This window comes from Rhinolophus sinicus, linkage group LG13 (assembly GCF_036562045.2).
Source record: "Rhinolophus sinicus isolate RSC01 linkage group LG13, ASM3656204v1, whole genome shotgun sequence".
In the NCBI taxonomy this organism is placed as follows: Eukaryota; Metazoa; Chordata; class Mammalia; order Chiroptera; family Rhinolophidae; genus Rhinolophus; species Rhinolophus sinicus.
Window position 1 is genome coordinate 19,668,156 of NC_133762.1, and position 69,121 is coordinate 19,737,276.

General features: G+C 47.0%; 5 protein-coding genes across 10 annotated transcripts in view; 3 read left to right on the top strand and 2 right to left on the bottom strand.

Annotated features, from left to right (window-relative positions):
- Positions 1–20,695: 20,695 nt before the first annotated feature.
- PRELID3B (PRELI domain containing 3B) lies at positions 20,696–30,491 on the top strand. Its single transcript, XM_074317416.1, has 6 exons — positions 20,696–20,875; positions 24,874–25,042; positions 26,251–26,340; positions 26,773–26,843; positions 26,966–27,068; positions 28,469–30,491. Exons 1-6 carry the CDS (start codon positions 20,844–20,846, stop codon positions 28,586–28,588), a joined length of 585 nt encoding a protein of 194 aa, XP_074173517.1. The 5' UTR covers positions 20,696–20,843; the 3' UTR covers positions 28,589–30,491.
- Positions 30,492–31,197: 706 nt separating this feature from the next.
- On the top strand, positions 31,198–34,949 carry ATP5F1E (ATP synthase F1 subunit epsilon). Its single transcript, XM_019757167.2, has 3 exons — positions 31,198–31,357; positions 33,206–33,332; positions 34,807–34,949. Exons 1-2 carry the CDS (start codon positions 31,326–31,328, stop codon positions 33,327–33,329), a joined length of 156 nt encoding a protein of 51 aa, XP_019612726.1. The 5' UTR covers positions 31,198–31,325; the 3' UTR covers positions 33,330–33,332; positions 34,807–34,949.
- A 1,734-nt stretch (positions 34,950–36,683) lies between these two features.
- On the bottom strand, positions 36,684–42,910 carry TUBB1 (tubulin beta 1 class VI). The gene is made up of 4 exons (XM_019757168.2): positions 42,726–42,910; positions 40,356–40,464; positions 39,798–39,908; positions 36,684–39,676 (listed from the first exon to the last, which is right to left on the bottom strand). The coding sequence occupies exons 1-4, from the start codon at positions 42,780–42,782 to the stop codon at positions 38,598–38,600; spliced, it is 1,356 nt and encodes a 451-aa protein (XP_019612727.2). The 5' UTR covers positions 42,783–42,910; the 3' UTR covers positions 36,684–38,597.
- Positions 42,911–52,265: 9,355 nt separating this feature from the next.
- Positions 52,266–60,771, top strand: CTSZ (cathepsin Z). Its single transcript, XM_019757157.2, has 6 exons — positions 52,266–52,558; positions 52,974–53,137; positions 56,778–56,957; positions 58,696–58,846; positions 59,160–59,322; positions 60,168–60,771. The coding sequence occupies exons 1-6, from the start codon at positions 52,419–52,421 to the stop codon at positions 60,276–60,278; spliced, it is 909 nt and encodes a 302-aa protein (XP_019612716.1). The 5' UTR covers positions 52,266–52,418; the 3' UTR covers positions 60,279–60,771.
- Position 60,772: 1 nt separating this feature from the next.
- The window catches only part of NELFCD (negative elongation factor complex member C/D), a 10,633-nt gene continuing 2,284 nt past the window's right edge, over positions 60,773–69,121 (bottom strand). Inside the window, exons 2-15 of one of the 6 annotated variants that reach the window (XR_002139645.2) lie at positions 68,703–68,818; positions 68,357–68,466; positions 67,464–67,573; positions 66,197–66,304; positions 65,561–65,713; positions 65,229–65,359; positions 64,425–64,590; positions 64,021–64,155; positions 63,492–63,631; positions 62,668–62,782; positions 62,029–62,124; positions 61,909–61,960; positions 61,350–61,479; positions 60,773–61,254 (exon numbers count right to left, since the gene is read on the bottom strand). Coding sequence is in view for 4 of the 6 variants with exons in the window: in XM_074318204.1 (XP_074174305.1) it covers positions 61,220–61,254; positions 61,350–61,479; positions 61,820–61,960; positions 62,029–62,124; positions 62,668–62,782; positions 63,492–63,670; positions 64,021–64,155; positions 64,425–64,590; positions 65,229–65,359; positions 65,561–65,713; positions 66,197–66,304; positions 67,464–67,573; positions 68,357–68,466; positions 68,703–68,818 (1,725 nt within the window). In the remaining 2 variants the exon portion in view is untranslated. Of the gene's footprint in view, positions 61,255–61,349; positions 61,480–61,819; positions 61,961–62,028; positions 62,125–62,667; positions 62,783–63,491; positions 63,671–64,020; positions 64,156–64,424; positions 64,591–65,228; positions 65,360–65,560; positions 65,714–66,196; positions 66,305–67,463; positions 67,574–68,356; positions 68,467–68,702; positions 68,819–69,121 lie in introns of all 6 variants that reach the window. The other 5 variants (XR_012491425.1, XM_019757155.2, XM_074318204.1 and 2 more) reach the window with 5 other exon arrangements.

The following is a 69,121-nucleotide window of genomic DNA, read 5'->3' on the forward strand; positions in this document are numbered from 1 at the left end:
GCAAAATCTGGACGATGGTACGACCACCGCTGTCAACAGTGTGCGAGGGGACACAGCGGTGCTATAAGCTTTTTGATATATTCTAATTTATGTTTAACTATTTCATCTTTTATCCATTTGGCCCATGTTTGCCTCTATTTTCTTTAGCATATTAATCATAATTATTTTGAAAAACCTTTTGTCTCACTCCAATATCGAGATAACCTCCGTGTCTTCTTGTATGGATTCTTTGGTCTTTTTACTTCCCAGTTGCATTTCTTCTTACATCAAGCAATTTTTCAATATATTCCAGACGTTGTGGGCACTACATTGCAGAGTTTCTGGATTATGTTATCTTCTTCTAAAGCATGTCTTTTAAAATATTTCTGCTTCATAGCTCATCATCGTGAAGGTAAAAGCATTACTCTGTCGTACAGGTAGGATATTTAACTTGTTGTTTATTCTGAGCCCTTTTCTTGTTATTTATCCTTTAGCAATATTAAAAGTTGAAAATTTTCATCTACTATATGAAATTAATTGTTCAGAAGAGCTTGGAAAGGAGGTAAGGCTGTTTTTTAAAATATTTCATTTTTAAACTATTCCAAGCCATTGCAGACTCCAAATTGTTTCAGAATATACTAACTGCCTATTTATTATAAATATGTGCTTCTGACTCCTTTTAGAAAGGGAGGGCAGTGACTATCTCTTCTACAGTGTGACACAGAATGTGACTTCCCTCTGAGAAGTTATGAGGTTTCACTTGAAAATGCAATTATCTTTTTCATCCCCTAGACCATTATAAATTAGCTTCGTGGTAATTAGAGAATTAGAGTTATAATGTCCAGTTATATAGTCAGAGTCTTTACCTTTCTTGATATCCACCTAAGTTTTCTTTAAAAATATTTATTGCAACCTAGTCTTTTATGTTTCATACGCTTATAATTTTGTAATCCTTTCTGTGTTTGTGCCACGCTCTGTGGCTGGATTTGTTCTGAAATGGCGTGTTATTAGACTTTATAATACAAATTATTAGAACTGCACCCAACAGCACAAAGTGGTACTTGTAGCTGTCCCTCATCTCAACTCATTTATTGTACCAAGTGCAATGGGGGAAATAAAAAGTAAAATAAAACATGTTTACTTTCTGTATCCCTTTGCCGGTACAACATTTAATTCTACATTGATGTTTTGTCACATGGATAAAATGTACATGAAACGAAACAGGAAAATCAAATGTGCCTCATTAAAAGCACCGTTTCCACCTTCACCTCACAATTTTGGCAACAGTTTGATAATATATGAAGACTAACAGCAGAAACTGAAATTAGCTTGTTTGTTCTTGTTACTAAGTTGCTTCAAATTATTTAAGAAAAAAACTAGGCTCTCCAGCTTCCTGTACTATTTATCATTTAAAAACTTAGAGCTAATTTTATAAAAAGACTAAAATTTAAAACTATACTTTGAAGAACTACAGTGTTTAATTATTGGCCTTGCTTGGCTCTTATAAATAGAACATTTTTATTCCGCAGGCAAATCCTATTTTTGCACTTATTACCGCAAGCTTGTGAATCATTGAAAGAAAACAAAAAACCTAATTTCCACAGGTGATTATTTTTATTATTAATATTACAGAATTGATTTGAATTTAGAACTACTGATGTGATCTGAATAGTTATTTGGTATTTATTAAATGTCAGCTATGTGTCCAGCTTGATGTTATTTAAATATTATTTTTCTGATTCTGGGCATGTCTGACGTCATTCACTAAAAAAAATTAAGCACCTCATCATAGAGACTTCACAAAGACTTTCAGGGGGCGGGGGGTGGTATTTGGAGTAGTTAACTAGTATATTTCTATTTTCTCATCAGAAGGAGAAAATCAATTAAATGCATTAAAGCTGGTGCAGCTTCAGTCAGGTTGAATCTGGCATGCTAAGCATATACAAATGAAACAACCTGGCCTACTAAAGTGTGGGCATGTTATGTAACCATAAAGCACACTCAGATCCATTTTTCTCTGGGGTTAACTCTGGCAGGCCCAGCAATGCAGACCCCGACGTCCAGGTCCTGAACTGATACCTCCAGCCTGAATTCTTGGTAGCAAGGCTCCCCCAGAGAAATATGGTATTTGTCCTAAAGCAAAACCCAGTCATTCCCACCTGTACAGATTACTGCAACAGGAGGGGGAGCCAGGTATCCTCTCTGGTCACTGGTCCCTAATAATTTTCTTTAGTTATTGTATGGAAGTTCAGTCCCACAGCTCTGATGAGTTTCAGATCCTTAAAGCACTTCTGAGTCTGTTTTGATGGATAACTTTTGCTTGTCTTGAGGTCGAGTACAAATTACTCCGAGGAAGCAATGCAAGCTTCCGTCCTCCACTTAGTTTTTTTTCCCCCCATCGAATCATTTTGATTCACAGAGGAGCCTCACTATTTTTAAAGACTGGCTTCGGGCCTGACGTCAGGATGCCCGACCTGCGCACACTTCCCGCAGTGCCAGCGCCCTTTTCCTCGGCGCCCTCCTCCTCCACACTCCCTGCGACATCCCAGTGACTCATTCTGCCATCGTGGAGCATTCATTCCCCGCCCACGCGGACGCGGGCCTTGCGTCCGGCTCCAAGCTTCGTGCCTGTCTCCTGTCTCTGGAGAGGTGAGGATGGGCTGAAGTAATTTAGGAGGCTGTGGAGGGAAAGAGAGATAAGACAGCCAAGCAACACTCCAGATAAATTACCCACCGAAAAGAAAACACTGTGAAATTATAGAAGACGTCAGTGTTTGTGGCTTGGGAGTTAGGAGAGCTGTGAGAGGAATATATAAATGTGTATTCGCAGTTTGGAGGAAAGCAAAGGGAAGGATGAGGCAGGAAAAAGACAGGCAGAGCCTTCCTGTTTCTGCATTGCTTCTTTGACTCTCCTCGCTTCCCCCAGTCCCACCCTGATGGGGGGTAGCCTTTGAGAGTCCTGTTTCCAGGAAGATTCTCCTATGTTGCCTTGTTTATCCTGCTGGAAGGAAAACTGAGGTGATGCATATGATTTCGGTGGTGTCAGATTTGTACTTATGCATATTACATGTAATCATTCTAAAGTGATTTGCTTCCATTTGGGCCTTTTAGTGTAAAAGGGAAAAAAAAAAAAAAAAAACAAGGCTGCTCACATTGTTTGCCTTGGAAAATCTGTCAACTTCTGAACTGCATCTAAAAACGGGCTCTAGATTCTCTGTGATTTTATACATTCTAACATTTTATCATCCATGAGGAACACAGTGATATCTTTCTGCAAAATTATAGTTTTCTGTCCACCCTCACAGTATACACCAAAACTGTTTTTCCCATTTAAAATCACCTGTTCTTCATGTTCTACAAATTGATCTGGGGGGAGGTTAAGCAGGTATATGCATATGTAAAGACATGTCAGGTGGACACCTAAGAGCACTTTACTCTTTGCAAGTTACACTTCAACAAACAAAATTAAATAAAATCACCTGGTTTTTTTTGTCTCTGCAGAGCAGCCATTTTCTTTCTCATTGTTCTTGCCATTTTATTGGTAATATCATACTTTCCAATCCTTAAAGGAAATTTTTAAATTCACCCAGAATCTTCCTACTGTAATAAAAAGTTTTTCAATATCTGCTTTCTCTTTAGACATCTATGTAGTTATAATTGTGAAGTTTATGCAGTTTTATGTTCTGCTTTTGTTCCCCATGTAATATTATACCAAATATTTTTCTGTCTTTCGTGCTCCTTATAATTTTTCATTTGAATGGCTGAAAACTCTTCTGCTGAGTAATTACAATACCATTTGTCTAGCCACTCCTCTTGTATTGAACATTTAGGTGACTTCAGGTTATTCATTAAAACCAATGACCCTCCTGGAAACGTTTATGCACACATTCATCCGTCCATCCAACAGATGGAATTTTATTTTGAGCCCCTGTTCTGTACAAAGGGCAGAAAAGGGGAATGCAAGTATGAAATCTCCTTTGAGGAACCCTAAGTGTGGTCTGCACCAGACAGTCAGAACTGCTAACTAATTATAGCACATGTGTGTTTGTTGAGACCTGTGGCATGATTCCCCAAGGACAAGCCCAACCCTGGACTCATCTACAGTTGGACATGGAATGGCTGATTGGGTTTGCCTTGTTCACACCTGTGTGGCCAGCACCTAGGTATAGTTACAGCACCCTGTGACTACTGGTTGAATGAATGCATGCATGCATGCATGCAATATCAGATGTCTTATCCCAACAGGGAACTGAGGAAACTGAGGCTCATGGACAAAAGTACAAAGTGCCACGGAAACACAGGGCTTCTCCACTTACATGCACACCATTCATTTAACTGTCACTGGAACTCTTGGAGGAACATATGATAATTCCAACTTCGCAAATGAGGAAACTGAGGAGCAGAGAGAAATTAAACAACTTTCCTAGGATCGCTCAGCTTGAAAGTATTCGAATCAGGATTCAAACCTAAAATTTCCAACCAACTCAATGTTCCTTATCCCCAGGTGTAATATCCTGCTGTTGCTCAGATGTGGGATTATGGAGTAAAAATCAGAAATATTTTTATTATTCAATTTTTAATATTGCCAATATATTCCTTTTATTTCTGCTCAAAAGAGAATTATTACCTGTAACATACACAGTTACCGGTGTAACTACAGCCATACCAGCAATAACTATTTTCTTTTTAAATGTTTTTGCTAATGTGCACTGTTGTAATAGCACCTATTGCTGTCTCACTCAGCATTTCTTTCATTCACATGGAGCCCAACACTTCTTCATAAGTTTGTGGAGTCTGTCCTTGTGTGCATTGTCTACTTATGAAATTTGACTCTTTGTTTACTGGACTTTCCATTTTATCAGTATATATTGAAGTGGCTTCTTTAAATACTAACCCTTTGTCATATTTGATTCCCACTTTTTTCCACAAGTAGTTGTTTCCTTTTTTAGTTGATTTTGCTAATTTTCATTTTGTGAAAGCGGTGTAACATATAGTCAAATGTTTGATTCAGTCCTTAGAAAGTTGGATCACGTTTCCAACTATCTGGTTAGACTTTTTCAAGTGTCTCGGGTTTAATGTATTAATGCACCTGAAATTCAATACAGTAGAGCATGCACATCTAAAGTGTATTTTCAATATTTCCTAATTTAAGGCAGGGCTGGATTAAGTCACACTCACCTGTGCAGTGGCCCCTGATGGAAGGAACCAGCATCTGTCCTCATATCCATCCCCTACTGTTGTTAATATTTTGAACATCACCTATGAGTAGATTGTTACCCAATACCATATATTAAATTATTCATTCTTTCGTCACATTTTGTGACACTTTCTCATATAGTTAAATTTGACATATCAATGGATTTATTTCTAGCTATTTTTCTATTCCATTGATTGATTTTTCTATACCACTTAGAGAATCTTTTGAATTATTGTAGATTTATAACACAATTTTTATATCTGGCCTGGTAGAATAAAATCTTGTGGCATCTGGAGTGATACAATGTGAGGGGCAGGGGCTCATAAAGAAAACATATTTAGTTTTGTAAAACTTACAAAACTATGTGACCATGAGAACACGTTGCTAAAACTCCTCCCAGGACACTGGGAGGGTCCACACAGTGAGGGAATGGAAGCTTAAGCTTCATTAGCCTGACAGTAAATCCACCTCCGCCAGCTTGGCTAGTCTCCACTTTTATTAATTGCATATATTTTCCTATTGCCATTCTTTTCTCATGAATTTTATAATTATTTACTTCAGTTGTTTTCATTTGTTTGTTCTGTTTAACATCTTCTAGGGATTCTAATTGGACTTGGAGAGAATGTTCATCCTTAGAAAATTTATTCTCTTCTAGAACACAGCATTGCTCTACATTCCTTTGTCTTCCTTTGGATTTTCCAGTAAATTTTTCATACATCTATCTCTTGTTAAGTTTATCCCTAAGTAATAAACTTATAATTAATTTTATTGTATTAATGAAATGTTAATACTGGTACATGATAATACTATTGATTTCAGACATTGCTTCTATATCTGGCAACTTTTTGCATGTACATGTACATTTATACTTCCTATTACCTGAAATTGAATATTTGTCCCTATAGGCCAAATATATATTCTTCTTATGTCTTAATTCTTGTTCTTAATTTATTTAAAATACAGTCCAAAATAATAATAAATTAAGGCAGCACCTTCATTTCATTCTGTTTTTAAAGAAATGTCTCTAGTATTGTCCATTGCCTATAATGTCTCTTGATTTAAAAAAAAAAAAAAAAAAAAAATATATATATATATATATATATATATATATATATATAAAGAAAGTATATTTCTAAGCCCTTTTTAAAAAATGTATACTTGGAATATATGTTGAAATTTTTCAAATTACTTTTCAGTATCTATGGAAATGACTATATAGGTATTTTCATTTAATTCATTAATGTCACATAAGACTGTAATTGAACCATCCTTGCATTTCAGGGATACATTTTATTTTGTAATGCACTGCCCTTTTGGTGGGTTTTATTTAAGATTTCCCCATCAATATTCATGTCATTGATTCATTGTCTGAGGTGTTTATCCTTATCAGTAGTATATTAAATGCTTCTATGTCAGGAACACTTTATAACATAGTATTATCTATTTCTTAAAATATTTTAAAAATTCACTCTGATTCAGAACCTTTCCTTTTAAATTGTAATAGTTCTTTGACGACTTTCTGATTTTTTCTCTCTTGTCAATCTCTAAATATTTTCTTTGTCTTGAATCAATTTTAGGAATTTTTGTTTTCTATGAAATTACCCGTTTCTTTGAGCATTACAAATACAGTACCATACTTATAGATATTTATTACTTACAGTTTTTATTTCAATGGAGTTTCTTTTCTAATTTGTATTTTTAGATGTTTTTTGTTTTTTATTTTATTAGACATCAGAAATTGTATATTGTTAAAGTTTCAAGGAATCAGCATTTCTTTTTGTTGATTTTATTTTTTGCTTTTCAATTTATGACTTTATCTTTTTATTTCTTTCATTGTTTTTTCTTCTCTAAAATATTAAGTTGAATAATTTATACTTTCTTTTTTAATTTTAACAATAAAACATTTAAAGCTTTTGTTGATATTTTCTCTAAGCATTATTTTGATATGTATATTATTATTATTATTATATTTTCTAAATTGTCCTTCATTAAGTTCTTGATTTTTCCATTGTCCCAGCTGTTCTTTAGGAGATTATTTTAAAATATCAGAGTAACCTGCAATTTTGTTTGCTTATTCTTAAGACTTTTAATTTCAACATTTAGTTGTATTTTTTGTTAGAGTGTAGTCTGTAAAATCTCTGGTGATGTTTATTCATTTAATTATACATAAACTAACACGTGATAAAATTGGTAAGTGTTCTTTGAGTAATTCTAAAGAAATTATGTCTCATTTATAGACTACAAATTTTGTTTATTTGTTGTGGTTTTGATTATAAAGAATTTAATGCTCCTCTATAAGAGAATTTTTGTTAGTTTTTACATGAAGTTCGTACATTCTTCGCTTTGTGTGTTTTTTGCTATGTTATTTGGTGCATATAAATTCACAATTATCATGTCCTAAATATGTACTGTTTATCTTTGTATAACTACCCATTTATTTCACTTAATATGTTTTATCTTGAATTATTTGATATTATTATTGCAACTTTTGCTTTCCTATATTTATTATCATTGCTATATCTTTATGGAAGCTTTTCATTTTAGATTGTCTGCGTGACATTTTATGAGTATGCTATTCATGAGCAGTGCAATGTTGAAATGTCTTTTAGAATCACTTCTGAGCATTCTTGCCTTTTAATGGGAATTCCATATGGTGTTTTTATTTTTATTTTAGTTTCATTCTTTTTTCCCTACAAAAGTTTTTAAATTTTTGATTGAATCTCATTTAGCTCAGTGATAATTTTAATAGCTGATATTTTCCTTTGTTTTACACCACTTTGTAAGCATTTTAAAGGAATTAAAAGGGAGAAAATCCAGGTGCTCCCTATGTCAGCATGCCAATAGAACACAGCTTTGTCTAATGAAATTTAGGCATCTCCAAGTTTCCAAGCTCCACACTACCACAAATAGTCCTATTGAGGTTGTGCTTTCTTGAATTCTGTAACTGTTCATTGTCTTCCATCAAATGCTGATTTCTATTTCTTATGCTTTGATCTCAAGACTTATTATTCTGGTACAATATTTTTAACTATCATCTTCAAATTTTAAATTTATCATTCAAGTTCCTTTTTGTACCAAAAATACTATATACAAACCTCATTTTACTTTCCCCTCAACTCTTCTATACAACTCCAGTGGTTTTTTTTCCCTTTTTTCCCTTGTTGTTGTTTTTTTCTATTTCAATAAACCATAGCATTTTATTAATTCTGTTTCATAAAAAACTTTAAGAAAATAATGTTCCAATAGCCAAGTCCTTCTTTTTAATGAGCATTTTGTGAGGTATCCTTTCTCTTAAGGTCACTATTATTCTTGTTCCAGTCATAGCATTAGTATCCACATGGACCAATGAGCTAGCACCTCCATTTTTTTTCAGTACTTTCTCATCCATTCTGGTAGAAAATTTGTCCTGAATAAATGATAAGCACAATTTAAACTCTTCTCCATATAACACCAATTTCTGCAAAATGTCACATTTACCTTTAACAGCTATAATAAATAGCAATATTAAATTAACACTTTTTAAAACTCAATTTTGTAATTGGTGGTTTTGAGTCATTACTTATCTACTAGTAGTATGTGTGTGGTAGTGAGAAGTGAAAAATTATTGTGGTTTTCAGAGTGAGGAGAGGAGCACAGAGGAGATAGATAGTAACCAGGATGAAGAACCATAAAATTAATAAACAAGCGTTGTTTTTCATTAATATTATTAGCATCGGTGCACCCCCTACTGACTGAAGTCCACATAAATCTGTTTTAAAATATCATGTAATGCATGTCGTAAAAATAAATCAATCGAGTTACTTACAAAGAGCCTTTATTAATTTTCTCCCTAAGAAATTTTGATGGATCTTCATTGGCTATAGAGTAACACCACAAGTCAATAAGATGGAACTCAAAACCACTCAACATCTGAAAGCAAATCTATTTATTTATTAACTAACAGACATTTATTAAGGAACTGATAGGAAATTGGGAGGATATAAAGATGACCAACACAGAATTCCTACATCTTAAATTCTCATGAGGGAAATAGACAACTAAATAAGAGCGTCTGAGCCTCACCTCCTCCTTCGTGCCCCACATCAACCATGACAAAGCAGTCTACATTCTCCAAATTGTCCATGCGGTGAACTTCCACACCCCTATCACCCATGTTCTCCTTTCTCCCTAGAGTTCCTTCCTTCCCCTTCCCTCTCCTAGAGAGATTACTTCTGTTCCTTAATGATCCAATCAGTAAATCACTGTTTTAATCTTTAAGTTTTTCCAATTTTACATTACAAACAATCTAGATCTTTGTCCAAATTTCTGAATATTTTGTTATGGTGGATTGCTGGGCTGGGAATCACGAGGACAAAGAGGAATGTTTAAGGCTCTGAATAGATATTGCTAAGTTGCTCTCCAGGAAGATTGTACCAATTTATACTTCCATCGGAAGTGTATGAAAGTACCTATTTCGCTTCACATTCACCAACTCTGAATAAGAGCTATGTTTTCATCATTGCTAGTTTAATAGACCAAAAATGGTATACTGTTTTAATTTGCATGTCTTGGATCACCAGGACAGTTGAGTATTTTTTTCACCTCTATTAACCATTTGCACTTTTTCTACAGATTTTCTGTTCAAGGTATTTTTATTTTCTAAAGGGGGTTAGTGGGTTTTTAATGATTTAATTACATCTATATATATATGAAAATTAACTCAATTCATCATATTTGTGGAAAATATTTTCATATAATATTTTCCTGTTAGTTTTGTTTTTGATGTTTTCTATATTTGTGAATTAGTACTATTTATGCTGTTGAATCTATATGAATAATTAGGTTTTTAATGTTTATCTCTTTAGTTACTCTAGATGTGATTATGGTTTATAGCCTGAGACAATACAACTTTCTATTTTTTCCAAATATTTAACAGATTGTCCCAACACCATTTATTTACTGAAGTATCCTTCCCCTTGGATTTTAAATGCTTGGATTTCAAATGCTGATTTAAATCAAATGCTAAAATATCATATACACTAAGGTTAATTTTAAGGCATTTCTTTTTACCCACTTTTGTCCAGTGTAACCCTACAAATATCTGACAATTAAGTCGCAAACTTGTTGCAATGATATTGCTAACCTTTTTTTGATATCGGAGGGATTTTTCATTATGGATTTATACCAACTGGACAGACAGTTAACCAAGTTTACTATTTGGAAGTGCTGAAAAGGCTGCGTGAAACAGTTAGATGACCTGAACTTTTCACCAACAATTCATGGCTCTTGCATCATGACAATGCACCAGCTCACACGGCGCTGTCTGTGAGGGAGTTTTTAGCCAGCAAACAAATAACTGTATTGGAACACCCTCCCTACTCACCTGATCTGGCCCCCAATGACTTCTTTCTTTATCCAAAGGTAAAGGAAATATTGAAAGGAAGACATTTTGGTGACATTCATGACATCAAGGGTAATACGATGACAGCTCTGATGGCCATTCCAGAAAAAGAGTTCCCAAATTGCTCTGAAGGGTGGACTAGGCGCTGGCATCAGTGCATAGCTTCCCAAGGGGAGGACTTCGAAGTTGACCATAGTGATATTCAGCAGTGAGGTATGTAACAGTTTTTCTAGGATGAGTTTGCGAACTTAATTTTCCGACCTCGTATTTTAGCTACTATAGCTGGACAGTATGTGGAAACATCTGGTAGATCAAATTTTCCTCTTTGCCTTTTCCAAACTTTCTTGGCTATTGTCACCTCTTTCATCTTCCAAATGAATATTAGAATCACTCTGTCAGGTTCCAAAAGCATCCTATTGGGATTTTGATTGGAATTTCATTAAACTAATTTGAGAAGAATTGACAACATCAAACATTCAATCTTCCTGCCCAAAGCATGGCATATCTTCCTTAGTCAAGTTTCCTGTTACGTTCTTCTTCTAAAAACTTTTGTGACTCTCTTCATACAGGTCCTATACATCTCTTGTTAAGATTTCTTCCTAGGAATTTCATATTTTAGGTTATTTAAGTTAAGTGGAAAATTTTCATTATTGCTTATAAGTGATCATTGAGAGAAAGTTATTGACTTTTCTATTTTTCAATTAATTTTAAATAAATCTTAAAGGATTTTATACTAGCTTTTCAAATAAACCACAGCTCCCCAAAGTATATTTTAATAGATACACAACCCATGCTACATGCTGATTAATCTGTTAAAAATATCAATATCTGAATGTATTTGTGCTAAGACACCAGTTGGCTGATGTAAATAACTAAAGCTATTTGAGGATTTTGTCTTTTTCAGAGACACAGTCAATGCCATTTGAAGAAACTACTTTCGGCAGGCTTTTTGTATATTATTACTCTTAGTGAATAGACAAGTCAAGAAAGGGAAAAGTCTGGCCTTGCAGATATGGTTTCCCTTTACCACATTCCAAAGACTGTCAACACACAGTCCAGTGCCTCAGTTTCCCCATCTGCTAAGTGTCTCAGGGTTTGGAAGAAAGGTCTCTGAGAATCTAAGTTTCCATCGTGATAGAAAAGCCTGCAAGTATGTAAGCATCGTCATCGTTGTTTTATGTAACATGCAGTCCCTAAGAGGGGATATTTGTTACTGGAGCCAGTGCTTCACTGCGCGGCCCTGACCCTTAAGAAAACTCCTTACTTGCTTCTCTTCTCCAGTGGTTACAGTACATGCGTTTGTCAACTACTTTGTTGACGAAAAATGGAAGTGGAAGGAGCGAGTGGATTTGGTACATTTTGACACTAAACAAACTTGTAGCACATAGGAAAGCAGTGTGCAGGGCTGGCTCGTTCTTTTCTAATCAATCATTCAGGCACTTGTTCTAATAGGGCCACTCAATGACTTACTAAGGCCATATGGCTCAGCACTTTTCCTTCCCAGCCTTAGGACCAAGCAAACAGCTGTTCTTTCAGATCAAGGCAGTTTGGCCTGTGGGTATATCCTTCCGCCAGGCCTGCTCTGGGTCGCCAGCTCAGGTGCAGCCTCGGCATCTCTCTGCTCTGGCCTCCAAGACCAGTCTTACGAGACTGACCCACAGCCATGCTGGGGGCACTGCTCAGACTCAGGCACCTGGTGGTTCTCTCCCGACACTCTTGTGTTCTTCCTGGCTTTGGGACCTTCATCTGTGCCTTGCAAGTTCCACATTCCGGTGACTGTCCAGCTTCATAAACCTGTCCACACTCCTGTTGACCCCCATCAACACATAAGGCATGGAGTCACCTAGTACTAGCTCTTGACTTGCATTCCATTGATTCCTTTATTCACCAACACATGCTTATTGAGTAGGTGCTATGTGTCTGGCACTGTGCTAGGTCGTGGGTGGTCACTGGAGATCCAGCTGTGAGCAAGACAGACCCTCTCTCCACACTGTCCCCTCTGACCCAGTGCTCTCACCAGAACTAAGAAGATCAAAACCTAGGGTTCTTGCAGGCCCCCAAACCCCTCTGATCCTAAGTGCTGGGCTTTGGTTTGCTTCCTAGTCTAGAATGGTGAGTTTACTTTATACTTCATGGAAAAATCTCTTGGCCATTTTTTTGTAAGAGAGGCAAGTCTTTATTTTCCCTGTTTCACAAATAAAGTGGGTTGTGCTGGTTGCTTGGTTGCTTCTTGGCCAAATTCTAACAGATGTGAGTAGACCTTCCATTTTCTCAGCCAAAAAACAAACAAAGGTGGAAAGGACACACTCCTTTGTTTTATTCTGTCTCATTTTGCTTTGTTCTGTTTGGGGGGAAGCACGAGCACACACGATAGGAACGGAAGTGGACCTCTCTGCATCGGCTCTTCCTAAAGGTTTTCCAACCTGATGCTCATGTGCATAAAGGTTGTGTCTACACATGGCCAACGAGGTTGGCCACCCAATGTTCTGGCTTTCATCTTGGATGCCAATAATCCAGTTTCATCTTTCTTTTACGAACTGACTCAATCAACCAGTTAGGGCATCACGACAACATGGAAAGCAATGGACTCCCAGGGAAACAGAGGAGGGGCTACCTGCTGGGCCCACAGGTACATGCTGCTCAATATTGTTGACTCCCAGGGCCTTGGCTATTCCTCTCGGAGTCATATTCAAGAACCTTCTCCCCTCACACTGTTCAGCTTCTCAGTGTCCTTCCCAGTGTCCTGCGGTCCTTCTGTCCTGGGGGCAGAGTCTTAATGATGAAATACTGCATTATTTTAAAGGGCCCTGTCAGTCCTTACAAGATGGTTCATGGCAAACAACCAACTTTCTATCCAACCTTCCATCATTTTGTGCTTGTTTTTAACACAATTTCTTAAATGTACATACAAAAAATGTGACACTTCTGCAGAACAGATCTCCTAGGAAGACCATAAGAAAGCAAAAAGCTGATTCCACCCCAAATTCTATGAACAGAATCCAGCAAGTATTACTACACTTCCACTTACATTCAGAGCATTGTAACGCACCCACCTTCTCACAGAAAAAAGAAGGGGAACCGGGCAGGTCACACTCTGTGTTCTGCTGTGGCTGGCGTCGTCCCCAGACCCTGGGAAACCAGGCAAGTACATTACACAAGTTTTGCGTTGTTATAGGGTCACCACTCCCTCCCCCCGTCCCCACAGCGTAATCTAGTGAAGCGAACATGGCTGGGAAGGCACTGTCATCTCTTTGCTTCCATTTCTTAGCTGTAAAGCAAGAATAATAGCCCCCACATCCTTTCTTTACAAGCCATCACACTGGCAAAGGAAAGGATCTGTGTGATGTGCCCTGAGCCGCTTTGATAAAAGACGAGATATTTATTAATCCTAGAATACTCATGGGTACTCATTATTGAATGGGTTGGACCCCAGGGGTTTGAAAGAGGTGCCCGTTGTTCCTTTGAAGCTGCAGTCAGCTAAACTGCTTTCAGGAAGTGGATGGTGGCTGTAATTGTTCACTCCCTCAGCCGTTCATGCTGCTGGCCACTGAAATGTTATATCCGAAAGGTCATCAAGATAAGGTCAAGCCAGAAATTGACCGCACAAAAAGGAGCCGTCTGAATCCGTCCCAGGCCAATAAGCAGTTGCATTTGTCATTCCATGTTTCCAAGGTCCCCTGTGGATGGGGCTACTTGGAAGAGGAGCCCCCTGCAAAGCCTGGTCTCTTTCTGGATTGGTCCATTTACCTCCTGCAAAGATAGAAAACTATTAATAATTTACCTACAGCACAATGGAGGGGACCACCAAGCTCAACAGCAAGGGAAGAGCCAGGCCCTGTCCCCTTTTGTAAATCTAACCATGCCTCTCGCAGAGAGGGGGAACCTCAGTGCGAATTATCACACACACCCCCCTTGATGACACGAGAGGCAAGCAGTTGACTTGATATGTTGGCTCTAGTTACCAAACAGCAGGTCACTGTCTGGGTGACTTCAAATAGGAAAAGTCCTTTACAAGAGGAGAGAAAAACGGAAAACGTGCCTTATATCTTCTCATAGGAATGCTGCTATGAGCCGTCTTTGGTCTTCAGACACTCAGCAGTTGGCCAATAGACCTCTTTTCACCTTTCCATCTCCTGAGGTGATAATAGAGACCAAACAAAATACATTAAATGAACGTGAAATAAGGGATTGCAAGAACTGTTCATTTCAGGGCACGTGGGCAGTGATGACATTTTTATTATCCTTGTGAGAATTTCTGGCCAGGTTTTATACCTTTGTGGGTGAGAGTATATGTGAGGGAGTCTTTCATGGCAACAGCTTTTAGCATAGAAAGAGAATAAAGCTAATTTCGATATGGACTGCCTGATTATAGGAAGGCTGCTAATAAGATAAATTGAGTTAGCTCTAAGAAATTGGCCTTAATTTTTCAGGATGAGGAATTACTGGAATAGCCAAAGTCCTCCCAAGAGAAGAGATTCATTTCTTATGACAGGAATTCAGGGATAACTGGGTTAGATACTTAGGTAAACAGAAAACGGGGGGAAATATCACGTAGATCAGAAGTTCTGGACAGTTACTCGAAATCTTCAGTCACTAATGGGAACAAAATCGAATTTGACTTGAGAAACTTGTTAAATTAGAAGTAATGTGAGGTTCCTGAAACCAGGGAGCTCCCCTTCTCAGAGACAAGCAGGTGGGCTCTGCGCCTGAGGTCCCAGCAAGCCCCGGTGTTCCCCTCGCTTCCTGCTCCCTTCTTCCCGGTCAGTAAAATCCTCAGAGAGGACAGGTTATGGGATGTTGAAGTCTCAGGCTTGAGTTGTGCGGTCCACTTCTGTCTGGCTCATTCTGTGGCCACACTGACTCTGGCTGTCCATTTTGTAAGGGCTGTCTGGCTCACAAGTGAAAATGTGAGAGTGTGCAAGGAAGGGCTCACTAGTGGGGCTTCCTAGAAACGCCTCACACTGTCTCCTCTCCTCCCACCTCTGCCCTTGGCTGTCTCTCACCCTAAGTACTTATTGTATCTTTCTCCTAACTAATCTTCGCATGGAGTCTCAGTTCCCGGGGTTTAAGAAAGCCTTAGTTTTTAGTATATAATTGTTGCCCAATAAGCCCACTGAATCCACGTAAAACCAACACCAAAATTTCAGAGTATATAATAGAAAACAAAAATGGTGGCTGAGACTTTGTCCTGAAAAAAATGAAATATAAAATGATGGTAGTAAGTTTATTTACACAAACACACGCACACACCTATATGCATATATGTCATGATACAGATATTATAACATATATTTTATATATTATGAGATACAGACACACACACACACACACACACTTGGATTAAAATGTAAATCTATGCAAATTCTTATTACATCAAATGAATCAAGTGCTAGTTTTGGCCATAATTTCCCCACCAAACTGTAAAAAGCACTGCCTGATGTGTTTGAATTTCACAGACCAGATCTTTGCATAGATATTCAAGGACTTGATCAATCTTCCCATGGGTCTGTCCCAATGCTTAGCCATTCAAATCATTGACTCACGACATGCTTTTTCTTTTTTCACTTTCTCTTCTCGGTTGTTAACGGCCTTAGTTGTAGAAGTCATCTATTTCATGTGTGATGGAGGAGGTCTCTCGCATCACTCTCCTCAACCTGATAAAATCCTGCACCTTGTCCAAGAGTTTCCATTTCACTTTCCAACCATTTGTGGTACGTGTTTAGCCATGGACCACCAGGGAGAGACTAACTAGCAAACAACTGGGCTCAGCAAGTGAGGGTCTAGGCTAATGTTTTCACTGGGCACCAAGTTTCTAAGTATTTGGTTCAGTAATGAATATTTCCATGTTTTGATGATTCCCTGTGTAGCCACATTACAGCAAGGACTCAAAAAATGAAGTTAGATAAGAAGGCCCCCCCCATCCCTTTAACACAGAAGTTGTTATGGTCTGAATGTGTCCCCTCAAAATTCATATGTAGAACTCCTAACACCCTATGTGATGGTATCAGGGGGTGAGGCTTTTGGGAGGTGCTTACATCATGAAGGTGGGGCCCTCTTGAATGGGATTAGTGCCCTTAGAAAAGAGGCCCCCCAGAGATCCCTCGCCCCCTTCCACCATGTGAGGACATAATGAGAAGCTGGCAAGCCAACCGTGCTGGCACCCCAAACTTGGACTTCCAGACTCCAGAACTGTTAGAAATAAACTTGTTTCTAAGCCACCCAGTCTGTGGTACTTTGTTATAGCAGCTTACAAGCTAAGCTAGAGGTCATCGCTTTGTACTTTAAATTGCTGTTGTGGACACACACAAATTACGATAATAAGGTCTATATTAAATGCCAACAGGAGCACAGAGGCAGAAACAAAGCATTGTACTGAGCAAGGTCAAAGGCATATATGTGAGGCACGCAAGGGAAGTGGAGTATTTTCACAGTCTCAAGACATGAGTAAGAGTCTTCAGGGCAAATAAAGGGGCAGAGCATTCTAAGCAGAGTATGCCATGTACAAAGTTCAAGGGTGTGGAAGTGTGGCCTCTTGATGGATGGTGAGTAATGGATGTAGCTGTAGGGTTGTTGAGTTGGGAATTGAAGAACAAAAAATCAAGGCCAGACTGTTAGTTGTAGCCCAGGGCCTCTACACTGTGACACTGCTGACGTTAGGAGCCGGGTACTTCATTGTTGTGGGGGGACTGTCTCTGTCCTGGCCACTGTAGGGTGTTTAGCAACATCTCTGGTATCTACCTACTAGATGCCAATAGCACCCCCTCCTTATATGCGACAGCAAATGGTCCCCAGACATTGCCTAAAGTCCCCTGGGAGAAATCACCCTTGTTGAGAACCACTGGTGTAGTGTAAGCTCCATGAGGATAATGGCCTAGAATAGGTGACCAGTGGCTGTTTCTTGAATGAATAAACAAGGGGGCAAAGGCAAAAAGATTGAAAGGAGGAAGAATATGTTCTCTGACTCCTGTAGAAATACAGAGATGAATGTGGATAAAATACGTGGTTTTTTTTATTGGGGAAGGGGAACAGGACTTTACTGGGGAACAGTGTGTACTTCCAGGACTTTTTTCCAAGTCAAGTTGTTGTTCTTTCAATCGTAGTTGTGGAGGGCGCAGCTCAGCTCCAGGTCCAGTTGTCGTTGCTAGTTGCTAGTTGCAGGGGGCGCAGCCCACCATCCCTTGTGGGACTCGAGGACTTGAACTGGCAACCTTGTGGTTGAGAGCCCCCTGGCCCAGGTGGGAATTGAACCAGCAGCCTTCAGAGTTAGGAGTGTGGAGCTCTAACCGCCTGAGCCAAACGGCTGGCCCCAAAAGACATTTTAAAGAGAAGGGAAGGAAAGTTGAAGAAGTTCACAGTGAATTCAGAGATAAAGGGGGGTTTGAAGTTTGAAGAGAATGAGTAAGACACAAAAGCAGTCACAAAGCTAGGAAGTAGGCCCTGAAGTGAGACACCCACTACTGGAGTCTAGGAAAGGTGGTAGGGAGCTTATTGTTTTAATTGTTATGTATTTCGTGTATATCAGGGGAAGAAATACTGGGTCTCTTTTGATAGCAGTTATTTAAAGTTTCATTCACAGTGTATTTATGAAGAAGCTGATGTAAAAAACTTAAGTAATAATGGAACAGATGGTATGAAGAGAGGGAAAATTGTGAAGATGGCGTGTGAATGACCGAAGTTTGGAAATAAAGGGAGCTGGGGCCCAGCTAAAGTTAGAGCACATGACCTCATCCATTTCTCCAGCCAGGCCTGTCTCTGGGCCCCGTGGGTCACTACCATCAGTGCTGTCATCTGCCCCTTCACATGCCAAGCCCTGATCTCGGCCCTTGAGCCAAATCCTTTTCTGTGGTCTAGGAAGCCGCACTGCCCACCATTTTCTACGAAGGGGCTGCTGTTCATTCAGTCAAGGGTCTCTCTGCTCTACACACCAAACCCTCACTTTAAATATCTTCTAGTTTTTTCTTGATTGTGTTTTGGCTTCTCAGCCAGATATGAAGGTCCTTGCTGGTAGGAATCACATTTGCATTTTTCCCTCCCTCCCCCCAGGGAAGGGTGTGGGAATCTGGGGATTATGTGTCATCACTGGGGCAAGCGCCATAACAGCCAGTCACCTACTTAATTTCAAATTAATGACCTGATAATGACTTCCCTATTTCTGTGAGAGGTACTGTCAGAGATGCAATGCTTAGGTATCTGAAAACCATTCGATTCCTTTGGGTGTTTCTAAATGTGTCTCCAGGAGATAATGTATGTAAGGGTCTTGCTCTCCAAATTCAGGTACTAGGTGGTATAATGTCCACCTTGGGGACACAGAAAAGATACTTGGGTCCTAGATCTCTGTCCTTCCATGGCTCCACCCCCATCACTCTGCATGCAGTGAGTAAAATGGACTGATATAGCACGGGGGGGGGTGGGAGATAGGTGTCATTTAATTTTCACAACTTAAAAAACACACACATACAGAAATCTCGAACTGGGCAGAATAATATTCTCTAAAAGAAACAGAATAGGAATCCTGGATGGTGAACAGCTTCATGAAGGTCCAGGAACGGGATGGTTCCTGAACCAGTGTTTTAACATCCAGCAACATTAACTCCACATCTTAATCAAAGCGGAGGCACTCTCCACAACCCTTAAAGCATTACCTCCCCAAGAATTCACTCTAAGTACTGCAGGGCTCTTTTTTAAGTCCTAGGTACCACAAATTGCACTTATCCACATATTCTTTCCTTCCCGTCTAATGTAATTTTTCTGTTTTTCAATATAAAGGATTCAGCTTTTTTTTTTTTTTAATTATCCTCCCTTCTAAATTAACCTGGCTTTTGTTTTTAACAATCAAATGAGCTAAGAAAGAAAATGAGGCAGTGCTTCTAACTAGCTTCTAAATAACCAGATGGAAAGATATTCCTCCACAGTCATCATTCAAAACGTCAAGATTTTCTGTTAGGGGGTACAAGGTTGTAGATTGTGCGGGGAGCAGAGGAGGGAGGCTTATCCCGAAAGCTGGGCCAGGCATTTTGTCCACTAAACAAGGCTCATCTGTAGATGAAACCACTTGGCATTCCCTCCTGCCCCCTCACTTCTTAGTCGTTCATTCATTTATGCAACAAATAATTGTTATGTAGGTACATGAGGATCATTGAACAAGTCTGGCAAGAACCTCACCCTCAGGGGCTTACAGTCTAGTGGAAGTTAAACTGATAAACTAGACGATTTCAGTAATTCATTCCACAAATAATGATTAGTTCATTTTTCAATCATCATTGAGCCTTTCCTATAGGCGAGGTACTGAGAATCATTATTATGCAAGAGCGTGTAAGGGCTTCCATTCAAACGAGGTTAATCAGAGATGATCTCTGAGTGGTGCTAAGAAAAACGCGACAGGATATTGTGATGGAGGAACGAAGCGTTGGAGCATCTTCTGAAGAAGGTTGACGAAGGCGGGCCTGGGGGGTGACATCTGAATTAAGACCCATGTTGTAAACCCGGGGCTGTGAAGCTTTCCCGTCTATCCGTCTGGCACTCGTGCTTCCTAACTGCACCCGCGTCGGGGCACTAGTCACACTGTCTGACGTTCGTTTCTCCTCGTCTGTCTGTCTCATCCCCACCCAGGGTCATAATCTCCGGGAGGGCAGATGGTGTGAGCACAGAGTTGATGGGACGTCCCAAGCCTGGGATGAGACAGGAGGTGACCGGTTGACTGGCTGGATGAACTCTGGAGCCCCCCAGTCTTGGCTGAGACAGGAGGTGGGGAGAATTTTCTAGCGGGTGCCGTGAACACTGCTCAATGAACACCGCGGGCACTGTCCCCGAAAGCCCACTGACCGCACCCGTCAACAGGCCTCCCAACGCGAGGCGAGTACGGGCCGGGCGGGTTTGCACAGGCGCAGCGGGATGGTCCAATCCGTCCAGGAACCCGCTGGGCCTGACCCAAGTCGGCCCAAAGGTCAGCGGTCCCCGCGACACCCGAGAGGGGGCGGGCCGTCGGCCGCGTGCCGCGCCTGCGCAGCACAGCCGCGGCGCCGGCGTCCCCGAGAGCAGCTCCCGGAACTGCGCCGGCGCAGTGTGCCCGGCGCTAAAGGGCGGGGTTTCATTGCGCCGCGCGCAGGGCTGGGGCAAAACCCGGGCCGGGATAGGGCGTGGGGCAGTGCGTCGGGACGTCCTTCGCGTCGGGCCCGACGGCGCGTGCGCGCTGCGCGGCCGGCAGGGTGGCTGGGAGGCGGGGGGCCGCGGCCAGTGTGGCTTCTTTCCCACTTTGCGCTGCCCGGCATCGCGCAGGCCCCCGGCACCATGAAGATCTGGACTTCGGAGCACGTCTTTGAGTAAGTTCGGGGCGGGGGGCGGGGGTCACGGGGCAACTCGGGGGTGGGAGGGTGGGCCCGGCTGGAGTGCTGGTGAGGTCGAGGCGCCCCGCAGGAAGCTTCCCGACGTCGGGCCTACGGGGAGGGAGCTGGGCCTGAGCCCCAGGAGGTTCTGGGGGGCGCCCGGGGCGCTCTGGGCCCCAGGAATGGGCCCCAGGCGGAAGAGCCCCGACCTCCGGCCCTGGGGAAAGGCGGGGGCAGGCGGGCCGGCGGAGGCCGGACCCTGGCGGCCTGGCCCCTGGCGGCCTGGCCCCTGGCGAGGTGGGAGCGTCGCTCAGCACGAGGTGCTTGGCTGCCCTCGGGGGCGCATGAGGCCCCTCGTTTCCACTTCCGGCCTCCAAAACCCGTGGGACATGGACTCGAGGATCCCAGGAGGAGGGCGTGGGCCTTGTCAAGGCTCGTCGCCCGCCACCGTTTGGGTGGAGTTCCTTACCTCGGAATGTGAGTTTGATGAGCTCAGGCGCCCAGACGATGGAACCTTCCCGGCTGCTTGTTACCCTGAGGGCCAGAGCCTGGGAGTCGGGGTCCAAAGTTCAGTCGTGGCTCCGACACGCTGTGTGACCTTGGGGAACCCTTTTTCTGAGACGTGGTCCTGTCAGGGCCGGCCTGTGCACAAGGGGTTCGAGGCCCCGTGCAGTCACATCGCTGGGTTAGCAAGAACTGTTTAGTAACGGAGATGATGCCTTACCCCCACTGGTGGGAATTAAATGCCCTTCTGGTTCCATGATTCCACGTACAAAAGAGCCACATATATAAGCAGCTGTGTTTTTGCCTAGATAGTTACTCAGTTATCCCTAGTGATGCAGAATTTCTTCTTTGTGAGTGAGTGCGGGGTGGTGTCTCATGAGACTGAAGAATGGAAGCAGGGACCAAGGAGAAGCAAAGTTTTAAAAAGAGGATAGTTTATTGAAAGCAAAGGGCTGAACTCCCGAGTGGAAGTGGGTCCCAAGTGGGGGTGCCCAGTGACTAAGGCAAACGCTCTTTCTTGTATAACTTCCCTTGCCTGCTTGGGGAAGGGGGCTGGCACCTTGTAATGGAATTAATCAGGTCTGTCCTGTTTGCCCATCCTGAAGGGATTAACCATATAACCCATTCCTATCTATCAGATCTGCTCCGTTTGTCTGGCCAAAAGTGATTTATGAGATAACTTATTAACCTCAAGTCTACTTCAGAGCCTGGAGTGTCAGGAAATGGCTGTCTTTCGTTTACTCCACCAGGGACCTACTTCCCTGTCTGTCTAACAACCTGCTAACTAACCTGTCTCACTAGCACTCTTTGTTTGACTAGTTCGGCTTCTTCGCATTGATTTGAAATGTGTCTTTGTCCTAAGCACTGTTGTCATCTATATATTAATCCATTTCTGAGCTATCTGCTCAGTTTCACTGATCTTGCTATTGTAGCCACACTGTTTTAATTTTTATAGCTTTGTAGCGTGTTTTAGTTAACTATTTGATTTCTTTAAGCAGTGTTTCTGAGGGCAATTTTAAAAGATGTTGAAAACTTTTTACAGACTCAGTGAAACAGACACAGCCACGAGTCCACTGGATCCTGGAAAGTATAGAATGTTAGAATCAGAAGGGAGATTTCTTTTCTTCCTAGTGTATTGTTCTGCGGGAAAGACCCAAATGCTGTAGTCTTTCTAATGATCTTTAACCTGGTCATTCTTCACTGCCCCATTTCAGCCCTTGGGATCGGGAATGGTTTCTTCCTTGCAGTCCTTTTCTGGATTTAAATGCTTCAAGAGTTCTTGGCCCTGTGTCTCCCTAGAACTTGCTTCTCCTGTCACCCCTAACACACTATGCCCTGGCTTGTCCTCTACCCCCACTCCCAGTCTTTCTCCCCTTTTTACTTTAACGTTTCCCTCTATTCTTCCCCTGTAGTGTAAGTGTTCCATGCGATTCTATCGTTAGCCTTCTTGTCTTGAGTTTCATCAGTGATTCTTCTCTTTTGCTCTCTCATTTTGTCCCAGACTTCCCTGAGATTTGATGAAAGCTCTAGGACCCTCCTCCCAGAAGACAGACATATTCAAATAAATGCTGTACATGTCCTGGGAGAAGAAGCCCTGATCCTGACTCTCCCCACATAATCAGGGCTTTTCCATCAAAGTCCCAGCTGATAGCTACACATTTATGCCACCCAAATCTGCACCTTGGGCTCTAGCATCTTGAACTTCAAATCCTTATTTTCAGGTCTTACCAGATAGCTCTACTCATATGTCCCGCAGGCTCTTCAACTCAGCATACCTGAAATTGAAGTCACAGTCTCCCCTCACAAGTCTTACACCATTTCCTTGTGTATCCCGTCTTAAGGATATTACTTTCAACATCTAAGTCATTATTCTGTGTCTTACCCATCTTTGCTTTTCCAACACTTCCTTCGAGGCCCAGCATATCGTTTGCATCCAGTTGAAGTCATTCATTGATTCCTTCAACAAATATGAATGCCCACTATGTGCCAGGCACTATTCTTTGGATTGGTTACATTTTGGTAAGAGAGTCAAGACATTGCTGCCACTTGAGTGGAGTTGACAGTGTCTCCCACCTCATTTTATAGGCGAAGACATTGGGTATGTCAGTAAGCTGCCCCCAGGTTCTCCAGACTGCCCTTTGGTGCTGTCTTTGAATGTCTTCCAGCGTGAGGTCTTGTCACATAATTACATTGGTACAGTTAAAATTAATTGTTGGAAGACTATTGTAATAGGCGTCCTTTGTCATGTTTGAGCCAGTTATGTTTCATAAAGCCGTCTCAGTGAAAGCCAAGTCAACATCGGTGTTTTCAGATTGGCTCAGAGAAGAGAGGATTAAATTGCAAATACTGCATAACCACCCTGAAGTCATACAATTACTAATTTTTTAGACGGGACGAGGGAAAGAGATAAGTGCAAGGAAGCCCGCTAACACTGGTATGTGGCTAGATGGAAACAGGAAAGGGTGCATCTGATTTTCATTTTAGATAGTTACCTTAGTAACAATCAATGTTTGGCCTGTATCACTTCTACTTGTGGGGACTGTTTAGATTTAGAAAGTAGCTCCACTTATATACCTGCATTGATTGCCTGAGATTAAAAACAGAATGAGGTTCTTTTATATAATATTATAGCAAAAATGAAAACATTAAAAATAACGTCACTAGTTGTCCAGGGTCCTGGGAACTGAATGGTGTTGAGATTTTCCCTGTTGGCAGGAAGTAGCTGTCAGACTTAGTTCTCTGAAAAGTTAAGTTACCTTTCATACTCGGTGTAGTTCATAAGGGCTCTTTTGAAAAAGATGTCTGTTGTATAAGCATCTTACGCACATAAGTTGTGAAGTGAACAAATGTGCATCATATTTGAATCTCCCAGGCACGTTGCTTTTTCTAGAAGATAAAGATCCTGCAAGTTCCATGATATTGTTACCATTTCAATTCCTAGATGATAAGCAAATGCTTATTATATTAAGAATAGTAGAAAAATAGCACATTAGGAGCATCTTAAAAACATTTTATTCTGTTAGTGACCTTTTCAAAACAAATCAGAATCACTCCTTTGAGAAAAACAATGGATAAAGATTGGAGGGGCCACTGTTACTTATTACCTTAATATGAGAAAAACATTTTTAATACCATATTTAACTCAGTAATGCTGTGGATCTTTTTGTAGTTCCTGTAAGAATTTACAGTGCATGTAAGTTCTTTTACTTGTTACTTCTTTATAACAATAGAAATTTTAAGAAACTGTACTGGGGTACTCTGTAGGCTTCATGGATATTAATGGAACCGTATAGCCTGTGTCCTGGAAAAATACTGAAACCTACATGTGTTTAAAATATAGATAGAGCTCCCAGAATCATCTCGCAGTCAATGTTCCAGAAAATAATTGTCCCTAGATAAATTAATTAAACTGAACAATAATTTGATGGGTTATAAAGCTGGCTTAATTTATATGCATATTTTAAATGTTTGATTTTGGTTTATGTTGGCAGGCACCCATGGGAAACTGTTACAACAGCTGCAATGCAGAAATACCCAAACCCTATGAACCCAAGTGTGGTTGGAGTTGATGTATTGGACAGACATGTAGATCCTTCTGGAAAGTTGCACAGCCATAGACTTCTCAGCACAGAGTGGGGACTGCCTTCTATTGTTAAATCTGTAAGTGTGTCTCTATTCCTGTAGAAATGTGACTGCTGGAGAAAAGTTTTCTAAACCACATTATAATTTCAAATAGGTTGTGGGAGCTAGTTCCGAATGTCATTTCTGCATCAGTTCAAATTGTATTATAATAAACTTGAGTTATGAGTGTATAATGAATTAGAAATATTATTACAGTCTTCATGAAGGCACCCGATAAAACCTTCTGCAGGAAGCCAGCTAATGCTCTCAAATCTAAACGGAATTATTCTCCTTCTGCTTTGCCACCAGCTGGAGACCCATAGTAAAACTTGGGAGTCATGGTCTGTTAGTTGGTGGCCGTTAGCTCACAGTTGCTGTGGTCAGTGGCAGGTCGTGTACATTCAGTGAGGAGCAAATCCTTAGACTCTGCTGTTGCCATATTGGTTCCAAGCTCTGGCACTCCTCCCCATACATTCACAAACCGCATTCCATTCAGATACAAGCGAGCAGGCTTTAGTGAGTTGCTTTAATCAGCAAGAAACTGGAATGCCAGTTTATAATTGAGAGAACTCTGGTATGATAAGTGGACCCAGTTTTCAGTGAAAGAAGTTCTCTTTCTAGAAGGTAGGTCCACTCAGGAGAACTAAAGTACATATTTGTCAACAGCAAATGTCCTGATTGTTTCCTTTGTACAGACCGCTGCATCAGGTAGTGGGGACACAGAAATGAGCAAGACCAGGGGATTGGCTGGGGGTCAGCACCGGGGGAGTAATACTGCATGTGAGGTACTGTCTTTAGTGAGGTTCCTGCTTTTCTGCCAGGACAATGAAGCCACGACGCCCTGTCCCTTAGACTGCTCTAGGAACACCCCAACAGATACTTGCGCTCTCCTTTTTCTAGATGCCATGTGTCCCCCAAAGGTTCTGATGTCCGTATTTCAGGCTCACTGCTCCACAGTCACACGGTTTCAGCGTCCTGCCTTATATTGCAGTCCTTCTCAGTGGGTTGGTTGCCAGTTGCCTCTGGGCAGGGTTTCTTTCTGTGTCTGAATCTTATGTCATCTGTGGTGTGTGGATTCCTGTCACTCTCAAATGGGCCTCCTTCCTGACCTTTGTCTGATGCCTCATGTGTTTTATGAAATATTTTTGACGCAAGACATTAACACATTTTACTTTCAGATAAAATATTGATACACTTGTTAAGAAATCCTTCCTCCTCTGATTACTAATTCTGGATGTTTTATTTAGCTTATTGGTGCAGCAAGAACCAAAACATACGTGCAAGAACATTCTGTAGTTGATCCTGTAGAGAAAACAATGGAACTTAAATCCACTAATGTAAGTTTTGGCTCCCTTTTGTTTTTATTTTAAACTATTTGGCTTAAGTTTTTGTCTCCTCTGCAGTTGACCTACAGAGGAGTATAGCTGTCCATGGTGGCGTGGGAAAGCGAAACTGACATGCTGGATTGTCTGCCTGTTGGCAGCTTAGCCTCACTGCTCTAATGAGCCTGCTTATTATTTCTGGGGGACAGCACTCAATAAAATGAATTTGGGATGCTGTGCATATTATTACTATTGTAATACTTTTGTCAAATTTATTTTTTAATAAAAAGTAAGCAATGAATAGTGAAATTTAAGTTTCATTTACATAGTAACATCAAAGTGGTTTATTTGTTGTATATTTAGCTAGCAAGATTTTGGCTTATTAATTAGTTTGGAAATGTTTTTAACCTTGGTTTCCCAAATGATTTGATTTTTTTTATTCTATAGATTTCATTTACAAATATGGTTTCAGTAGATGAGAGACTTGTATACAAACCACATCCTCAGGACCCAGAAAAGTGAGTAAAAAATGTTTTAACAAACTTACTTTACAGGGTATTTTAATTTTTTTCAATCAAATATTTCCTTAAAAAGTGGAAGTTAGATCATTCTGAAGCTGTGTGAATTTGTTTTGTTCCAGAACCGTTTTGACTCAAGAAGCCATAATCACCGTGAAAGGAGTCAGTCTCAGTAGTTATCTCGAAGGACTGATGGCAAATACGATATCTTCAAATGCTAATAAAGTAAGTGCGGCTGTTCCTTCACTGCTCTTATTCCTGGGTTTGGTTTGTTGGAAGAGCTTAGTACTGAATGGGTGTTTGTCCTCATTAAGCTGACTCAGCCACAATGCAGTGAGACTCCATATAGACTGTTATTTGCACAGGCTGTGGGTTCCAGCACACCTGGGTTCACATCCAAGTTCTAATTTTTACCAGCCTTTCAACCTTGGGCGGTTAAGTTAACCTTCCTATGCCTCAGTTTACCATCTGAAGTGGAGATTAACTACCCATCTTATAGGGTTAGGCATGAAGAGTAAACAACAGAATGTACATGGCCCAGGGCCCAGCACATGGGAAGTGCTCGGTGATGTGTAGCTATGTTTCATTGTTTAAAGCACCAGTTCTCAACCTTTTTCATTATCATTTCCTGCCCGCCCCCACTTCCCAGATCCATTTGAGACATTTTTTTCCTAATCACTCTACCCCATGAAGTTATTTAACATGATAGATTGGATGGGTGGATGGATGGATGGATGGGCTTTGTACATAAAGAGGGCAATTTTTTCCATCACCACCCCCACCTAGCCCAATTGAGAACCCATGATTTAAACAAAGTAAGTTTAGAGAAAGAGATGCTTCGCGTACATCTTTGTAACGCCTTTAATATAATCATTTAGCTGTCAAAAGATACTCATACATGCCTTCTCTGTGCCAGGCAGAGTGCTAGGCTAGACTGGGTATGCAGCGGGGAAGAAAACAAATGTGGTCCCTGCCTTTGTGGAACTAACAGGAAGGTGACAATCACACAACATGTCGTTAGGAAAGGAAAAGTACAGAAGGGTCTGAGAGTATTTAATGAGTGTCAGTAAGTGACGTTTCTGTTAAGTGCTGAACGAGCCATGAGTTGGTTGCAAGGGGTGTGCAGGAAACATTCCAGGCAGTGGAGCTGCATGTGCAAAGGCCCTGAGACCGGAAGCACAAATGCTTCTTTTTCTTTTCCTCGAGGAACTGCATAGAGTGCCAGGAGAGAATGTTGAAGAAGTAGTCAGGGACCAGATCTTTCAGGGCCTTCTACAGGATTTTTGTTTAAAATACGGACATAAAAAGAAAAGGGTTTGACCTCACCCCCAAAAAGGGCACCACTCTAATCATGAAATAAGTAAAATATCATTATTGTCATTTAATTGTAGATTCTTTTGAGAACATCTTTTGCATTCAAAATAAAAATCAGTTGATAGATCAAGCCAGTTGCTCAAGTCATTTGATATTTGGTAAATAACATTAAGAAGGAAAAGCCAGGTCAAAAAATCATCCTGGTGAGGTTTAATTATGTTTGTAATGCTCCTGGTTACTCCTGGTGTGCCATTTGCTTGATACGTGCCTTTGCTCTCTTGGTAACAATAAACGTTTTGGATTTGTTTAAGGGCCGAGAAGCAATGGAATGGGTAATACATCAATTAAATGCTGAGATTGAAGAATTGACGGCTTCAGCAAGAGGGAGCATGAGGACACCGATGGCAGCGGCAGCATTTGTAGAGAAATGATGAATGTTGACATGCAGCACCCAGGACCCCGGGTCTCATTAGCTGGCAATATATTTATTTGTTATTTAAAGAGTACGACTATATTTTAGGTAGAATTTTTTTTTTTAGTAAACTGAAGAAAAGCTATGTGACTTGTTCAAAACAGAGAGGTGTAGGGTATCTAAATAAAAGGGCTCATCTAAAATTGTTAGTGTTTAAAATGACTGTCTGGCTTTGACGGTTCCATTATTTACGTGAAAAATTAATGATTTTTGAAAAGTACTTGGAAATTGGTTTTAGCATATTACAGCGCCTTAAGGTAGACTTTTAAAGCTTTTCATGCCTTGGCACTCTACCTGGCTTTGGACCAGCTGTAGAACAAAGCAGAGCGACCTCTTAAATGTACACAGTTGCCCTTTGCAGCAAACTTTAAGAGGGAACTCACTTTAAAAGGAGAAATTGTATAGTTTTAAAAGACATTGATTTGTATAAAATAACTTCCTCTGCTATAAACCACCATTAACAACCACACTTTTAATTTGGTACTTAATGACATTTTTGTACTGAAAAATATCACTAAGTACATAATGCCAATCAAAAAATATGACTTTATTGTATTAAAGAGTACCGTCTTGATTTGCCAAAGTTTTGTAACAAGTAAAAGTATTTCCTTCCTTGGATTTGTACTTTGTGACTTAGTATGCTGTATCGTGGGCTGGTTATGTTAACTGAAAAAAATAAAGTCATTACCGGAATTTTGCAGCACTCTAAACTTAAACAGAGAACAGCTGTTCACATCTTTTAGCATTTCACATTTGCCTAACTTATAAATTGCCATGTGTCAAAATCATGGTTCTGTAATTGCTAAAGCATGATATGTCAGGTTATTTGAATATAATTACTTTTTGAAGTAATTGTGACCACAAAACATCTTTTTTACATGAGGAGCTAGCTGTACATCACTTGAAATTACTCAAATGATGTCTTGCTCTGAAGCGTAAATCCCAGGTACTTAATGTTTTTAATAATATGGTGCCACTGCAGGGGCTGGGGGCGGTGAGGAAGAAGAATAGAGAGGAAAAGAGCATTGACCTAAACTAACCACTACATGAATTGCTGTGCAGCTTTTGTTCATGGGAAATCCTCATTTGGGGTGCCAAAGGGCAGCTGCACTCTGAAAAACCATCCAGTATTATATTTTGTTTCATATTTTGTAGCAGTCAATTATCCACCATAAATATTGAATACTTGCAGTTGTTGCAGGTAGTGTTTTTGTTAAAAGGTGATTAGCTCTTTATTTTGCAATGCTTAATGTGATAAACTTCAGTCAGGTTTCCTATAAAAGAAACCAGGTAATATATGTACAGAAGTAGTACACCAAACTATTTAAAAGTTAGTGTTTTTCTACTTAAAATATTGTTTAGCAGAACACTTCTTAGGGCATTTGTAAAAGCAAGTTAAATTCAATAAGGTTTTTGATTATTTTTGGTAACCAGAGATGGTTTTTACAGTTGAAATATTTCAGCTAAACAAAACATTGCTAGATACTGATACTTAATAAAAAGGTGCCTTGTATAATTTCTGTAAATTATACTTGTTCAGAAAAAGGTGTAATGAATGCCTCAATGATAAAAAGATTTCTGAACAAATTTTATCCTGGCTTTTTTTTTTAACTCTGACCTAATACGATAAAATTCTCTAAATTGTTTTCCTGTGTATTTACCTGTTTTAGTAAAATAGCTGGTAGTTTATGGCTTTTACCTGTTAAAATAGAAATGTGCAGCAAGCAGATGCATTTGAGAGGATTAAACTGGCAAGTATTCAAAGATGAGACTCTGGGACGATGGAGCATTTATCCTATTTAATATTAAAAGTGGAAATCATGAATTAAGAACGTTTAATAAAAATCTTTATTTTTACTGTTTTTCCTGTAATTTTTTTAAAATGTGAAGAAGAGCAAAATGATTTTTTTTTCATCCTAAGAATACACTTAATTGCCTCTATAAACGGGCTCTGCGCTGCAAGGTTGAGCCTCCTCCAAACTGGACGCGCAGAGACTAGGGTTTTCGATGTCGCTGTGGAATCTCGCCTCCAACCCTTTTTTCCTCCGATTTTTATTCCCACTCCTTGTCCAGTCATTTGCCTCCGGTCTTGGCGCACTTGACGGGTTGCTGTAAAGCCTGGTAAATGTCAGGGGGAGCCTGCATGCTTTGTCCAGATTCACTTGTTCACTGCAATTCAGAGGTGGAGGCACCCAGGTGTTTTCACTGCCAACGACGAGACGCAGCCCTCGGTCCGCAGATGGGCCGTCTGGCCGGGACCCCAGGGTGGGGTGCGCCAACACCGGCCTCGGACCTGGCTCCGCGTCTCGCGCCCCCGAAAGCACGCGGCCTCGGGTTCCCTGCAGCTCCCCACTTGCCCCGTCCGCCCCGCCGGGGTACTACGGAAGCCCGCGGGACACACACTCGGGCTCTCGCCCAGCCAATCGGTAGGCGCGGCCGGCCGGCCGGCCTGGGGATTGGCACCGCGGCCCGGGCCGCGCGCCCCTATTGGCTGCCGGAGCCGGGGATTCCACGGCAGAGCAGCAGGGGCTGTTCGAGAGGGCCGGGCGGGGCAAGCGGCGGTGGGATTGGCAGGTCCGAAGCCCCGCCCCTTCCGTTTCTCAGGCCTGACCTTCCGGCCGCTGGGTCGTGCGCTGAACCGACATTGACGCGTCCTCGCGATTCGACTCGACCAGCCAGCCCACTCTCGTGACATCATGGTGGCGTACTGGCGACAGGCTGGACTCAGGTAGGCCCGGGCTTCGGGAGGGGTGGGCAGAGAGCGCGCGGGGAAGGCCGTCGCGGCCCGAGGTCGGAGGTCACGCGGAGCGCGGCGGGGGTCCGGCCGGCGAGTGCGCCGTGAGTTGGCGACCCTGCGCGCGTCCGAGGCTGGGCCAGGGTCGCAGCTTCGAGGTGCAGGCGCGCGTCGTGTGTGCCCGAGCACCTGCCCTGGCCTGCCTCCGGGTGCACTGAGCGCCTGGCGCGCCACCGTGACCGCCTGTGGCAGCTGTGATGCTTTCTCAGACACAAGTCCTTCTGTGCAGGGTGTGTGGCCTTTTGAATTAGACTCAGTTTCTGTTGTAAAAGGGATGTGGTTCCAGAAAACTTGGGACCCAGAAGGACTGGGGAGCGTTCTCTCGGTGGAAACCACTCCCAGCATCTCTGATCTCGCTTTCCAGCATCAAAGTGGGGCCTTGTGTAATGGTGCACACTTTTTAAAAAATTGTCATTTTAAATTAACTCCTGTTGCTCTCAGGTTTCCTTATCGGTAAAACGGGTGAAAGCCCTTGGTAACCTGTAGGGAACTCTGCGCACAGGTGAGTGGTGGCTCCTGGGAAGTTCAAACGTGGAACCCATTTGAAGATACACCATGTAGTGTAAGGGGAGACCGTCGGTCTAGGTTATCTACACCTGATTTCTTCACCTGTGCGACCAGTGGAGTGTCGTACCTTGCTCCAGGTGACACACTTTATTATTTAATTGGACAAAGTAGCACCTTCTAGCGCTGGCATTCTTGGGTCTAGGCCTGTGAGACTACTGAGCATCCCAAGAGTTTTCTGACTTGTGAGGTCAAGCAAAGTTTCGTAGCATTGGAAGGCTTATTGTTCCAGTGATGGGTACCATTTATTAAGCACCTACTATGTGAGGAATGCGGTGATTCATGCTTTTCACCCTTAGTCTCTCCTCCTGCCACCCACCGGTGGGGCAAGTATAATTATCCTTCTATTTTATTCTATTGTTTCTCTGGGTGAATAAACTAGCTGAAAAGATTGAACAGCCTGAAGGTCAGCCAATTAGTAAGGGTGGAAGCAGGCATGGGAACGCCTACCTTTTGGCCAAAAAAATAAATAAAAACCGAATCTGAAACATGACAAAATAGACAGCAGCACCCTCCCCTCCCTTCCTGTTTTCAAAAAGTGTTAAAAGTGAGCTGACATCTTTTGGATAATATGTTGATGGGAGTCCATCTACTAAACAGGAAGCAGACTGTTAGATATTTTGCTGTAATTGATGATGTTCTCTAAGGACTTTTCAGTTAAATTTGGAAACCTTGATTGGGAAGTATTTTTGATGGCAGACTTGTGAAACAGAATCCAGTATTCTCAGGAAAACCTTTCAATAATTAACCAGAGGAAGAACTTTTGATTCAAAATAGTTGTTTTCTCTTTTAATTATATATACTTCACCTTGTAAGAATAATATAAGAAAAAATTTCAAGTAGAGAATTGGAGGAAAGAAATCACTCATGTTACAGATTCCATTAACATTTTGGTCGATTTCCTGTGCTGTGGGATTTTTAAAAATATGCATCTTTTCTTTTAAATTAATGTGTATTAAAGAGGGAAAACAGTACAAAGTAGAAAAACTAAAGATCACGCATCCTAACACTAGTTAAGACTTTGGTACATTTCTTTCTAGTCTTTTTTGTTTGTTTGTTTGTTTCTGTAGATTCCTTTGGTATTAGTCATTTTTAAATCCACTTTTATAATAATGTGCAATCAAACCAAAATTAAAAGTATAGGAAGAAACAAGAGTATCACAAGCAGTCTGGCTGGATCATAGGTAATTAACTTTCTATTCTCTCATTTTCTCCCAGCTACATCCGATACTCCCAGATCTGCGCAAAAGCAGTGAGAGATGCTCTGAAAACAGAATTCAAAGCAAATGCCGAAAAGACTTCTGGCAGCAGTGTAAAAATTGTGAAAGTGAAAAAGGAATAATCTGTAAGTTCTGATTTATTTGGAAGACTTGCATCTTAAATTGTTAGAGTACTTTAAAAAATCAAAGTAATTTTACTTTGTTTTGAGTTGTATCCTTTTTTTTTGGTCAGTCCAGATGTGGAGAAGTTAGGTAGTGGGATAATAATTGAAAGCACACAGGTTATAAAGTCGGGTGGCATAACAGAAGAGTGATGTTTTGGGCCCTGACTAGCAGAAGTAATTGGCACATTGATTTTCAGCTCACTTAGCAATGCTTAGGAAAAGAGGCCTTCTTATTTTAATTAAACCTGTTTCATTTGCACAAAATCAAATAATGGGAGGATAAACTCCCCACTTTTGTAATTGTTATTGGAGTTATTAATACATAACAGTTCCAGAGCATGAAAAATCACAGCTCTTTGTATTTTGATTTCCCCCCATCTGCGAGCGTTCTCACAAATCGCTGCCTGAACGGAAGAGCTGCAGATGCTGCACGGGCCCTGCTGTCCCATGAAGCCGGATAACCTGCAAGGCCCTGCCGTGAGCCCTGTTGTGCTCAATGTGTTGTGCCTGCAGAGGGTTTGGTTCATTTCCCTTCTCCAGAGGTGCTGGCAATGTAATGTTGCAGCCTACACAGGAAAAGACAGTTTTGTTCAGGCTTTTGTGCACCAAACTGCTGAAGTGATTTGATCTCTAAACCACTTTCTTGACTTTGTCATTTCGAAGACAAGCAAGGCAAATTTCCAGAGATGTTTTTCAGGTTTGATTTTCTTGTTTTGCTTTTTAAAAAGCTTCAGACCCGCGGTAGCAGGGAAACGTGGTAAATATGAATCCTTTGGCAGCTCGTGGGTATGAGCAATTCTACTTGTTGGAACTGTCTACCCTAAGCACTTTTCATTTTCGTTTTGAATTAGTAAATATTTTATTACAAGTCTGGAGATGCAGTGTTTTGAATTTAGCCCTTTTTCTAGGGGCCCTCTGTCTAATCTCATAATTCTGAGTAATGAGACCTGGTTTTATGTTGGGCAGTTTTGTTTTTAAAGTGAATTAACAGAAAATCACTTAGCCTTTCTCTGCAGCATAGTTGAGCCAAACTGCATGTAACTCCCTTGACCTTGTGATATCCTTGGGGTCAGAAAGTCGTGCCCAGCTCCCTTAAACAAAGCATTGACCACTCTCCATATGTCCTTCAGGGGAGTCGGTCCCACCCCACAGCACAGGGGGATTTTAGTGTCTTTTCAAGGCAGAGCAGGTTGTTTATTGGTAGGAGAATTTGGGTTTTACTTAGCAGGAAGTACGTGCCTGTTCGGCTGAGGCTCTGCGCGTGAACCAGCACTTTTTTTACAGCCAAGACCAAAGTTCATCAACCAGCCGTGTGAGTGGAAGCCACAGTTAGCTTATACAGTTCAGTACAAGGAAGTCACTTCCCCCATTCAGGTGGGATTTTTAAGAAAACACAAAGGACCAGCAACTTTTGCTTTTTCTTTTTTCCTCCTAGGCCCTGACTAAAGCTTGAAATGCTACAAGTTGAAGATGTACGGGCAAATGTTACGGCAGATTGAAAACGATCTCACTTCATGGGGAAGAAAATACCTGTCTTGTTCATAGATTGACAGTGTCAATAAAGTGCAGTATGGTTTACTCATGCTGTTGGGTTTTGGTTTCCGTCGGACTTTTTCCTTTTCTTTATGGGAACTGTGTGCACAGCTGCAGGGTTATGACTACGTGAACCGAGATTTTGTGAGATTAATTGATAAAATTAGACTGTGTCATTGAGGCTCTCTCGTCCCTTATCTTTGAATTGCGGAAGCCACGTCAGAGTAATGGATGGGTCCTTAACCCACCGGCCTCGTCCTTTGGTGCAGGTGGCACTGCCTAGGTAATACTGCTTGGCCAGTGGCCTAAATGAAAATAATAACTGAAACCCTGCATGAGAAGAAAAACTAGGAAATGGTAGCAGTCAGTTTTTATTATGCACTTACAACCTATGGAGAAGAGCTATCACTGGTGGAATTTCAGCACAAAGGGCTTTTCACATTGTTTTATAAATGACTCTGTGGGCTGGGAGTCTTTCTCTTAGGAAATGAGGCAAAGCTATTCAGTCACCAGGTCGATGGCCGAGCTGCAATCAAAACCTAAGATTCTTGCCTGCAGCCTCGGGCATGGTGATTACAAGTTAGGTGTTTGCAATGTGATTCGTCGTTCATTAAATATTTACCGGTGAAGAATTGTTGGAAGTGTTTTGTTTTCATCTTTCTTTGAAACTTGGCTGAGTAAAACTCCACTGCAAAGTTAACTGTTTGATTTTAACTGTTTTTGAAGAATGGAGAAATAAATTTGAACAGGGCATTTTGAAACACTGTTGAGTTTGTGCACCAGGGCCAGTTTTCAGCCTGGTGCTGGAGCTAGCAGTAATTCATCAGGGAAGGAGCCTGAGAAAATGTCCTTGTTGTCAGCTCCTGGTGGTGACTTCCAGGACACTTGACATGTAGGTTTGATTTCATTCTCAGCACAGGGCTTACAAGGAGAAGTGACACGGCTCAGCTCTGCACCAGCCCACAGCCTGCGAGCTTGAGTCCTTTGCCTCGGGGCTGTTGTCCTGCTAGTTTGAAGTCGAGACACCTGAGTTGTCAGTGCTTCCTCCCGAGGTGAAGGTACTAGGAAGCACCTTTCACACAGACAGGACTAAACGGGCCTTTGTGCTGCCAGACAAATAAAGTAACTGATAGGCAAAGGGCGAACTGACTTCCAGCCAAGTAAGGAGAGAAGTCATTGCTTAGGGAAGCTAGCGGTTGTGATCATTAGAGGTGAGACAGAGACAGGGCTTTAGTGTGGCAAGGATTAAAGTAACTGAAAAAAAGACGCTGCCAGCAAATATTCTTTAAGCCTCTTTTCTGTTATTAAGAAACACAAAACAAACCTGAACTGATAACTGATGGAACAAACTTTCCGCATCCAGCCCTGCTGGGTAGCTGGCAGCACTGCCCGGATTACCCGGGGACCCTGATCAGATCTACTTGTGGGTATTTCACTACCTAGTTGTGTGATTTCGTTACTGTCTTGCTCATTCCGGGTTCTCGTGTGTGAAGTGACTTTGACAAGCTCTGAAATTCTGATTCTACTGTGTCCGTCTCTGAGAGACCAATGTCACCGTAGCAACCATACCGCTAAAGGAGCAGTCTTCAGCATCAGAGGACGGATTTCTTTTGGTTTCTAGTATTGTTGTTTTTTAATCTATTTCTACCATACAAAAGAGTAGGCTGCTGAGATGCATTTTGAAATATTTTTAACTACTCAAATTAATCAGTCTGGGTGGTTAGACTCCAAGAAAAGGAATTTATTTAGTCTGAAATAAAGCAATTTAGCCATTTGAAATTGAATTTCTTTGTACTTTAATGATTACTATTGAGCAAACAAAAATCTTTATAGTAATATGAAACAGCAGAAGTTTTTAAATTTAGATTTATATTCTTCCTTGCATCTATTTAATTGCCTTGTGAGATTTGAGAAGGAAAGTGCTAGAGAAAGCATGTGTTTCAACTCTTACATAACCACAGGTTGTAGGTCTTTTGAGCATCTAAGGCAGTTACGAACTTCAAACTAGGAGTAGATAGTTGCAGTTTCTTATTAAATCTGCTTTTGTTTTCAGTGATCTTGAGCAAGTAGAAAGTGTTTAAAAACTTTTTTTTTAACTTGGTAAATAGAAGGCTTGCTGTGATACTAGGAGCAAGACTTAATTTTCTCTTGCTACATATTTTAGTTACTTCCTCATGAGGCATTTGTGAAAAGAGTGAAGTTTCTCAGAATGAGCTACTGTCGTCCTCCCTCCTCCTGCTGCCTGATGATTGCAGATGACAAAGCAGGTCGGGAGAGTTCTGCAGTGAGGGTCGAAGCAACTTGCCTTTGCAGGCTATCCATGGATCAAGTAGTACACAGCTCACTGGTAATTGTAGAAGGCCATTAAAACCCTTATGGTACAGGAAGGGACGGCAGTGCTATATGTCAGAAATAGGTAAACTGTAATTAAGAAGTTATGGATGATTTGATTACACTCTTGTGTATTTGGTCCTGTTGTAATGTGAGCAGATTAAAATCGTGTAATGGTTAAAGCTGTGTCATCATGCAAACATTTATGGCAACTTCTGCAAATTAATTTGAACTGTGAAAGTTCCTTAATGAGATGATGTCCTCCGTAACCGAGAAGGACACTGCAGCCGTCGCTGCTTAATTTTTAGATTTGAATGGTTGCCGAGCATACGCTGCCCTTTTAAAGAGCCGAGGCTCCAGTGCAGTCTCAGAAGGCGATCTCAATGGAAGGGAAGAGGGCATTTCGAAACAGCCTTTACAAGGAAAACCAAAGATGATTCATGAACTCCCAGAGTCTAACGCTAATAAGAAACTTAAAGTATATAACTATGTTGGTTAAAAGCCAGGTATTCAGAAATGAAGATGGGGCACGATTGGAGTTCCTGAGTTTTGTTTGTCATTTGGAGGCTTTTATTTTTCGGCCGGGTGTTTTTGTGAAGAGGACCGTACTTCCTTCCCTTTTTCCCTTTTCAGTTGGCACGTTGAACTGTGCACGGGTCTACAGTTTACTTGTGGACGCTGACTCATTGACCTGGGCGGTGATGCTCCCCACCTGGCAGTTAGATACCTGGAGGCCGGCAAGTACTACAAGGTGGGGTGCTGGGCAGAGTCCTCACAGCCCTAGGATGCTCAGCGTGAGTCTGCGGTGCTTCTCAGTGCTGCTAAAGAGTTAACAAGTTGGGGCGGCCGATTAGCTCAGTTGGTTAGAGCGTGGTACTAATAACACAAAGGTTGCCACTTCGATTCCCCACATGGGGCATTGTGAGTTGCGCCCTCCTTGAAAAAAAAAAAAAGCTAACAAGTTAGTGTCAATTGCAGTGGTTCCCTGCACAGCCACATGTGTCATCCCGAGGCCTGGCACGTGCTGTGGCCTACAGGAAATAGCCAGTAAACACTTGTAAACAAAGGGGATGCTTTATGATAAATGCAGTTTGCTATGAAAAGAGTTCCTACAGTATGTGCTGAATATCAAACCATGCGTGTTGGGTGCCAGCAGAAGACCCCCATGCCTGCCAGCCACGTGCCCAGCCCCCGCCCCGCCCGCAGTCCAGCGTCAAAGCTAATGCCGAAGTGGCTGTGGATAGTTCACGGTGGTGCCCAGTGGGCCGGCTTGGCATTGAGGCTGGAAACACTGGTGTGCAGAGGAGCTCTTGTGTAAGGGCCTACGCCCTGCAGCTGACACTCACACGGCCTCTCTCCTGGCTAGAGTTCCTTATTTTCTGCTTCCGTTTCTGCCTCCTCCGCGACCTCTTCATTTTCCTCTAGAACTGCTCTGGCATCTTGGAATTGCTGGTACTCGGACACCAAATCATGGATGTTGCTCTCGGCTTCGGCAAACTCGTTGATATCCATGCCCTCCCCGGTGTACCAGTGCACGAAGGCCTTCCTCTTGAACATGGCGGAGAACTGCTCGGACACCCTGGTGAACAGCTCCTGGATGGCCGTGTTGTTGCCGATGAAGGTGGCGGCCATGTTCAGGCCGCGGGGCGGGATGTCGCACACGGCCACCTTGACGTTGTTGGGGATCCAGTCCACAAAGCAGCTGCTGTTCCTGGTCTGCACAGTGAGCAGCTGGTCGTCCACTTCCCGGGTGGACATCTTCCCCCGGAAGATGCAGGCCACCGTCAGGTAGCGGCCGCGCCGGGGGTCGCAGGCGGCCATGGTGTTGCGGGCGTCGAACATCTGCTGGGTGAGCTCGGCCACCGACAGGGCGCGGAACTGCTGGCTGCCCTGCGCCGTGAGCGGGGCGAAGCCGGGCATGAAGAAGTGCAGGCGCGGGAAGGGCACCATGTTCACGGCCAGCTTGCGCAGGTCGGCGTTCAGCTGGCCCGGGAAGCGCAGCGACGTGGTGACGCCGCTCATGGTCAGCGACACCAGGTGGTTGAGGTCGCCGTAGGTGGGCGTGGTCAGCTTGAGGGTGCGGAAGCAGATGTCGTACAGCGCCTCGTTGTCGATGCAGAAGCAGGCGTCGGAGTTCGCGATGAGCTGGTGGAGGGACAGCACGGCGTTGTACGGCTCCACCACGGTGTCCGACACCTTGGGCGACGGCATCACGCTGAAGGAGTTCAGGATCCGGTCGGGGTACTCCTCGCGGATCTTGCCCATGAGCAGCGTGCCCATGCCCGAGCCCGTGCCCCCGCCCAGCGAGTGGACCACCTGGAAGCCCTGCAGGCAGTCGCAGGCCTCGCTCTCGCCCCGCACCACGTCCAGGACGCTCTCCAAGAGCTCCGCGCCCTCCGTGTAATGGCCCTTCGCCCAGTTGTTGCCGGCCCCAGAGTTACCTGTGGCAGACAGGAGTCATGGTCACCTTACCCAGACAGGAGGGAAGCGCGGTGGCAGGAGAAGGGCACCACCAGGAGGCATGCTTATCGCATCCTGGTGGAACCTTCCAGAAAAACTTACCGTGGACAAAATTGTCCGGTTGAAAGAGGGTTCCCAGTTTGCTAGATCGGATGCTATCCATCGTCCCAGGTTCCAGGTCCACCAAGACAGCTCGGGGCACGTATTTCTTATCTGTGTTGAAAAATAGGAAGAAGTCAGCAAACTGTTGTTTTTCTGAAAGTTAATGTTTCATCAAAATAGAGCCTTAGGACACTGGCCAAAAAATAAGGTATTCTAGACGGTGTCTTTGATAGGTAGAGATTGGAATCATGTCCTTGACCCCGGTAACAATCACAGAAATGGATAAAATACCTTACAAATTCTCTTTCTAGCATGGTTTTGTTGTATTGCCCATGACAGATTCTGTTCCTATTGGAAGTCATTCTGGTTTTCATTTTAAAACCAAAAAGGAAGGTTGGTGTCTTATCTGCATGTGTTAGACATGTGCCCCCATTTAGTGACTTCTTTGAACAGAGTTTGAGGACTTGTCACTCAGCCTTCCCATGTGACATCTCGTGGGCCCTGCTCTCTGTGCCCCCCAGGGTTGGTGACCACTGCTACCAGAGCACAGCATCCTACCGTGGGCCTCGTTGTAATACACGTTGATTCTCTCCAGCTGCAGGGCAGAGTCTCCGCCGTAGCTCCCAGCTGAGTCGATCCCATGCTCCTCTCCAATCACCTCCCAGAACTGAAAACAGAAGGAGGGAGGTCGGGGGTTGGGGGGTGAACCCCTGGAAAGGCCATGTTGGCTCCAGCAAGCCAGCAGAGTGAGCAGGAAGATGGGGAGGTGAGCCGGGGCCTGCTTCCCTGGGTCTGCCAGACCGTCCCGTCCCCAGACCCTTTCTGGTCCTTTTCATAGATGCCCTCTCCATGACGTAATTCATTCTGTGCTTCTACGAAACGCAAATTGATGACTGCATTTTACAGCCACCTGAACTCCTTAAATGAAATGTCAACACAAACTATTCAACTGGATTTTGCTCCTGTTAAATTCAGGCCATTGTATACATTAAAGCTGTTTTAGGATTTCCCATCAGACAATGTATCTCTTAATTTCACCTTATAGTGCTTCAAGCTGGTACAGTCTAGATCCCATGAAATGAAAGGAGACTGAACGCTTATCTGATTTCACAATAATATCTCGTTTCACTTTGGAGATATGTTTTCATGAAGTTTCCCAAAAGGCCCATAACTGGGACGTCTATGCACAATTGAAGCAGTGTGCGTTTTTGGTGATCAGATGGGCTCACGATTCAAATCATACATAGCTTGTTCTCTCTGACTTTCAATCACATATCCAGTATTTATTAATACAGATACATGCCAAGCTCTTGGAATGGAAACAGTTACTGACATGACGTGTTTGTTGCCCTAGAGAAGCACATAGCACAGTGCAATGAAAATATTTATGTCCAGGTCCCCAGGGCCATGTTCCCAGCCACATCTTGTAAATGCTGGCCCTGCTTTGGCCATGGTCTTATTAACAGGACTATTTTGTAGTAAATTGCCAGCACTGTTCAGGGTTTTATGGCAACCCAAATTAAATGTGATTTAGAGTTCCTAGGGCCCCAAACAATAAGTAGTGGCCGGGGCGCTAACCACTGAGCAACGCCATTCTGGAGTAAGAGCCGAGACCCTATCTGGACCCTGCACTCCCTCTTGCGGTCATCTCTCCATATTATCTTCCAACTGCAGAGCAGCGGGCGCTCGAGCCTCCCACTTCTCTCTGTGCTAGTTTTGAGCGTCTTATCACTGTGACACGGAAGGATGACTACTTCTTTTCAAGCAGTAATATTCCTTGCCTCAGGTTTGAAGCACTTGCATTAAAAGACTAGTTTTTGCATAGCTGCATTAATCACAATAACCAAAACTCGGAAACAATCCGAGTATCCATGGACGGATTAGTGGATAAATAAAATGTGACATTCATACACTGGAGTATTATTCAGCCTTAAAACAGGAAGAAAGTACTAACACTACAACATGGGTGAACCTTGAAAACATGCTAAGTGAAATAAGCCAGTGGAAAAGGACAAATACTCCATGATTCCACTTATAGGAGGTCCCCAGAGTAGACGAATCCCTATAGACAGAAAGGAAATAATAGTTGCCAGGGGTTGGGGGAGGGGAAATGGGGAGTTGGTGTTTAATGGGGAGAGAATTTCAGGTTTGCAAGATACACTGAATGATACACTTTAAAATGGTTCAGATGGTAAAATTTATGCTGTTTTATCATAATTTTTTTTAAATTAAAAACAGTTTTAATACAATTCATACTTGTAAAAGTAATTTCAAATAGCAGAACAATCAGGTAGCTGTTACACTCTACAATTGGTTATCTTAAAATTAGGGTTGGAGACCTTGGGCTCTGCCATTGGTTTTCTCAGTGTTAGCCAACTGAATCATGTCCCTTGTAGAAGAATTTAAGGGGGGAGGAAAAAAACGCACTTACACTCCCGGGAAAAGGGGGTGTATTTAAATTCTCTCTGCTACCGTACACAAAATTTTTAGGTTTACCTCTACTTTTCTATTATATTAAATGAACAGTAGTTGATCTTTTTTAACTTCATAACAAACTATGGGAGAGGAGGGAAAGATATCTTAGTGACATGGTGTAAAAAATTTCCCAACAAATTTTGGAAAACTGTTTTGAAACAAATTACTGTTTTTAGATATGAAAAGTTCATCACTTAATGTGATAAAAGTGGTTGACGTGTATTATACACATGTAAGAGTCGACATAATTAACATGAATTAAATCAACCCTCTAAGCCTTTACTATGTCCTCTGTCTCTTTAATTAAAGGCATTGTTTAATAAATCAAATATTGAGCACACATATGCACTGGGCGAGGCTTATTGTCTCCCCTGCTAACTCGGGGGTATTTTCTTAATCGGCTATTCCTATGGACCGTGGTACAGCAAGAACTAGCAATCGAACTTTCCTTACCTTGTATCCGATCTGGTTACCGCACTGGCCAACCTGAATGTGTACAATTTCACGCATCCTTGCTCTCCGCCCAACTATAAGATCTTCACGGAATCCTCAGACTCTGGGAGAGCTGCTCTTCACTGGTGTGAGCCCAACACGACTCTGGTCATTCAGTGATGGGACCAGCTGACCCAGCTACCCTCCCAGAGTGACCCAAGGGTGTGTCCAGCCCAGAGGCCAGCCCTCAGCCTTCTCCACTCTCCGCCTGTCATCCTGGTGAAGGGGGTGTCTTTCCCTCTCCCAACAAAGAATATTGCCCAGTCATTTCCCCGAGTTTAAGACCAAAGGCTGCCTTTGTGCAGTTCCTGGAGGTCCTGTACCAGGTGTGGGCCTGCTGTGGTGGACTCTGGGCTTCCAGCTGGTGAGGCGTGCGGTGTGAATACTGAGCCGAGGCCCCTGGCTCACTGAGGTGATGGGGACCACCGCCAGAGCGCCCCTGTCCAAGCCAGTTGTATTATTAAAAACCCTTTTGTCTGAACCCATCACTTGGCAGATGAGACCATGCGTGATGTCCCAAAACATGAAGTGGCTTCACCACAGTCACACAACCATGCTCGCTCAAGAACCTTGCATGGCCCCCATTGTCTTCAGCCGTGTTTCCTAAGGAGTCTGAAAGCCACTGGCGGCACTGGGCGACTTTGAAGGGAACATGGGTAGACAGTTTTTATGTTGTATACCTTAATGTGGATAGAAAAAAATAGCTAGTATTTGTAATAGTAAAATAATAAGAAAAGTTTCCTTTTTGAACTTGGCCAAAGTTGCAAAGGTGATATGTGATTGTCAGGAGTTTGGGAAACCATAATTGCAAGAAAATCTAAGCTCCATGGCTCACCATCAAGGCCTTTCCCAACCTGGCCCCAGACCCTTCCCCACCCCTTTCCCAGACTTTGGGCCTCACCAAGCCAGTGCTAGCGAGGACGGGAAGACGTTTCCACGTGGGACTCCTGTGTTTCCCCAAAAAAAGACCTAGCCAGACTATCAACTCTAATGCGTCTTCTGGAGCACAAATTAATATAAGACCCAGTATTATATTATATTATATTATATTATATTATATTATATTATATTATATTATATTATATTATACCGGTATTATATAAGACCTGGTCTTCTATTAAAATAAGACCGGGTCTTATATTAATTTTTGCTCCAAAAGACGCATTAGAGCTAATGATCCAGCTAGGTCTTCTTTTCAGGAAAATATGGTGTCATGTCCGTGACCTATAGCTGTGCTTTCCCTTCCTGCATGTTGGCACGAGCTCACTTTCCCCTCCCTCACATTTCCCACTCCTCTGCCACCTGCTCTGTCACTGCCCTGCAGCCTTCTGCCCAGGCCTGGGCCTGGCCGGCCGTCTCCTTGGCCCCTCGCCTGGTTTCGTGCACTGCTGCCCCGCTTTGTCCCGATGTCCAGGGTTATTGCTTGCCATCGATTTCCTTTACCGGGGTTTCTCCGAGAGCCGGACAGACTCCCAACAGCGTTTCCCTGACACCCACCCGCAGCCCAGCTGCCCAGCAGAGAGCTCCAGAGGTGCAGGCCCAGAGCAGGCAGAGCCACATCCCAATCCTGGAGCCCCCGGCACCTGGACAACCACAGCTGGCAAGTGCCTGCTTCTCGAGGCCTCTCTCCAGAGTTTGCCAGACACCCCAAGGCGGGCCCCCACTCACTGAGCATCTACCAACAGGGCCCTGCCCCATGCGGGGCATGCACTGGGAGTTGGGGACTCAGGAATGCAGGAGACAGGTGTTGGGCAGCCCTTGAGCTCACAGAGCTCTCCTGATTTAGGAAGAAACCATCGCCCAGGATGTGGATCCAAAGGCAAGACTGAACTGGACTCAGACTCGGAGCCCCTGGGCCCTCCCTCCCCTGCCTCGGACCCGCTGGGTAACGTAGGCTGAGGGGTCGGCCCTGCCCCCTCCCAAGCCCCATCCTGATGGTCAACCCTGTGCACTTCCTACCGGCCAGGGGAGGCCCGAGACGTGAGGTCAGATACGGGCAGGACAGCGACTAGCAATGGACTTCCTGGGGGAATAGACTCCCCTTGCTCCCAAAGGAGATCATCCCCACAGTGAAAGCACCTGGGCTGAGCACTGCAGGGCACACCCAGAGGTGGGGGCGGATTCTGTCCCTCGGGAGCCAGCTCCAGGATGGCTCCCGTGCTGTCCAGTGACCTCCCGTGCTGTCCCGTGCTTCTCTGAGTTGGGAATTTGTTTCTATTCAAATATGAATCCCCGCGCCCTTCACCCGTGCTTCTGATTCCAACCCTGCCACCCCCACAGGTAAAGAGAAGAAGGTGTAAATTCAAGAAGAAGAAATTTGCAGGTGCCTAGCAGTCTTTTTCGCAAATTAAAAAACACACACAGAATAAACCTTTCAGCTTCCAGAGACGTCGCCCTATCCTGCTTCCCTCAGTGCCTCCCTTGAGCAAGCCTTCCCCCCTTTCCTCGTCCCTCTGTCCTCCCCGCATCTGCCCTCCCCACCCTGCTCATCAAACTCCTAAAAGTTCCAGGGCAGCTCTACTGCACCCCTCCTGGAGTGTCTGTGACCAGCCCCAGGGCAGGGTCAGAGCACCCCCTGCCTCCTGTGGCCCCAGCACTTTACCACATGCCCACGTGTTTGCTAATTACTTACAGACATGCCTTATCTCCCCACCAGCCTGGCAGCTGCCACTGCCATTTCAGCATTGAGGTCCCTAAGTGCCTGATGGGCAACCAGGCCTCAGTAAATGTTTGTGGAGCGCACACTGACAGCTGGGCAAGTTTGAGTGGCCATGCTCAGGATGGCAGGTTTTCTTAAAGCCAATAATGCACTGATTCACGAATATGTCCTCGTGGGGCTGGTGCCCAGGACTTTTTCCTCCGTCCCCTAAGAGGTGGTCTAGGCTGAAAGTATAAACTGTTCCAAGAAACCTGGATGTCAGGAGTGGCTTGTAGAGGGAGTAACCGGGAAGCAGTGGCTGCTGGAGGGGCTGAAAGGGGCCGTGTTGGCCACGGGGCCGGCCAGAGGGGCGTTTTTTATCTTCCTGTGTTCATTCTTCGCCGTATGAGCAGGGTCCAGTGTGTTGGGTCCCCCCACCCCTCCGCCCTGGGACACATTCCTCTTGGTCATCTCCGTTTGCTCACGGAGGAAAAGGCTAGATTTCCAGATGAGCGCTTAAAAGGTTTTTCTGTTAATGGGGCAGTTGGCAAAACGGAGGGAAAGAGGAACCCTGTTTGCCTTGATTCCCAGCTCCGCGGGCAGTATTTACTCAGTCTGGGCACTGTGCTGAGCTCTGGACGCTGCTGGGGGCAAGGGCAGATGCTGGGCAGTGAGCCTGCGGTCCCCGGGCCAGGCCGGCAGCATGGGACCCACCTCCTGCCTAAACCTGAATTTGCTCAGCTGTGAGACAGGATAAATGGTTGGTCCCAAGCTTGCTGTGGGGACTAGCGTGCCTTTGCAAGCAGTGTTTCTCAGGTCTGCTTCTCAGGATGGAAAAAGCTGTGGCTCACTGTGTAGACGGCACCATTCAACCCTAGCTATTGAGCACCTACCGTGTGTCAGGCTTGAGCTAGTTGTAGGCGCAGTGGGCTAGCTATCTGAATTTAAAGTTCATAGGTCTGAAAAGCAGTCTGCTCTGTTCCATGCCTTTGTCCTGATTGATGAAGGTAGCTGTTCCCCGAGGAACGAGCTGTCCTCTGACTGCCATTTAGTAAAAGCCAGGGAAGTGGTGAATATACAGAGCCTTTCTCAGACCAGGGGTAGCGGTCCCTTCCCCAGGATACAGCCAAACAGTCCCCCTTGAGCAGCAGGTGTTTCCCAAAGTCTATTCTCTTGCCAGGCTGAAGGTGACCCTCTCCCTCCAGCCCTGAACTGTTGCAAGTGATTAAAAGTGGCCATCTGCGATGAATGACAAAGTCTTTTCCCCCCTCCCCCCACACAAGGGCTGGCCAAAGTGTGTTAGCAGTGACTGCGCTGGAGCGCAGAGGTTCGGGGAGCGATGCCCCAGAGGGCAGAGGGCAGAAGCGTGCCTGAACACGCCTGGCAGGGAACACGTGTGTGAGGATGCCCACTGCCGGAAGACATTGATGATTAAATACCACCGGCCAGCCAGGAGCTGAAACACCCTCTCCTCTGACACAGTCACAGTCCACGAGGACATGCGGTGGTAGCAAGCCTTTGTCTGGATGACACTTGGATCTATTATGGGAACAGAAGTTAGATGATAAGAAAAACCAAGTGTCACCCAGAAACCCCACATCGGCCGCTTCCACACTTCCCCTGGGAGCTATGTCCCCAAGTGGTCAGATGGAGCCCCCCTGCCCCCCCCCCCGCTCCATTTGACAAATGAAATGTAATTAGGAGAAAAACAGAGGACTCAGAGAATTCATTGATTTCATCCGCCCCGATGTTCCACTCTGAATACATTGAAGTTCCTTGAATAACTCATAGAAGATTGTTGAATTATAGTGTTTGCTTGTGATTCAGAAGCAGAAATTTTTCCAAATGTCTTAGCAAGAAAATGACATCTGAGGGGCCATTATAAGTGAGTCAGCAGGTGTGGGCAGCTCATCAGATGAACTGAGTTCCACTTTCTTGCCCTCTGCTTCGATGTGTGTTCTCTTACTGTAAAAGAAAGTTCTGGGAAGAAGAATAAGTAATTGTAAGAGAAAAGGAACTGGGAGAATGTCTCCGTGTTTCCTTACGCCAGGCTGCCAGGCTTCATGGAGGAGCCTCAGACTTTCTCCCCCGGCCCAAGCGTGGTATCGTACCCACACCACGCTGGCCTTGCTGGGCTGCCGTCCCTCCCTTTCCAGCCTCCGAGCCCAGATGTGGAAATGCTGTGCCATCCCTTCCGGTACACCTAGGATCAGAGTCCTGGGCTGTGGCACCTCTGCTGTGCAGGAGGAAACACGCACCCCCCTGAACCGCTGTGAACCTCCCCCAGCCTCTCCATCACCCAAGGTGGGCAGCTCCTGAGAAGCCGCGTCCTGCCGCAACAACAGAGATAAGCATAATAGGGCCAGGCCCCTGGAGCTGAAATCAAACAAAAGTAGACACTTCTTCTAGCCCAGTGTTTGTCCAAGAAATCTCTATTGTACGCATCTCAGAAATCCATCCGTTTGTGCACAAATATTGGCTGAGTGCTCTGCTCTTTGGGGGGCTCGCGGGACCTCGGGGAAGTGGGGGGACATGGGCCCTGTACTCACTTCGGGGACACAAAGACACAGCAGTACTTTTCCCTTTCCACTGGCCGTTACCAAGTTCTCTGCCACCTCATTCAACCGCCTTGGAGCTGGGTGATGATGGTTCTCTCCATTTTGCAGAGTAAGCAGAGGCTCGGAGAGGAAATCAGCATGTTCAAGGCTAACACAGCAGAACCAGGCACCGGCCACAGGTCCTCGGACCCCAACATCGTGGGGTGCAGCTCGAGGCTTCGGAAGGCAGGCCAGCGAGATGCCTCCAGCTGGGCACCCGAGGAGCCTGAACAGCTATTTTCACCTTCCTCCTCACCACTGGCCCGTGCCTGGGTCCTGACAGCCCTGCCGCCCAGCTAGATGGCCCCTTGTGTCTGCTGCCACAATCTCTCCAGCAGCACCCTAACCCGTCACCACCAGCGCTCCCATCTGCTACGACAATAGCTTCTGACTGCCACTCTCGCCTCCTTCCATTTCATCCTCCCCGGCCACCAGAGGGATCTTAACAAACATAAATCAGATCTCGCCTGCCGCCCTTCAGGAAACTAGCTGCCACTAGGGTGAAACCACCCCTCTTACCACAGCCGGTGTGTGGTTGAGATCCTTGCTGGGAAAACACTAGTGAGAGGAGTGGGAAGAGAGCCGAAGAGGACAGAGGTGCAGGCCTACCCTGAAGATGGAGACAAGGAAAAGAGGCGGGCGGGAATGAGGCAGGAGTCCAGCCTTGATGGCAGAGCCAGCAGCGGTGCTCCCTGCAGCCCGGAGGTCTGAGAGGTGCGTTCAGGGCCACCTTCAAGCTCTCCAGGGACCGCACCGGGCCTACCTCTCGCCAGCCTCTCTGCTGCCACTCTCCCCAGCAGCTCCTTCCAGCTGATCATACCCACCAAGCGTGCTTGCATTTCAAGGACTTTACGTACTCTTCCTTCTGCTTAAGAAATCCAGCATTTTCCATGGCTCTGTCCTCATCATTTAATTCCAACTCACTGGAGAGCTAAGAGAAGTGTCCAGGCCGAACTCCCCAGAGCCCCTGCCGGTCTCTAAACCCTGCCCCCCTCGGCTCAATTGATCCATCTCCAAGCCCTTTTCTACTTCCAGAGTCTGTTCCTTTACCTACATGCCCCTCACCAAGGTGTAAGCTCCCTGCAGGCAGGGACTTCCCACTGCTGTACCCCAGGGATGGGACACTAGTTTGGCACATACTAGGTGCTCGACACATGTCTGCTGACGGCCCGACTGTAGAGAGCCGACCGAGTTGACCAGGTGAATGACCAAGGCCACTGAAAGAGTTCATGGGCCAGCTCCCAGGTGGGCCATATGTGACGTGCCGGGCCATGGCTGGCACGTTCTGAAGGCGCGGCTGACGGGCCACCGTCACCAATGTGACCCCAGGGAGCCATTTTCCCTCCCATGCAAGTGTGTGCAGCCAGGAAAGGGTGTGGTGACGATGGCGCCTGGGGACAGCAGCCGGGTTGACAGCGCCCCTGACCCACCCCAATGCAGGCCTTTGCTGTGAAGGCCTCTGGGAGTCAGCTGGAGCATCCGACCCAGTGGGCATGTGGTCCTGCTAGAGGAGCCCCTACAGCTGGCAAGGAAGCCAGACTTGCCTCCCGAGCACTGTCAGCATCCATCAAAACAAATGCCGGTTTCCAGGATGTGGCTAAACTCAGGAATGTGGGATAATAGGAAATGTCTGCAGCTTGCCGGTGGGAGCCAGACAACATGGCATGAAGGAACGGGGCAAGAGGACTTTGAGGCAATTCCACAGTAAACAAAAACTCAACCTGTATTTTCTCCTCCAGGTTGGGCGAGTGGGCCAGCCCTGGCCTCACTAAGTTATGTGTGCTCTTTATCGAGACGAAGGGGAAATCAACCTCATTTTAAAGAGTGAGTACGTTTTTGTGTCATGGCCTTGGGTCGTGTATGTGCCAGGAGACCTTATGGGGGGGAGGGGTGGCTAAATTCAAACCTGCTACCCACAAGCCTTATGCTAAGTACAGGTCTCTTGACCTCTCTGGAACCTCAGTCGTCCCACCTGTAAAATGGGGCGATAACATCACCTCACTGGGTTTTGCCAACATCAAATGAAGGCAGATGTTTCCCAGACTGGAGGCTATTCTAGAATGTCATTGTCTCTCCTTACAAGCACCACTGGGGAGCAGGTACGACTCGGTTACATCCAGGAAGAAAATCCCAGGGCATAAAGCAGGTCGGCTTCCAGGAAGAGGACTTCACTCTGAGTCTCAAGTACTTATGAGATGTAACCCAGATGGGCCTGTGGGGGCACACACAGCCGAGGAGAGCGCTGCTAGCGCCAAGCTCAGGCAAGGAGGCCTCAGAGGGCAGCCAGCTGAGGGGCCCTGTCCCACTCCTCCTCCATTCCAGGCCACAGGAGCTGAGTCACAAATGTCCTCACAGGCACCAAGGGACACAGTTCCCAGGTTTGCAAAGTCCCGGCCGGAAGCTACCACTCAGGTGCATTGGTTTTGAAGAGAGAAGGGTGGGCGGGGCGGCCCGTCCAGCAGGTTCCTTGGTGTGTTCTTCCTCTCCCTCTGCTGCAGCTGCCTTTTAGGTTAATCTGTGTGCCCTCCGGAGAGCTCCTGGGGCCAAACGCCCTTTGCTAATAGCAGTGCACCCACCTGCATTGCTCTGACTGTGTTCTGTGGCCAAAATTTGGGCTGGGTTGGTTGGTGCCTGCCCCGCCTGTCAGAGTGGTCAGCCAGGGGGACATGCATCCATCCACTGACCACAGCCACGTTCAGTTGTGAAGGAAGGACCCTGGGTCTTCTTGGCTTCGTGTGTTTGACCCATCAGGGGCTGAAGAGACAGAGTGTGTCACATCAGTCCTCACTTGTTTCTTGCCTTGAAAATTGTGGTTTCAAATGTCTAGCCTCCTCCTGCCTGATTTTCCCCTCACCTTGAGTTTGAGTTGCTTCTATGTCGGGGAAAGCCCAGGGCCACACAACTTGTCAACTCCAGATGTCCTATCCATTAGCAGCCTGAAAGTGTCACCATCCCTCCCTCCACTACCCTGCAGTCCACAGGGTTGAATGACCTTCCCACGCCCTCCCTCACCCTTGCCCAAGACCCTGGCCTCTGGAGGCCAGGTGAGCAGGCAGGCCTGTGTGGCCTGCAGCAAATGAACTGTGCAGCCCAGCCTTACACGGAGCAAGGGGCCCTCTGAGCACGGGGCCCTGTGTGACTGCAGGTCACCTGACGAACTGACTGGCGCCGAGGGTTACCGGCAGCTGACTTTCCAAGAAGACAAAAGGCACTTCCAAGGATGGAGCCCGTGACTGCACTTTTCCTCAGTGATAGCTGTTCAGGAACAAGAACTAAACTTCCGGCTGATAAAGCCCTGCCCTGGGCCGCAGAGGCCTCGCCTGCTCTGACAGGTGTCCTGGCCCTGCAGGATCCCTTGGTCATCTCAGCACTTCCCAAGGTGGCCACAGAACTTGCTGCAAGTCAAGGAGGCAGTCATTTTGATTTCTGATTGCCAGCTGGGCACAGGCTGAGGCGAGTACCCTTTCATGGTAGTAAGGGGAAGAGCAGGGCAAGCTCCCGCCTGGGGGGCCCCACAACAAAATGCCTGGACCCTGTGCTTACAAGACGAGGAAGCCTGTTGTGTCTCGTGAGGAGCAGAAGGGAGGGAAGGAATCTTCAGTTATGAAATGAGGCCGGCGGTCCCACTTCTGCTTTTGGTTCCCAATTTGACTCTGAAGAATTTTGTTAGCAGGAAACCTTTTCAAGCATCTTTGGAAAGCAGAACCAACGATTTCTTTGCCAAGTGAAGTTTTCTTTGGGGGCATTTGCGGCCTTCCTCCTCCGTGAAGGGTGAACCTCTCTCCAGAGGGCCGGGGCCCTTGGGAAGCAGGGTTCAGAGAAATCAGGCCAGGGCCTGATTTCTGTGGGGACAGTGGCTTCCTTCCAGGACTTGGGGAGACCCCTGTCCCATGGGGGGGGTGCGGCCTGGGCCCAGGTCATATGTGGGGACAGACAGCACGGCACAGGGCCCAGGATCCCAAGAATCAAAGGCTGGGGAGCCATTCAGACCCTGCAGTTCCCACGCCAGGCCCCCCGGACCCTCCAAGGTCTGACAACGACGTGCTCAGTCAAGCCACCAAGCTACGTGGCTGGTGGCCAGTGGCGGGTCAGGTTTGGGGTCTGGCGCCAAGCCAGGCTGATGACCCCGAGTCCAGGCCCCTCCCCCTGCCCCGCGGAGGAGGAGGCTCGGCCCTCAGCTAGCTCGGGGCAGGCAGTGCCCCGGCGGCCGGGGCGGGGCGGGGTCACCGGGGGCAGGAGCGGGCGCCCCGCCCCGGGGGTGTGTCCGGGCACCCGCGCCACCACCTTAAGGGCCGGGCGGGGCCGGGGCCAGAGCGCCAGGACCGGGGCACCGGCGGAGGGGCACCCAGCGCGGAATCCGGAGCGGGATTCGAATCAGGACCCGGAGCAGGATCCAGAGCGGAACTGGGCGCGGGGGCCATGGCGTCGTCCGGGCCGGCGGGGCCGCTGCTGCTGCTCGTGCTGCTGGCTGGCACCGCGCGGGCCGGCCTCCACTTCCGCCCGGGCCAGGGCTGCTACCGGCCCCTGCGCGGGGACCAGCTGTCCAATCTGGGACGCAGGTCGGCGCCGGCTTGGGGAGCTTCTCGCGTGCTGCTGCCTTTTGGGGACCCTGCCGCCTCCTTGGAGTGCCAGGAATCTAGGCGCCCTGCCTCCCTTGACCTTTGAGGGTCAAATTTAGTACCTTTGTTTTGGAGGTCACGCTTGGCTTTCACATCCAGGGGAGCCCTGGTATTTGCAAAGCTGGACAAACCCCACTTTCCTGGCATTTGGAATAGTGCTTGGGGAGGAGTAAGTTTCCTGCATTTGGGGTGCCCTGCCTCCATCATATTCTGAGAGGGCTGGGGTCTTCTGCTGTGAGATGGACTCACTCCCACTCCCTCTCATTTGGGGGAGGAGGTGGTACCGGGGACCCCTGTCTGTGCCCGTGGCCCAGCAGCCCCAGTGCTGATTCTGTGGGTGGTGGTCTCTTTCCAGGACATATCCCCGGCCTCATGAGTACCTGTCCCCATCGGATCTACCCAAGAGCTGGGACTGGCGCAACGTGAACGGGGTCAACTATGCCAGTGTCACCAGGAACCAACACATCCCTCAGTACTGCGGCTCCTGCTGGGCCCACGGCAGCACCAGTGCCATGGCAGGTAGGTGGGGGACCCGCTGCCCCCTTGACTGGGCCAGGAAGGCCTGTCCAGGCTGCTTCCTTGTCAGCACAGGAGGGCCGCAGCCCAGGGTCCCAAGGGCCTGTGATTCCATGCCAGAGCTCAACCTGGGATGGGGAGGTGTGTGGCCCTCAGACCTGGGGGAGCTGACCTGTGCCACCTGCTGCTCCAGACCACCAAGGCAGGCCGAAGTGGCATAAGCTGGGTCGTGTCTCCACTATGCAGGGTAGGCCCCTGGGGCCCGTCGGTGGCAGACAACACTAGGGCTGGAGCCCAGTGGCTCCCAGGTTCCTCTCCCAAAGTTTGTGAACCCGGCCATTTGGGATCAAACCAGAAATGCAAACTCCCCGAACTCCCTGCCAGTGTTTGGGATGGAAGTGAAGCTGCCTTTCAGCTACAGTTAATATTTGAGGTGAACGCCTGTCTTGCCCTTGGAACTTAAGTAAGGTTGGCCCCTTCCCTCGTCTGGGCCTTAGCCGTCGGGCCAGTGAGGAAGGAGAGGCAGCTGAGGCCCATACCACTTGGAAGGCTGTGGGGCCTGGCCTTGGGAGAGGAGGGAGAAGGGCAGACTTCACACCAGTGGGGCCTTCCTGCAGCCCAGGCCCACCTGGCAGCCTGCGAGCGGGGCTCTGGCTTCTCCAGTGGCAGCCCTGAGTTCCAGGAACCTGCAGTCACACTGGAAGTCCCTTGGAGAAGGGACTCCCATTGGGAAGCTGGCCCCTGAGGGCTGGGGTCTCCTCCCTTGCTGGGCACGCCTGCTGCAGGAGGGGTATCTGGGGGGTCTCCCTGGTGGCCTTGCCCATCTCCTTTTGACGACAGATGAGGAGACTCCTGAGGGTTGGAGTATAAGGGGGCAGGTCGGCTGAAGCCCCGTTTGAAGCTACACGAGCCCTCAAGGGAGCTGGAGATGGACAGGGCCAGAGGCTGAACGACTGGGAGAGATGGATGTGGGCAGCCTCAAGGCAGAGTCAGAGCAAAGGCCAGGCAGGCCGGCAGGCGGGAATGGCGCTCTGGTTGAGGAAGTGAAAGAGGGCCTTTGTGGCAGAGCCTAAGTGTGGGGGAGGGGAGAGGGGAGAGCTGAAAAGGTCACAAGGGGCCCTGCCCCCAGGGAAGCCTCAGGACCTTAGAGAGAGAGTCATGTGCCAAGATTTGCATTGGTAAGACTACAGGACTGGGAGGGGATGGCTAGAGGTGGTCGCTTTTCAGATGGGTCAACCTGCCACAAATCTGGAGGGGAATTTCCATCCTGGGCAGAGAGAGGGTCTCTCTCTTTCTCCTCAACCCTCTAACATTTTCCCCGGTAGCAGGGCCCTTCTTCCTCTTTCACTGAGAAAATATGTGTAGAAGCCCCCAGAAGGGGATTTCCACGGGCCCTGGCCCAGCTGCCACCTAACTCAGCTGATCCCCGCCTGTCCCCAGGCGCCCAGCACCTGAGCCCCTTGCCGAGGCCCCTCCTCCCTGGGCTTGGACTGTGAGCAAGGGCTTGACCCCACCCCGCCTCCAGCCACCACCCCACTGCTGCGCTCCCTGAAGAGGTGTCTGCAGCCCATGCTTCCTCTTCTCCATCCTTGAACCCACTCCAGCCTCACTTCCACCCCCCACTCCACAGGCATCATGCTTGCCAAGGTCATCAGCAAGAGGCCGCCATGCTGGCAGGTCCAGTGGTCAGGCCTCTCCGTCCTGGGCTGTGCTTGCTCAATCCTCTTTGTAACTCTTTCCTTGACTTTCTGCATACACCCCGATCTCCTTCTTCCTCTTCGAGGCTCCTCAGCCTCCCAGCTTCACTAGTGAAGGTCTGAGTCCTTGGCTGCAACCAGACCCTTCACCCGAACTCCAGCTTGAGACCCAGCTGCCCCCTCTCCCTCTCGCTTGGACACGACTCCTCAAAGCTCATATGCTCAGATCGCAACGATTCCTCCTTCCCACCACCACCCTCAACCCTGTCAACACAAAAATATCCAAACCTGGAGAGAATTTTTCTATGAGTTTATTTGAGCCCAAACTGACAACAATTGCCGGGAGCAAGGTCCCAAATGCTGTTTTATGCATTGGGAATGAAGGAGGGGACGCGAGAAGAGTCCCTGCGGGTGGGGGAAGGGAGGCGGGGATTGCGGACAGTTAACAAGGTCTTCTGCTCTCTTGAAGGTCAGAAAAGAGGCATTTCAAAGGTGTGTTCACCTAGATGTACAAGGGCAGGGCTGGCTTAAGGCAAAGATAAACCGTCCACTAAAAAATGACATGCCTGGGGATGTCAACCCACCATGACCTGCCCCATTAGGGATTCATGGTCAGATTATCCTGTGAGGTGACTTTCCATAGAACCCACACCTCCAAACCTGGTCCTTCTCCGGTCCTCCACGGCTCACTCTGAAAACATCACCCATCCAGTCTCTCAGGCAAAAGACCTGGAGTCTCGCCTGACTCCTCCACTTCATGCCCTGGTACAATCTGGTGACAAAATCTTGTCGGTTCCGCCTTCAAACTATCTTGCAAACTCCTCTGCTTCTTAGCACCTGCACTGCTACACCCAGCCTGAACCCCACGTAAGCTAGCCTCCCTGCCCTCCGGTCACAAACAGCTAGGCCAAGCCTGTTCAAACCCAGGTCTGCTTGAAACCCTCGAAGATTTCACGCAGATAAGACACAAAATTCTTCCTTGACCTCTTCCAAGCGCCCGTGTAAGCTGCTCCTGGTCCCGTGTCTGGACCCAGTGTGCATGCCGCGGGGCTGGGCCACGGGATGGACCTTGTCACGCCAGCCCCTGCTTTCCCAGACCTGCCTCCCATGGGTGCCACCCCAGCCAGGGGCTCAGCTACCCTCTGTACCCACTCGGAATTCTCTTCCTGTTTTCCTCAAAGCACTATATTGTCCCGTCTCCCCCACCACATGGCCTTCATGTGGCGAGAAGCTTCTGTCTGTCTGGAGGTGGGCCAGGGGCTGCAGGGAGGGAGGCAGGGCGGCCCGGAGAAGGCCAGCTGCACGCCGTACAGCGGCAGCACAGGTGAGGCTGCTGTGATTTCTGCCGTGGGGGCGGGAGCATGAGCTCACACCTGGCGGGGTATGAGGTTGCGAAATCACCTTGAGACAGTGGAAAGTGAGCTGATGGGAGCTGGGGCAGAACTGGCTGCAGGGCGGGCGCTAGCAGGTCAGTGGGCCACGGGTGGGTACAGTGGCTGCCTGCAGCTGTCCCTGGCTGCCCACGGTGAGCGTGGACCCGGCCCATGGGCAATGATTGTCACCCTGACCAGCCCTGGGCTGGCTGCTCGGAGCCCTCCCTCTGCGACCCCCTAGGCCACAGGGGCTGAGTCTCTGCCAGCCTCCCCCCGGGACCCTGTTGGCCCTCTGGCTCACTGCCTCACGCAGTGCCCCCCGGTGTCTGTTCCTGCCTCTTTCAGTTCTGCATCGGGCACTTCGGGGGCATCCAGAGCCCCACAGGACAGGCCTGGCCCTGCCCGCATGGCACTTCCAGTCGGATGGTTTGGGCAGACACATCAGTGCCTGGGAAGGGCCAGGGGAGGCCTCCAGGAGGTCTGTGGACAGTGCCCTTCAGAGAGGGGCACGCAGCCGCAGGAGCGGCCGGCAGAACAGGGTGGGTGCTGACCTTCCTGGGCACTGCCTTGCAGATCGGATCAACATCAAAAGGAAGGGGGTGTGGCCCTCCACCCTGCTGTCCGTGCAGAACGTCATCGACTGTGGTGAGGCTGGCTCCTGCGAGGGGGGCAACGACCTGCCGGTGTGGGAGTACGCCCACCGTCACGGCATCCCCGACGAGACCTGCAACAACTACCAAGCCAAGGACCAAAGTAGGAGCCCCCATCCCCTGCCCAGGGAAAGTGCCGCCTGAGCCCAGGCCAACCCTTGCTTCTCACACTGTCGGGCGCTGGGGGGAAGCTTGAACCCAGTGGGTCTGGGGGAGCAGGAAGCTGGAGCCCATAGTCCTTGTTGAGAGTAACAGGAAGGTCTGGGAAGGGGTGTCTCCAGCCCTGTGTCCCTGTGGCCAGGCCTGGCCGCGGTTCTGGGTTCTGGCATGTTGGCATCTTCGTGGTTCCATGGGCCTTTTAGGAGAGGCGCAGGTGGCCCTCATCCAGGGGAGAGTACGCTTTTCAGGAGCCGGGTGGGGAGAGCAGGCAGGCTGCCGCCCCAAACTGGAAGCAGGCAGGCCCAGCTGGAAGAATGTCCCAATGGCCTGGTTCCCACCCCATGACCCCAGGCCACGTGCATTCAGGTGGATCTGGGGCCGAGGGGCCACTGCATGGACCAGCAGACCAAGCTGGCCTGAAATCTGTGGAGTTGGCACATTCCTTTCAGGCTGCTCCCTTTGGAAACGAAAGGAAAGAAAATGGCCAAACCCGAAGCCCATAATTGGCAGTTTCAAGTCACCTGCCTCTGGAGCAGAGTGCTGGGACGAACTCAAAAGCCTGTTTGAGATGAGAAGGGCTGAGGGTAGGGGGAAGCCCAGGGGCTTTTCCACCCCCCTCCATCTATGGAAGGGTCAGCCCAGCCCCTGTGCCCTCGGAAGCAGCACAGCACATTCTAGGAACCATCTCACGCCCACAGGGCTCTCAGCTTGCCTCCTGGGCCATATTGCCCAGCCAGAAAGAATTCCCCCAGACTGGTTGGGTGAGTCTTGTTGAAGTGGTAAACGCAGCAGGGGTCAGAGAAGCCGGAGAGGGACGGATGGAAGGTGGGGGGGAGTGACTGCCAGGAACCAGGAATCAGGTGGTCCCTGCGGCCACGCCCTGCTCAGCTCAGCCCTGAACTGGTGTCGTCCAGCCTAGGCCAGGCCTCTCTAACCTCCCTAGCGTGACAGGGCCAGATGGAGCTCATCGGGAACGTCACTGTTTGCAATAAATAGTCTGGTCCTTGTATTAGCAAATGTGGCCCCAGAGCCAGCACTTTCCAGTTGTACTGAGCACTGGGCATTTGGTGGCCAAGGGACACATCCAAGCAACAATTTAATCCTCCAGGAGTTTATAGTCCTGGGGAGGAATCTGGGTAGATAAGAAACTGACAGTAACAGGGCAGGTGGAATAAGTGAAAAGATCGGTCGCGGGCCTGCGGTGGATGGTGTGGAGTCTCGCAGAGCTAAGGACTAAAACTTTGTTTTGTTTTAGCCTAATTCTTGGTACCACCTCAAAACAAAATAATTAGAAAATGCAATTCCCCCCCCCCCAAATGATTGGCCTATTCACTAGCCAGCAATAGAATCATAAGAGCTTACAATTGAGTTACACTCTGGTTTTAGCTCTAAGAGGACTGTGAAAGGGCCCTTCTCCAGGCCTTTAAAGGAAAAGAAAAAAAAGGCTGTCTTCTGAGGGCCTACTGTGCGCCAACCAACGTGTCTTTCCTTTTCGCCGAGGCCTGGGAGAGGGCTTTTCATAACTCCTTTGCAGCGGAAAGAACGGCATGATTAAGCAGCACCAGGTACCAGATGATGTCCGTGATTCGCTAAAGGAGACAAGCGGAGACTGGGTCTGGGGTGCGTGTGTTCGCGGGGTAACGAGGGGGTGTTCTCACGCTGCCTTTCCATGCCACCCCCAGAGTGTGACAAATTTAACCAATGTGGAACATGCACGGAATTCAAAGAGTGCAGCCCTATCCAGAACTACACCCTCTGGAAGGTGGGCGACTACGGCTCCCTCTCCGGGCGGGAGAAAATGATGGCTGAGATCTACGCCAACGGCCCCATCAGGTGAGGGGCCCTGGTCGTGGGTGTGCGGGCCGTGGTCTCCAGCCTTTTCCTCCTGGCCCACTCCCTCTCGGCTGGAGACAGCTGCACATGAGTTTTCTCTGAAGTAAAGCAGAGCTGGCCAGGGGGCCCTCAAGGTGCTTGAGTGACACACATGTGGGAGGGTCCCTGGGTTGCAGCGGGGCTGTGGGGCTGTGGGGACTGGTCACCAAGTGAGGGACGACGGCAGTGTAAGCAGTCACCTGATGTGCCGTGTGACTTGAATTTACACCCATTTCCATCCAAGTGCTGATTCTTGAACTGCCTGCTCCCCCAGCTGCGGCATAATGGCGACCGAGAAGATGGTCGCCTACGCCGGCGGCATCTACGCCGAGTACCAGGAGAAGGCCGAAATCAACCATATCGTGTCCGTAGCTGGCTGGGGTGTCAGCGATGGAACCGAGTACTGGATCGTCCGGAATTCATGGGGTGAACCATGGGTAAGACATTCCCACTGACCCTGCTGTCATCGACGGTTCTGTTGGCTGTGGAGCCAGGAGCATGACTGCCCTTTGGGGTCCGGTACTTGTGCTGCCGGGGCTGTCCTGTGCATCGTCGTGTTAGCAGTACCCCTGGCTCCCACCCACTAGATGCCAATAGCGCCTTCTCCCTGTCCCTCCCTCCCCCCACCCCGTGATGAAATGTCTCCAGACATTGCCACATGTCTCCTGGGGAAATCCCCCCGGGTGGGGCGGTGGGGGTGGGGAAGGAAGCACCGCCTTAGAAGTTTCGGTTTAGTTTATTCCTTTACAACCATCTCATTCTTTTTCTTGTCCGTTTTAGCTCCTAAGCAATACTGTGTAATTTTTTAAAAAATACTTTTCAGTTGGGTCAAAAATACAGGGGAGGTATACTGCCTGCCAGAATTGTAATTTCTAAGACCTAGTATGAACCATGGAGGTGGACCGAGAAATTCCATTATTATGAAATGGGGGGAAGTGATTAATGTAGAAGTGATGAAATGTCAATTTTTTAAAAATCAGATGACCACAAATACAGCTATGACTGGGAAGTGAAGTCATCTGGTCCTGAGTTACATTTTAGTTACATTAACTAGCTTTTGGCACCCAGGGCCGTGTACCCCTCGTGTTACATATTGTTACATATTAACCAAGTTAAACATTTCCCGGAAGGTATTTCCAAGCAGGGGTCCCAGAAAGGGGAAGGAACAGCTGAGCAGGTGCTCTGGGGCTGAGATGAGGCGGAGAGGGGGCCGGTCTCTGTGTGGGTTGCGGGGGTCAGGAGACTGCTGGCTGAGAGCTGACACGCCCCCCACTTCTCACAGGGCGAGCGAGGCTGGATGAGGATAGTGACCAGCACCTATAAGGACGGGAAGGGTGCTGATTACAACCTCGCTATCGAGGACACCTGCACATTTGGGGACCCCATCGTTTAAGGCGATTGTCTCTGGAACAGCAGTTTAAGAAGTGTTGCCGCGAACCATGACAGAAGGGACCCTGTCCCGTGGGCACTGGGTTGGTACTGCCAGGGTTTGAAGGAGCTGGGGACAGAGAGGGAAACCAAATTGATATCTGGGCACTGGCACCTTGATGGGGCACCTGTCAAAATGCCGACCAAGGGGGTCCTGGCTGAGCGTTGCTGAGAGTCTAACGTGGGACCATGTGGACACCGTCGCAGGACGGCTCCCCTGCCCAGTGACTGCAGCAGACCACCTGCCTGTCAGAGAAGTGGCCTGCGAGGACATTAAATCCCGTGACCCCCAATGTCTTCAGCTGATGGTTTGGTATTTTCTGTCTGGCAACTGTGGTCAATAATGTGGCATTTATCACCAGTGCTTATGTCACCTTGGAATCAATGGGGGGTGGAGGGGGAAATGGCAGTTTCAAATTGCCCCAGTGATGAATAAAACACACGACTTCACACGACAACTGAGCCTGAGTGTGCCTCATTTATACACGAGAACACCTTTCTACACCTTTCAGCCCAGTAGAAAGGCTTCTATTTGTTCTTGGAAAATTAAAACAATTACAGTAAAATATCAACTAATCAGGTTCTTGTGAGAAAACTAAGTCAGCTTTTAAAGTAGTTCATTTAAGTGTCTCCATTTCTGACTCCCCACCACCCTTGGGGCTGACAGCTGGCTCCATCCGGAGAAGCGACGTGATCCTGGACCCCACAGTGGGGGAAGAATACTGTAAATGACTTATAAGAAGGACAGAGGACTGTTCGTAGTAGCAGTTTTTCACTTATACTGCTAACATTTTCCTTTTTAAAAATGTTATCTCCTCCCCCCAGAATGCATTTCCAAGATGCTGACTGAGCCTCTTCAAACAAGTTTCTGGAATGTTCTGCTTCAGCTCTGGAGGATGCTCTAAATTAGTTCACCAGGATGAAGTTAGACTTGCAGTGAGCTTTAACAAACAGAAGGAAAAGTCAGAGATTAGAAACAGGAGGTAAAAAAATGACATTTAAAATTGTAGCAAAGGGACAGTCACATCAACCCTACCTACAAATTCCGTCACAGGGTCATGTTCGCCTTCTGTTTTAATGGTGCCTGCGATGCTGTCATTTTCTAAGATGGGGAGGAAAAGCTGCACAAAGTCTGAGGTGTACGGAGGAGCTATGACATCCAGGACCTGTGGGGACAGACAGCAGGTTACTGCCCCCGCTCAGCCCGAGAGCAAGCTGACGGAATGGCAGGCAGTTTGGAGAAAACCCCCCTCCCCTCCCTGTTTCTCGCTTCCTGCTGACAACAGCAGTGTCCATCATAAGGCCCCAGGAGGCCATGGAGGTAAAACACGAGACAGTCCCTGCGGGTAGGAGGTGCCCGGGAAACCTGTCTACGTCCCTACCATCAGCATGATTATCAGAAAGCACAGTTCTCAGAGTCAGGGTACAAAACGAACTAAATTAAGCCAAACAGGGCACTGCTAGGGTAAACAGTATGAAACATGAAACAAATGGCGTGTTGCTGACCTCGGTTACAAAATAGCGAATGAGTGAAATGTCAGTGTCCAGCTTCTCCAGACACTTTCGGATGTAACTGACAACAGGAAGTACATAACCTCGACTCAGCAGGTGAACCATTCTGTCCAACAGGGTCTTCTTCAACTCGAGCTGCAAGAGGGGGCACAGGGCTGTCAGGAGGCCCCCGCGCAGCACAAGGCCCGCGGGACGCCGCTCACCTGCTCCATCACGTCCAGCTGGCAGTGCTCGGTCTCAAACAGCTTCACCAGCAGCTGCAGGACCTGCGGGTGCAGGAGCTGGTGGCACGTGCTGATCTACAAATGGGCCAAAGAGAGCCTTGCTGAGCGGGCCTGGCGCTCGGGCCTCTGGGCTCACCATCAGCACGCAGGGACTGCTCTGTCACCACAGCCACCATAGACAGCTGCTCGCTGACCATGGCGGTCCTTAACATCATCCCAGAGCCGGTCAGCTTCTGTGCCATTCCCCATCCTTTCAGGGACACTTGATAAAACAGAAATCTACAGAGTCAGGGCAACTAGTTCTTGCAAAGGAAAAGCCTCCTTTAGTACAGAAATAACTAGCTTTACACAGTGTCTTCCGAGCTCACTGCACAGAAGTGCTGGCCACACAGGCCTAAGAGGACAAGCACAGACAGAGCAGCGGGCCCCCGAATGTCTCAGTCCGCGGGCGTTGGTTGCCATGTGATGGGCTGCAGTGGGAACTGAGCATTCCTTTATACCAGTCGGCCTGTGGGAAATGGGTTTTGTTCTACGGCGTCTGCCTCACAGTGGCAGAACCTACGGACAGCGTTCAGTGGGGGCTCCGTGTGCGCTGTACGTGGCCCTGCGGCCCCCTACCTCGTCCAGCAGCGCCAGGTGGACTGGTGTGTGGTCAGTCTGCAGCTGGAAGTACCTCGGTTCCGACACGGTCCAGTCCACCCACTTCAGCACACCCATTGCTACCACGGGGAACCTACAGGCAAACGAGGCAGGACGCTTCCTTTACACAAAGGTGTCAAGAAACCAACAACACAACTAAGCGGGGCTTAAAAGACAATGAATCCCTCCCGTAATTCACTCCTCTTTGCGCTCCCTGGGAATTGTGTGTCAGTGACGATGGTGTGAGGAGGCCGGCACCATCAGTGCCGTCGGGACCCCAGTGGGCGAGCGCTCAGCTCACTGCACTTTCCTGGTTGGCACGGAGAAGCTCCTGGGTGCACAGTGCCCCAGGAGCCAGGTGGGCTGGCCTGAAATTTCCTCTTCCCTCGCATACCCTTTCCTGTCCCTAGTACAAATCAATAGGGCAGAGACCCAGAGACCCACAAGGACAGCCCACTGGGAAGCTTTCCTCGTGAACTCTTATTTACAGAATTGCAAATCACTTCTATGTAAGCAATACGTTGTTGGTCTAACTTTTACTGTAAATAGACCCTTTTCTTCAAGTCAATGTTTATAATCCTGGTTGGTCTTCCTTTCTGTTAGTCAAATTTGTGAACAGACCTCCGTCAAGTAACACCTGAAAATTACCCACGCTGCTAAAACCATTTACAGTCCTCCATGTATGTTCAAAGAAGAAAAAGGAAATCAAATGAATGTCTTTCTGAAGTTTTTTTGAGCTTTCAATATGGAGACTCGAGCTACCCTCCCGAAGGCGAGTTTCCGAGGTGAGTGCCCGTGCCTACCTGATACACTGGTACAGAGTGCTCAGCTCTGCCACCAGCTCGGAGGCCCCTTTGTTCTCGTTGCAACACAAGTTGTGGACAGTTTCAACAGCTTTCGATGTTGACTTCAGCTCGTCTTTATTGATGCTCGCTCGTTTGTTCTGAAAACACAAGTCGCTGAGTCCGGCGGAGCTCCCGGCCTGGTGGTGGGGTGACAGGCAGTGGCCACTTCTCTCTGCAAACCACCCCCCGTCGCTGAAGTCAGGAGTCAGCTGACTGGCAAAGCCCCACTCGCGCGGCACACAGAAACTGACAGCCGTGGAGACCAGCAGTGTCCCGCGTCACAAGTCACAGTCTGAGTGACGAGTGGAGGTGCTGTGCACATTTTCTGAGACATTTAGCACTTTGACTATTTTATGGATAAACACTAAAAAAGACATTTTTGATACTAGATGGGCTCAGGATTTCTCGCAGCCCAATTCCCAAATAATACCAGAGAGGGGGTGGTTACTCGTCTCCCTGCCAGCCCGGCCTCTCGGACGGACAATACCTTCTTCCACGTCTCCACCACACTTGCTGCATACGCCAAGATGTGGATGTACTTGTGCTTGTGGTCCTGGTTGATCCTGGCCCCCGGTTTAAAGAGTGACTGCATGAACAGGTCCAGGAAGGCTGGCACCCGGATCTGAGGGGAAACAAAGAAGGCTGAAAAGGAAGTTGGGAGGGAGACGGCGGGTGAGTCCACACCCTGCCGCATGCGTGCTCGCAGCCACCCCAGCGCGTGCTGCAGGCCCAGTGTGTGACAGTGAAGGACCAGCAAAAGGACAGAAACACTTCAATAGGAATGTGCACTCAATGACTTCAGAAAAGTAAGGCAAACAGAATTTCCAAACTAACCCTTCCAGCTCACATGGGGGGTGTCCCACCTTATGATTAAATTGAAAAGCAACTTACGAGTTCAACAGGAGGTGGGTCCATGCTTGTAAACATCTTGAACAGGACTGTGATGTCAGCTGGGTTCAGAGCTCCCTTGGACAACATGGCCCCCAGGGCCTGACAAGCCCTGGGGTAGGAGGCAGCTGTGCCCAACGCTAGCGTGATCTGACTGGCATCGTGGCCTCTTGATGGAAACAAAATCATATACGCTATGGTTAATAAGGTGGGATACAAGGTTGGTAACGCTTCCCTTCTCCCCTTCCCTCCCTCCTTCCCTCCTTCCTTCCCTCTTTCCTCTTCCCACATTTCATGCTTGGAATTATTGGGATCCCTTTATTTTTTCGTATTTCTGTTATTTGCTGGGACACTGACTGACCCAGGAAAACAACATTTGGAACTAACTGGGAAAGAATGATTTAAATACAGCTCGCAGACTTTCTGAAAGGAAACACACTTTTTGAATACCTTATTAAGACTCCATTAGTAGAAACGAAAGACAACAAGAGCTAATTGTGTTCTAAGACATGGACTATAATACCACGAGGAGTCTACGGAATAACTGTTTCAGGTTATTTGTTGTTGATGAATGCCAGTGTGAAGGCACGGACTCAGGACTCCAGTGAGCTGAACAGTCATCGGCACCTAACACTCGTTAGTGCTCTAGAAAGCACGCTCTCCGCAGGAACTGGGCCGCCCGCACTGCTCCAGCCCTGCTGGCCAGCAGGCAGTCTACCCGTGTGCCGAAATGACAGGACCCAGAGGAAGAAGGGCGATGGGGTGAGGTGGGGGCCCCAGTGGGGGGCGAGCAGACCCTGCTGTCACCTTTCCTGCGCAAAGCGCTGGACCTCCTGAGCGATCCTGCGGACCGCCGAGCCGCCCTGTTCTTCCTGCGCCAGCACGGACATCATGGCCTGAGCAAACAGGTATGTGTGCTCCCCGTGACACACCATTTTCTGGAAAATCGCAGAGAAAGAGTTTGGGGTGTCATGACTGCAGCAATGGCAAACGCAGAGAAAAGAGTCAGATGGGGACAGTTGTCCTGCACGAAGGAGTTACCCTCGGAGGAGCCTTCTGACCTGGACATTCTCTAAAGGAAAGGGGCCTTTCATGTTTGAAAATGCTTGACCCAAAACAGCCTCCTTCAAAGAACTTACAGCAAACTCAGGGAGATTTTTTTCAAGGTTTTCTTCTCCTCCATCCAAAATTGTCGCTAGAGAGGTACGGAGTACTCTAGAGAACACTTCCAACTGCTGACAAGCTGTGGACACACTGGTTATTTCCCCTTGGTACCCTGCGTCAGAAATAAGCTACGATACAAAAATAAGAGGCCAAACAAAGTGTCAACAAGAAGTGACCACACGTTTCATAGAAAGTTGGCTTGCCGTCTATTTGTGGTGAGAGGGACAAGCACTGGTCTGAAACCCTTCCTCTGACCCCTGCTTCACCTCTAACTAGGTTTGTGGCCCAGGCTAACCACCCCGGCTGGTTTCTCTCTGTATAAGATGAAGGACACACACCAGATACTCTTAAATGTTCCTCTCAGGACACCATGGACTCTAGTAATATATTCCTGCCAAATCTCAACACACCGTCCACACTGATCCAAATCCAGACACAAATTCTGTGCTTTTCTTTCTCAATGTAAGACTTACTAAAGTGAAACGATGAAGGCCTTTACCAAAAGAACACGTATGATCTTTCAAAGAAAAACGATTACCCACCAACCAACCCAACATCAGCCTTGCTCACAAACACTTTTATCTTTCCTCTAACTCCAGTGCTCTTCCTACCTTAACAGTGAAGTTAAGCATCAAACAGTCTGGATGGGCTTCCGCCAGTTTGTAAAACAGATCTCTCCATGTGGTGTGTGCAATCATTTGTTCAAGCCACGCTGGGGTCTGCCAACAAACAAACAAACACACAGCAAGGGGCCCAGCTTTGGCTTCAGTGACACTTACGCTGGATAAACAAGCACAGGACCTTCCAGCTGGAAGAGCACAGGCCCAGCGAGCATCCAGATCTGGCCCTGCAGTCCCAGGGTGGAGATGCCCATGGGCGGCTAACTGGCAGAACTGGGCCCTGGACGCCCAGTCAGAGCTTCTGGCAGACCTAGCGCCACACAAGAACACCGACAGGGCCTCCTGGAGACACCGAGAGCCTAGTGGAAGCGTGTGTACAGTGGCGCTGCATCACGTGCACACAGTGAACTCATGCGCAATCAGCCATGTGCCCTGGGCATATGAGAAAAGGGCAATTTAAATATTAGGTCGGTGCAAGAGTAATTGCGGTTTAAAAGATTAAAAACTGTAAAAAACGCAATTACTTTTGCCCCAATCTGACAGCACAGGTGGTTCTGTGCGCCACCACCTGAAGTGGCACCTTAGCTCTCGTACTGTATGGCTGACGGACCCTGGGCTGCACCCTGAAGCCACCGGCACAGTGTGCCAAGGCCAGGCTCCCCACGGGCTGCTCCCACCACTGATGGAGGGTGGCTGGGCTCCAAGCCAGACCTGTTCCTAGGAGACATGGGCTCCAGTGACAGGGTGTTGTGGCCTAAAGACTCTGGTGACACTGCTGAAGCTTTCTGAAAACTGCACTGTCATCTGAGACTCCAACCCAAGGGTCCTTCCTTTCTTCTTGTCTTCAGGGGTCAGACCTGCATCACCGCACCCCCAGCCTCCCCCACTGTCCCTCCCAGGTGTGTCCTCTGTGATCTCCTGCACCTCCAATCGTGTCTTAGCAGCTGCTTTTAGGAGGACCCAAAGGAAAGCAGCGCACCACGCACAGAGCCTGCGCCCTGCAGTCAGAACGCGGGAGGTGGGAACTGCTGCTCTTCCCCTGAGCGCAGCACCTGTGTGCACCATCTCCACGTGCAGGATCCCAGACACCGACGGGCCGTCTGAAGGGTGCCTTACCACAGCGCGGTTTCTGCCGCCCACCCTGATTCAGTCCCGTGCCCAGCTCTAACATTACTTACACAACAGGCCACCAGTGTACACATGGAATGAGCAAAAGCCCCTAGGAATCGGTATTAGAAAAAGAAAAGAGATTCCTCACCTCTCCTTCTTCAGTAAAAATAGAATCTGCTTTGCGGGGGTCAAAATGTTTGATTAGTAAACTCTTCAGGTGATTTTCCACAGTTTCCTGAACCTGCACCGGTTCAACACCTGAAAGAAAAGGGCACTCTCTCAATTCGCTGTATTACTTTAGAAAAAGTAGACAGGTCAGAAGTCTATGTGTGAGTCAAGTACCACAGAATCGCTTCTGACAACTTAGAATTTGGGGCCTCTCATAAATGTTAACGTTTGAGAATCACATTCAGTGGTAAGAACCAAGAAAGAGCCCCGAGCAGGACACATGAGGGTGCTTGACCTTGTCCACAGGGAAAGGTCATCTGCAAAACCTCGCTAAGGACAAGGAGAAATTGACAAAATAGACAAGAGGGAGGAAAGACACACGCTTACACAGGAGAAGAGGGACACTCGTCCCTAGTCCCTGTGACAGCAGCGCCTGGACTCATTTCCTGACAGTGTCATCAGTGATGTCGTCTGTACCCACTTCAGTGACTTACAGTATGGCTCTACCTCGATCACAGTAGCTGAAAGCCATCGTCACACCCACTCTTTAACTGTCCATCACTGGCTGCTGGCTGTAACAGACAGACCTCTACAGAATGACACACGGAGCAACGTACACTGCGTAGTCCTGGAAGTGTGCAGCGTGGTATGGAAAACAGCCCAGTGGGCACGGCACGAGCTGCCTATCTACAAACCTCAGTGATCGAACCACAGAGAAGAGTCAAGCAGACAAAGGTGCGTAAGCAGTTGAGTCCTTACGTAAGTGAAAACCCAGGAAAACAGAACCTTTCCAATTGATCAGCACTACAGTGATCCAGAGGCCTATTAACAGGGGGAGTGATGAGCAGCCAGGACCGACCACCCATGGAGCACCTGTCTGGATGAGCCACTCGGCCAGCAGGTTGACGGTCTGAGCCACAGCAGTGTAGTTTTCTGACAAGAGCTGGATGACGTTCTCTGGGGACCCTCCTGCCTGAAAATACCTAGAAAAGGTAACCAATGAGCTATTACGCTAAAATGAAGGCAGACCAGCACGGGGAGGGATGACGGCACGGAGGGGAGGTAAGAGGGAGACAGCTAGGTTATCACGAGTTTTAAAGTGCGGGGCCTTCCGTTGCACATTATTCTTCCTTTTACACGTCCTCTTCTGGGTCTCCTGTTACACAACTCTCCCCAAATTCCCCCACCCTCCTCCCAGCACAAACAGCCCGTCCCGTACCGCTTCAGAGTGTTAAAGATGGAGGGTTCCATTATGTAGTCCCGGGTGGAGAACTTGTGCAGGCATTCCTGCTGCACCTCGGCGTCGTCTTCCCCCTCTCCATAGTCGTCCTCCTGCTGGTGGGAAATGCCGCGGGCCACGCTCGTTTCTCAGCAATACAAATGTCGCATAATCTCACCTCAAATCTGTGTAACACTGTCCCTTTCAAAAGTACTCCACATCCATTATTTCACTTGGCTTTCATGAGAATGTCATGAAGTGGGCAGGACAAGTAATGAGTGGCTGAGAAAATGGGACCCAGAATCACACCGAGTGGGTCTGTGTCATGACTCCACTCTGCGAGCTGTGTACAGCGGTCGTGTAAGTTACCTAATCTCTCTGGGTACCCATTTCCTCCTGTTAAACCGAGGTAATCATAG

Coding starts and splice junctions, on each gene's coding strand:
- CTSZ (XM_019757157.2), top strand. CDS start 52,419: ATGGCGTCGTCCGGGCCGGCGGGGCCGCTGCTGCTGCTCGTGCTGCTG. Junction 53,138..56,777: donor CAGCACCAGTGCCATGGCAG/GTAGGTGGGGGA, acceptor ACTGCCTTGCAG/ATCGGATCAACATCAAAAGG. Junction 58,847..59,159: donor TACGCCAACGGCCCCATCAG/GTGAGGGGCCCT, acceptor CTGCTCCCCCAG/CTGCGGCATAATGGCGACCG.
- PRELID3B (XM_074317416.1), top strand. CDS start 20,844: ATGAAGATCTGGACTTCGGAGCACGTCTTTGA. Junction 26,341..26,772: donor TGGAACTTAAATCCACTAAT/GTAAGTTTTGGC, acceptor TTTATTCTATAG/ATTTCATTTACAAATATGGT. Junction 27,069..28,468: donor TATCTTCAAATGCTAATAAA/GTAAGTGCGGCT, acceptor GATTTGTTTAAG/GGCCGAGAAGCAATGGAATG.
- TUBB1 (XM_019757168.2), bottom strand. CDS start 42,782: ATGCGTGAAATTGTACACATTCAGGTTGGCCAGTGCGGTAACCAGATC. Junction 40,465..42,725: donor GTAACCAGATCGGATACAAG/GTAAGGAAAGTT, acceptor TTCTGTTTTCAG/TTCTGGGAGGTGATTGGAGA. Junction 39,909..40,355: donor GTATTACAACGAGGCCCACG/GTAGGATGCTGT, acceptor TTTTCAACACAG/ATAAGAAATACGTGCCCCGA.
- ATP5F1E (XM_019757167.2), top strand. CDS start 31,326: ATGGTGGCGTACTGGCGACAGGCTGGACTCAG. Junction 31,358..33,205: donor TGGCGACAGGCTGGACTCAG/GTAGGCCCGGGC, acceptor ATTTTCTCCCAG/CTACATCCGATACTCCCAGA.